The sequence below is a fragment of the Enhydra lutris genome, unplaced genomic scaffold (genome assembly GCF_002288905.1).
Source record: "Enhydra lutris kenyoni isolate GAN:26980312 unplaced genomic scaffold, ASM228890v2 scaffoldscaffold45, whole genome shotgun sequence".
Lineage (NCBI taxonomy): Eukaryota > Metazoa > Chordata > Mammalia > Carnivora > Mustelidae > Enhydra > Enhydra lutris.
In genome coordinates this window covers 4,824,345-4,896,433 of record NW_019154129.1, presented here as the reverse complement: position 1 = coordinate 4,896,433, position 72,089 = coordinate 4,824,345, and positions in this window count along the sequence as shown.

The window sequence follows — 72,089 nt, the reverse complement described above, 5'->3', positions numbered from 1 at the left end:
CTGAACAGTAATCCTGGTTTCTGAGGGTCTGGAGAGGGCCCCGGAGAAGTCAAAGAGTCAGAACTGGTTTTAGGAACTTGGGGAATTTTATTTGATTCATTCTCCTCTAGTGAAATCATTGTGATAGTGCAGGCTTATTGTCAACCGAGCATGCCAAAGTCTGCATTCGCTGTGGAAAGCCTTTTCCCCTGTGTCTGTTCGGTTGGGGGGAGGCATTTAGGCCATCATGCCCAGAGACATTTGTTGTTTCTGTCCAGCGACACTCATGACAAGTAACATCTCCAGACCCTGGCCCACTAGTCAGCTGTTGAATCGTCCAAGTCACCTGGATGTGGATCTAAGTCCCTCTCAGAGTCACAAAGGCTTTTGGCAAGAAAAATATGGTAGATTCGTCAGGACTTCCAAAGCCTCTGCTAACACTCAGATAAAATGAGGGGCAAATAAGGAGATATTAGGTCATTAAAGCCATTGTGCCTTAAGTAACTATCAATCCCCTTGGAGAGAGAAAAAATAGAGATTCATGAAGTTCTTTTTTTAATTTATTTACTCACTTAATACCTTCCTACTAACATACTAGACATACCACATTCTAGGCACCGTTCAAGTGTTTGGTGGAAATTCTTGAATAACAACAACAAAACCCCAAAGATCCCTAACCGGGGTGGTTTATATTCCAAGGTTTGTACGGGGAGGAGAAGTGCAAAAAAACAAGAAATATCCTGGAAAGGACAATTATACAGTGAGACTGGTGGTGACAAGTACAGTGCAGAAAAAAAAGGAGAGCAAGTGTAGAGAGACAGGGAGTGTGATGAGGAGGAACAAGCTGAAATTTTCAATAGGATGGTCTCATGGAAAAGGTAACTTTGAGCAAAAGAATCCACGGTATCAGCCATGTGGATGGCCAGGCAGAGGGAATAGCCAATAGGAAAATCTTACAGTGGGAGTGTGCTTGGCTTGATTAAACAAAAACGAAGGGCACATTGGAGTCAGCTTGTGAGGGTGAAGAGTGGATCATCTTAGGCCTTGCTGGCCATTTTAAAGATCTGGTAGAGAAATCATTACACACTTAAACATCAGGCAAGGATTACTCTCTGCTGTTCTGTAAGGTAGGCCCAGCCATAAGAATAATATTTATTCTCATGATGATGATGAGGATGATGTTTCCCACATCCAAGATGAAAACAACGAGGCTCAGAGAGCAGAAGTGACTTTCCCAAGGTCAAGGTCACAAAAGTGGAAAGGAACAGAGCTAGGATCCTAGTAGGATATTGCTAACTTAATGTGATTACAGGGATTTTTCTGCCCCCAGATGTCTTCCCTGTAGAACCTCCAACTGAGTAAAACCTGTCTCTCTTTATTCTTCTCCTTTTAGTAGCAATAGGTTCCTCCGGGGCAATGGTTCTCTAACAATAGTGTACCTAAGAATCACCTGAAGCTCTAGTAGAAGATGCAGAACGCCCAGTGTCTTCCTGGTTCAGGAACTCTGAAAGACCCAGGTGATTCCCATACCAGGGATGCCAGGACCAAAACCAGGTGTTTTGAGAAACCCCACGTTAGAGCCCAAAAGCGGACTGTGGGTGAGTTTCCCAGATGTTTCCCTCTGGGCCAGGGAATCATACATAGTAAGAGGAGAAAGCCAGAGGAAGACTGCCAGCCTTGTGCCAGGCTGAACATATTCATGTGTCTGAAAGACCCTAAACAGGGGCCAGAGCAGCCAACAAGATTGTGCTCAAGTCTGAGTGTTTGACGGCCCAAAACAAGGCGTGCTTCCTGGTTCAGGTACTCCGGCTCAAGAAAAAGTCCTTTCCAAAGTTGCTGGTTTGTTAGGTGCCCAGAATATTTTAATGGCGTTTATTCTAATCTGATTGCAAACATAATTAATTAATGCAGATTTACGGTAGAAATTACCACCATGCATAATTTAAAAAAGACAATTGCTTTTAGTTCCCACTCCTCCAGGGTGAATTTTTTTATCCTTCCATCTTATGCTTTTTAATTCTATCTTCCCCCCACCCCTCTCTGTTTCTTTCTTTCTCTCCTAACCTCTCTGAACCTTTTTTTCCTTCTCTGTAATACGGTGATAAAAATACCTACCTTACAGGGTTATGTAATGGATGCTTAATAAATTACACTACACCTACCATTATTCAACTTTGATTGTGTTTATTTTCTTCCACTTGACACTCTATAATGAACAATTTCCATGTGTTATTAATTACTTTTCAAAAACATGACTTTTAATGGCTGCATAATACAACATCATTTAATGAAGCACATAATTTATTGAACTATTCTATTACTGAACTTTGAAATGTTTTCTAATATTTTTCTATTAGAAGCAACACTGAGTGTTTAAATCTTCTCCTACTTCTCTGCTTTCCTTAGGATAAATTTCCAGAAAAGAAATGAAAAGGACAAAGAGTATAAATATTTTAAGGCTTTCGAGGCATGTTGCCAAATTATTTTTCTGTACTGTATACTTCCAATACCATCGCCAGCATTCAGAATTACCTAGAATTTAAGACTTATGTCAGAAATGAATGTGTGTCAGCATAATAATTGCTAAGAGGAGTGAAGAGGAAAGATAAAATCCATGATAGATTGTAAAACTCATCAAGTCTTTTGGGTGTATACAGTACATTAAATTCTATAAGGGAAGAGACTGAGAAACACTAATCATTTTCTAACCACTGCTCACTTTCTAAGAGACCTTCCTCGGAAGAAAAACTTAATTTCTCATTGGCAGGTTTCTAATATTAGTCCATATCTTGAAAAACCCTTCCACACTTCCTGGTCCCTATTGCTAAATTCCAATCATCCTGAAGGGGATTGATAATTGTGGCAAGTGCACAAAATGATTGCTACCTGCAGAGGCAATCACTTCCATTGCCTGCAGAACTGATGAGCAATTCATTATCAAGAATTTAATTGCTGTAAACCTGGGAGGAAAAGAGATTTCTTGTACGATTTTCAGGATTTCATGCATTCAACCTTCCATGGCTCCAAATTGGCTTTCATGAACAGGGATTTAAAATCAGGCTGGGGCAGGAGGGTAATCACACAATGGAAAGTGCAGTAGAAATATTTGCATAGCCTGTCTTGAACTCACAATGTTAACTTTTTAAATGGGATACTGCATCCATGAGTGGGGTAGGATCTTCTTGGACGACAACAACAGTCCTGGCAGGAAGTCCATAGCTGGTTTCCATAGAAATGCAAAAAATGCTGGTTCAAGACAGTGGGTAAGAGCTATGATGAGACAGTATGGTTTAACGGTTAGAAATGGATCTCTGGACTTGGACACTCTGGACTCAAAAGACTGCCTCTGCCTCTGCTTCCCAGTCCTTATAGTAGGTGAACCTGAAAATTCGAGTCAGCATATCCTCTATAATTTGCAATGGAAATGGTAATGATAATAGTGCCTGCCTCATGCCATTGCTGCAAAGATGATCTGAGAATATCCATGTAAAGCTTCAAGTGTGGCCCTTATAATAATAAAGTAATTTATTTAAAATATAATGATATTATTATAATATATAATATAATAATAAATTATTATTATTCCTAAGATATTCTAAAAGTTGCTTTCATTTTCTGTACATGAATTTGCCCTTGGACCTCAAGTATTCTCACCAACAAGAACTATTTTTTCTTTTTAATTATTTGATCTCGTCTTATGGACTCCTTGTTTTAAGAAATTACATTAAGGAAAGGGGGTGTGCCATTTAGTGAAGACCTACTATGTATCAGGGACACATGTCATGATGGTTAATCTAACTACTTTTTAAGGTATGTGTAATTCTGCCTCATTTTTGCACGTTACCACTGTGAGTCCGAGTTCAAATCCTCGTTCTCCATTTATTATCCACGTGATTTAGGGTGAAGACCTCTCTTGGCCTCTTTTCTCACCTGTAAATGGGCATAGTGATGATCCCTACCTCACCTTCCTAGGATGGCTGGCACATAGTAGGTGCTTAAATAAAGCTGCCCTTTTTTTTTTTAATCAGAGAGAGAACACAAGCAGGGGGAGTGGCAGGTAGAGGGAGAAGCAGGCTCCCCACTGAGCAAGGAGCCCAATGCGGGAGTCGATTTCAGGACCTTAGGATCATGACCTGAACTGAAGGCAGCTACTCAACCAGCTGAGCCACCCAGGTGTCCCACTGGCTCTTATTTTTATTTACTAACTACTTGCTAACAGTACAGAAGCTGAGGTTCATTCTGATAAGCTGTGTCCCCAGGATCACAAAACTAACTGGTGAACTGAGATTTGAATCCAAATCTGTTCGATTCCAAAGACCATATTCATTTTACTATATCATGACGACAAAGCAAGCTAGTGTGCTAATCGCTCATTCATTCTCATAATCTTATCAGGCAGACAAAATTGTAACCGCCAAATAGACTTTCTTACCAGTTCACAACCAGCAGACAAACACAATGTGACAAGGTTGTGTTGAAAACATCCCTCTGTTTTCTCACTTGTGCTTTTCTTGCACAGTTGTTTTTGAGGCTTAGAAATGATGACTTAAATACAATGTTTGTTTATTAAGCAGTAGTCATTTCTTTTATATTTTATCATTTCAGCCCAAAGAAAGAACCATAAATGACACTTTACTCTGTGTAGATTCATTTTTGAGAAATGTAAATTTTCCATTGAGTTTTTATAATATATATTTAAAAAGAGGTCAAGGGTTACCATCCCTGCATTTAAGGACCTTTCTCATCCAGGTACTTTAGCCTGGAAATTATTGTAGTAGAACTTAACACATATTAGGACTATGCCCACAATTTGTGCAGTAGCCACTAGGTGACACCTATCTCTGCCTGCATAGTTTGGTTGGATTTTCTCTAGGCTTGGATACCTAGAGAAAACAAAATCTAGCACGTGGTTCAATTTTTGGGTACGTCATGACATTAACCATGTATCCTGGATAAAGATAAAACTTGGGCTGACGTTAGGAAAGCAACTACTAATAAGTCAATTAACGACAGCCCAGACTGTAATTATACTCTCCCCTCAAAAAAGTCACTTATAAGCTGAAATCAGATCTGTACATCACTATAAATCTTTTGGGTAAATCTATCATTGATATGAGACCCTACTGGTAAACACCGGGAATTCACACATAATTGTGATATTCAAAACATTATTTCATGCAAAGAAGCAAACATGTCTAGAATAAATGAAGGAGACCCCAGTTTAAGATCACAAATTATAGCACAAGAAGAAATAAATGTGTCTCGTTTATTGTCTGCCTACATCCAGCATTTTTCCCATATGCTTTTACATTTAAGCTTCCTGATCGATTTTTTTGCTTACAACCAAGGTTAAGTAACAGATTTATCTTCTTACCTCAAAAAACTAAAAATCTAGGTGCAATAAATGAAACATCTTTTTTCAGATATTAGTTATCAGGCAGTACAAGACAGTGATCCCTAAAAGAAAGGGACCCAATCAGATTCAACCCACAAATTATTCCAACTTATTACTGGCAAGTTTTCAAGCCACACTGCAAGGAGGGAAATTCAGGCAAAGTCCAGTGTTCTCTCTGAGTCGTGGTGGTGTCGGGAATTCAGAGACCAAGGTGACAAGAGTTTATAGGGAAGAGAACTGGACAGCAGAGGATAAGAGACAAGCAGACAGACAGAGAAATCTGAAGAAGGTCCCTCCCAAATCTTAGGCTGAATACTGATCAGCTCATAAGTGTAAGACATATACCAAGTCTAGGGAAAGAACCATCTGAAAATAGATAGCAGAAGGAATAATTCCCAGAGCACACGTTCCTGATGCTGCCAGTCAGAGTGGAAAACCTCATCATTTGCAGAGCACTGGGTAAAATACTCAAAAAGATATTGCCTTGTTGTGGGGAAAATTAGCCCTAGACTGAGGGCTATTGTGATTCCCCTTAAAAAACCTGAGAGAGAAGCCTCAAAAGGATCAAAATGTTCTCAAGTAACTTAACTGCATCCCAGAACAAAGCTCGGAAATACCTACTTAGCTAAAATTAAAATGTCTGGTATCCAAATGAAAATTACCAGGCCAAAAAAAAAAAAAAAAAAGAAAACAATATACTTCTTGGGGGGCCGGGGGGGTCCAGTGGGTTAAGCCGCTGCCTTCGGCTCAGGTCATGATCTCAGGGTCCTGGGATCGAGTCCCACATCGGGCTCTCTGCTCAGCAAGAAGCCTGCTTCCTCCTCTCTCTCTCTCTCTGCCTGCCTCTCCGTCTACTTGTGATCTCTCTCTGTCAAATAAATAAATAAAATCTTTAAAAAAAAAAAAAAAAGAAAATTACCAGGCATTCAAAGAGGCAGGAAAATATGGTCCTTAACAAGGAGAATAACAAATTAGTCAAAACAGACCCAGAGATGATACATATGACAGAAGCAAATGGATAATGATATTAAGTTATAACTATATACCCTATGTGCAAGAACGTAGACGAAGGGGCGCCTGGGTGGCTCAGTGGGTTAAGCCTCTGCTTTTGGCTCAGGTCATGATCCCAGGGTCCTGGGATCAAGCCCCACATTGGGCTCTCTGCTCAGTGGGGAGCCTGCTTCCCCACACAACCTCGCCTGCCTCTCCGCCTGTGATCTCTGTCTAATAAATAAATAAAATCTTAAAAAAAAAAAAGAATGTAGAAGAAGTATTGAGTTTGTAGAGACATGGAGGACACACAGAAGACCTAAATTTAACCACCAAAGATGAAAATTAGGCCATGGGAAATCAACAGAAGATTAGACATTGTAAAAGAAGATTTGTAGATTTGAAGACATGTCAACAGAAACCTTCCAAAGTGAAATGCAGAGAAAAAGAGAAGAAAAATAAAATAAATAGAGCATTAATAGCTGTAATCAACATCAAATGGATTAATATATGTGTAATTAGAGACCCCAGAGAATAGGAGACAGAAAAAACATTTGAAGAAATAATGACTAAACATTTTATAAATGTCATGAAAACTACAATCCCAGTGATCTAAAAACTCACCCAACCTAAACGCAAGAAACACGAAGAAAATTACACTAAGACACACGAATCAAACTGCTTAAAACAAGTGATAAGAAAAAATCATAAAAGCACTAGAGAAAAAAAGACACATTACATACAAAGAAATAAAGAAAACTGACAATATTCTCATAATAAACATGTAAATAAGAAGACAATGAGCAGAATCTTTAAAACAGTGTGTGTGGGGGGTGGGGAAACCCTGTTGACCTAGAATGCTATACTGAGTGAGAATATCTTTAAAAAAGGAAGGTGAAATAAAAAATCTTCCAGCCACACAAAATCTAAATAGTTAATCCAAAAGCAGAATCAGATTGGCATTAGGAGAAATGTTAAAAGGATTCCTTCAGGCAGAAAAAAATGATTTCAGATAAAAATCTGGGGCTACATGAAAAAATGAAGAGCCCCAGAAATGGTAACAACAACAACACACACACACACACACACACACACACACACACAATTTTTTCTTATATTTTAAATTTCCTTAAAATATAATTGGCTGTTTAAATCAAAAATAATAATACTCAAAAAGCCTGTTCTGTGGAAATCATTATCCCCATTCTAGAGATGAGAAAACTAAGTCTTATGTAACTGAAGAACTTACCCAAGGTCCCAGGAATGCCTGACAACAAAGCCTTACCTCTTCCATGGAGGGTATATATTGCTCTACCTGTGAAATGGGTTCATTTTTCTCCCATTTACCAACAACACATTCAGAAATTTGGAGAGGCTTAAAAAGGTGTTTAGTTGATTGGAATGGATCTGAATAAAATGAGCATTTTCTTACACGGCAGAAGTTTGAAGCCAACGGATTTCAAATCTATCTTGGCCCAATTTCCTCTCCTCCTTTATTTCTGTATGAATAGCACATTTCTAGTGGTTCATTTTACGCCTCCTGACATTGTTCGCTCCTTTCGTTCCTAGAGCAGAACTTCTCTAGCTGCACTCCGTGAGAGATTAATGCATCTATTAAGAGTGTTCTGTGGTAGAATGTAGTGGGAACAGTAAATTAAGCAGGTTTATTTCCTATAGGACACCAGAGAATCTGAACTATGTTAGCATGTATTATCAATCTGTAGGAGGAGAGTAAATATATAGTATTTCCCATACTAAGTTTACCTCTGGAAAGTTATTTGTGTAACTCTTTTTAATAGAGCATAACTTAAATACTCTCTATTGGCAATCAAGATTTCAGACATGAGGTCTACAACTGTTGAATCGTTAGACTGTACACCAGAAACTAATATAACACTGCATGTTAACTTTACTGGAATTAAAATAAAACAACTTAATAAAAAGTAAAAACAAAAATAAGTGCACATGGATTGTACCTGAATAAAAAAAAATTTTTTTTTAAGATTTTATTTACTTATTTGACAGACAGAGATCACAAGCAGGCAGAGAGGCAGACAGAGAGAGAGGGGGAAGCAGGTTCCCTGGTGAGCAGAGAGCCCGATGTGGGGCTCGATCCCAGGACCCCAAGATCATGACCAGAGCAGAAGGCAGAGGCTTCAACCCACTGAGCCACCCAGGTGCCCCTGTACCTGAAAAAAAATTTTTTTAAAAAGATTTCAGGTAGTCAGAGAAGGATACAATTGTTAGGATTTATGTACTCTTAGCATTTCTGCTGGACTTTGGAAAATGCATGTATGCGACTGAATGAGGTCACTAGGAACAAGAATGCTCAAATCTACTGGTGCCTTTTTCAGCATTAGTAAGTAAATGTTGTATGTTAAAACGTGAGGAGTGCCCAAAAGAAGATATTGGTACCACAGGAGACTCCCGGAAGCAAAACATTTCTAAATTGGGTGTAAAGGTTGTATTTGCCAACTTGCCTCGTTTGTCCTTTCTGCTAACACCCTTATTGATTATTATGGGATGCAAGTTGTTATGGTGATGAGAGGAGTGCTGGGTTGATGGAGATGGGGAAGATGGTGCAGAGAGGCTAGCCTGTTTCTCAAAGGTTTACGTGCATACTTCTCAAACATTAATGTGCCTGTGAATCCCCGGGAATCTTGCCAATATTCAGATTCAGATTTACTAGGTCTGGGGGGAGGGTCTAAGATCGTGCATTTCTAAAAGGCCCCCAGGTGATGTTGACACTCTGGTCAATGGGCCACATTCTGACTGTGACTACCCTGTGTGCATTTGGGACAATATATATATAGTCTTTTGAACTAGGCTTGATGCTACTAGTAGACTATGTGCAGTCGCGTCTCATGGGATGCTGCAGGAAGATTGTTTTTTCATCTGTACAACCCAACCCCAAGAAGCAAGAAGATCCCAACAACCAACAGGCTGTTCTCCCAACTAGTAAAACAGCAAAAAAGTCCAAACTCTTTACCTTTGCTTTCCAGGCCATCTATAAATTGCCTCTGCCTACCTTATGTTCCTTTCTGCCATCATAGTCACTCACAGAATGCACTCTTGACACAGCAAGGACTTGCTTTTGTGGGGGGGTGGGGAGATTGTATTCTCCATCCTCTTTGTCCTCACCAAAGCTGTTCCTTCTCCCTGCAAGCTCTTTGACTGGCACTGAGATGTCCATCCCAGATTTCCCATTCAACAAAACCCAGTTAGTACAGGCTCTACATTCCCTAGGAAGCCTGACAAGTACCCCATCCACAATGAACGGTGCTTTCCTCCTTTGCACATCAGGCATGCATATATGAATTTGCCCATCCCGGAGTGTACTCGGTGTTAGAACCATGCCCATTACATGATTTTCCCCTGTTACGTGTTGAGCTCTTGGAGATAAGAAGCTTTGTCTTATCTATTTTTAAGCCCTTGTCCCTATAGTATTTAATATAGAAATGTACCATAATAAACACTTGTTTAATTGTTAATTAGGAGCGAAATGTGTAAGGCAGTCTCTAGAGAAGAATTTGCCATCTTATTTTGAAAACAAGATATAAGAAACCTTTTGGGAAAAGAAACAAGACTGCAAATAGAAATAGCTATCATATACTGAGAGATCCGTAAATACCAGGCACTGTACTAAGCATGTTTCACAAACTGTCATTAATTCCTCACACAAACTCAATGGTAATAGAAGTTACCTCCGTTTAAAGAAAAGCAAAATGACTTAGGAAGACAATGACTTGTCCAAAGTCACTGGTTCTGAAATGAGGATACACATTAATACTTTCTGGGGAGTTGTAAGAAATACTGATGCCTGGGTCGCACCCCCCAAAAGTTGTGGTCTGGGGTGAGGCTAGGGTATCAGAAATTTTAAGTGACCCAAGATTCTAACATGCAGCCTGTATTAGGAGCCCTGGCTGAAGACATCCAACAAAGTGTACAGCTGGGTCTGTGTGACTCATGGTCTGGGCTTTACCCTTGAGTTTTATTGCCTTTAGCAAAGGTAGGAGTATTTTATTTTATTTTATATTTTAAATTTTTATTTATTTTATTTTCTAAAAAGATTTTATTTATTTATTTGACAGACAAAGATCACAAGTAGGCAGAGAGGCAGGCAGAGAGAGAGAGGGGGAAGCAGGCTCCCCGCCAAGCAGAGAGCCCAATGTGGGACTCGATCCCAGGACTCTGGGATCATGACCTGAGCCAAAGGCAGAGGCTTTAAGCCACTGAGCCACCCAGGCGCCCCTATTTTAATTTTTTAAAGGTAGGAGCATTTTAGAGAAAGATGGGCTAGAGTAGGCTGGCAGAGTTGGAGATGGTAGAGGGATCTAATTTTGACCACAATTTAGATCTCGAGTTGGCCTATAATTATTACAAGGAAAAGGCAGGTTCTCAGGGCTTTGAGAGCAGTTTTGCCTTCTGAACTGAATTTAGTCTGCAGGTCCTCACTATTTGATTAAGGCTGTCTAGGTAATCTCTTTTGTTGCAAGCATACAGCAAAATAGCCCATGAGACATAACCACTGTCATACAAGAAATGAAGCACAAAGTCTCTAACTGACTGAATAACCTATTTTTTTTTCATTTTCCATCAGTTGCCTATGACCTATTTTATCTCCTAATTACATGGCATGCTCATCAAAAGCGTTCCAAAATTCTGCATGGAGACATTCCCTCCTGCAGAAGAGATGTCTGGCCCGGGCTAATCCTCAACTCAGATAAACAGCGGAGCTAATGGAGGGTCAGGAAGGGTGCACAGAGCTTTAGCTTCTCCCAGCCGTGCAAGGCAAGGAATAAATGTCCTCAGTGTCTGCATGGAGGCAGGAATCCTCTCTTTCTCCACAAAGGCTAGGGGAAGCAGAATAAAGGCTTAGTAACCACCCTCTATTTCGAAGCAGAGGGGAACGAATTGGGGGGAACTTGCTCATAAGATTAAAGCCATGTTGTTGGAGAAATCCTCTGCAAAGGAGGGGAAGAAGGGAAGAATGCCAGGTAACAGGGACAGAGGAGTAACCTGCCCCAAGATGGACTAGAGGCATTGCTGGGATGGGTGGAAAGGAGCCAAAGTCGTAACTGATGGAGTGCATCCATTCCCTCATTAAGTCAATAAATATAAGCTGGGAACACACTCTGGGTGAGGTGCCAGATGTGATAAATAAAACCTCATAGAGAGAGGGAGTGAGGAGAAATAACTAAGTACTGCTGGTTAGTGTGCTGAACGGTATCTCCAAATAATCATGTCTCCCCAGAGCCTTGGAATGTTTGGAAAGAGGGTCTTTGCAGATAGAATGATTTAAGCTGAGGTCATACTGAATTAGGGTGGGCCCTAAACCCAATAACTGGTATCTTTATAGGAAAAGAAGAGACAAAGAGACACAGAAAAGAACACCGAGTACAACGCAGAATGCCACGCCTACATGCTAAGGAACACCCAGGGTTTCAAATAACCATCAGAAGCTCCCTCAGAGGTTCCAGAAGGAAGAAACCCTGCTGACACCTTGGTTTCAGACTTCTAACCTCCTGAACTGTGACACTATAAACATTTGTTATTTTAAGCCACCCAGTTGTGGTGATTTGCTGCTGTGGCGGTCCTGGAAACTAATGGAGTGGGGTCAAGGGTCTGCACACTATACTCAGATTTCAAAGCAAACGCATCCTTTATATTTCCTGAATTAACCTGAGAATCCTCACAAATATTCATTCTGAGAAGTAATGGGGGAAAACCCAAATTTCATTTAATTAAGGTAACTTCAGTCTGATGCAAGGCTTCCAATAACCTCTTAAGGTAAGCCAGCTTCTTCCCAGTGTTTCCAATTTGCTGTCCCTTCTCCTTATACTTGCTTTTCATTGGGTACTGGACCGGGATCAGGGGTCAGGTTGGGGATCAGGTGGCAGGGAAGGGAGAGGCCTCCGATCTACCCACTCAGGCCCGTCCACTGAATCCAAGCTCCTCTGGTCTCCATGGCGATGTCCCTTGCTGCTTGGTTTTTGGGCACCCTGCTTGGTAGTGGACAGTGAAGAAGCCAGTAGCTACTTAACCTGAAGTCTGTGTTCTCCCAACCCAGATGGGCCCTGTGATAAGTCTATCCCTGCTTCTTCTCAAGATGCTCATTCCCCTGAGGGAGACCACTCTCTATCAGCTCCAAGGTCCAGTGGCCTATCATGCAGCACCCCACCAGAGATTACTTTGCCTCTGGAGCAGCAACCCCTGAGGTAAGCTTCCTAGTCATTCTCAGACTTAACATCTGGATCCCTCTGTAATCCAGAAGGAATTCTGGCTTTTCCCAGTCCCTACAAGAGCCAAGGGAGGTTTAAGACGCTGTCTCAGACTCCTGCCCTAACCACAGCATGCCCGTGATTTGGTCCTGAAGTAGCCACCCATATTAACATGGGGATATCATACAAATCCTACCCCTCTCAGACCCCAAATAGGGAGCAGGAAAAGAAAAACCCTCTTTAGTTTTCCGCTGTCTTGCTGGTTTCCTCTCCCTGCACTTTAGCCCAGAGAGGTTGATAAAGATATGTTTAACCACCTGCCCTCACTGGGTTGCTACCTTGTTCCTTCCTGCACCATCCGAAACAGCAGGAATGGCCCTTCAGCTTTCTTCCTCTCTTAAAATGATGCTTCCCGTTCTACACACTTCTCTTTCCCAAGGTTGCATCTTTCTTCCCTTATGCCCTAAAGCTCTGGTAGCAAGAACACGATTGAACACACAAAAAGGGAAAAAAATATCTTTAAGTTTTTCAAAATATTACCCTTATTAGGGCACCTGGGGGGTGCAGTTGGTTAAGCATATGACACTTGGTTTCGGCTCAGGTCATGATCTCAAGGTCATGAGATCGACCTCTGCATCAGGCTCTCTGCTGGGCATGGAGTCTGCTTAGGATTCTCTCTCCCCTTTTCCCTCTATTCCCCCACATCATCCCTAAAAAATATATATTACTCCTATTAGATGCATAAGCCAAGATGTAAGTAGAACATTTGATGGGTATTAAGAACAAAATAAATGGAGTATAAGTGGAAGAAAATAATCAAAGATTTCTTAAAATAATCCATTTATGACCTAGTAAACCCTTTAAAGTGTTTAAAAAATTATTGTAGTTGGAGCATTAATTGTAGCATTGTTATGGGTAATTCCACTATTAACTGGTAACAGCAGAGATATCAGATGATAGAGAAGCATGTCCACAACCCAGCTGGTGATGGGCATAGGGCCTGACTGGCGTTGACTTCAAGCAGTATTTCCAAATACAGATGTCACTGCCAAAATCCACACCATGTCTTCAAAATTTGCACCAAGTACCAAGTCTTCCTAAGTCTTCCCATGGTTACCTTGAAAGGTAACCATAGTTGTCTTTGTTTCTATGAGCTACAACACCCAACCACACACTCACTGCCCCCCCCCCACCCACAATGTTGCAGCCTGAGGAATAGTAATGGTGTGTCTCAGTCACTGACATGCCATCCAGGAAGATCCCAAATTTCAGGGCCTTGTGAGCCAGGGCAATGTTCGTATCTATAAGCACTGGAAGCACCTAGGAGGCCAGGGTGATCCTGGTGGCAGACATTAACACAGGGTCAACTTTGACAAATACCACCCAGGTTACTTTGACAAGATTAGTATGAGGCATTACCACTTAAAGAGGAACCAGAACCTCTGCCCAGCTGTCAACCTCAATAAATTATGGACCTTGATAAGTGAGCAGACATCAATAAATGCTACCAAGAATGTGACTGGAGATGCCCCCATCCTTGATGCGGTACAATACAACCACTCAAATGTTCTGGGGAAGAGAAACCTACTAAAGGCACCTGCTATGATGAAAGCCAAATTCTTCAGCAGAAGAGCCAAGGAAAATATTAAGGGTAAGGAGATAGATAGGCTATGTGTCCCGGTTTGAAGTCATGTGGAGTTCTTTAAATGCTAAAAACAGCATTAAGAAATATGAACAGTGCACAAAATTAGATCTCATTCAATGTCCTCTGTCACCTCCATCTGGGAAGGGCAACTCTGGATATGCACTGTCCTGGAGTTCTCAGCGCTGGCTCTTATGAGCTCCACTGAAATGAAGCTGGGATTTTGCTAACTACTGATGTCTCATCAGTCAAGAGCATCTTTCAGGATGGGTATGATCATTCTGCACAAACTGTTTCTTATCTCATAGTTAGGGGCTGGAAACCTCTGGCATCTTTCTTGGCTTTTCTCTACCGGCATAGCACATGTGATTTCTTCCTCCAGCTTCTCCCCGACCTGTCAAACTGATAAAATCCTCTATCTTCTTCAAAATCATTGACATATTCTCTTCCACAAAGTTTTCCCTGATCCTTCCTAGGAAAATTAGTTGTTCTGTTCTCTTCAAATCCCCCATACCTTGTATGTGTTACCCTTAGTGCACGCGATATCCTGTATTACATGAATTTATTTGCATGATTGCCTTCATTTGCGTTTTCAAGGGAGCAAATTATTTCCTAGTCAACTCTCTTGGTTTAGGTTAGTGGTTTTCCACCCTCACTTCACATTGAAGTCACCTGGGGAGCTTTAAAAAAATACAGATGCCTAGAAGAATCCCCAGAGTTTCTGGTTTAATTAGTCTGGGTTTTGGCATTGGATTGTATTATTTTTTTATTAGGTTGTTTCTGAATGCCAAGGATAATTCTAATACACAACCAAGGTTGAGAACTACCATCTTTGTGCCCGGCGTAGGGCTTGTTATATGATTTTGTATGCCATTTAACTGTTTCATGTTCCTTATGTTTAATGCTCTTAACCTTTAGTAAATTTCCCCCTACAATGTTGTTAGGATGAGTCACCAAAATATCACTTCTTGAAGTGGAAGGCTCTATCCATCAGGGCTCTCCTCCTAGGGCAGCTCATAAAAAAAAATCCTTCAAGAAATAACTCCCTATGAAGGAGGGAGGTTGGCTGTTGACTTTATTATTTTTGTATGAATCCCACACATACCCTGGGAGATACTCTATGGCCTTGAAAGAGACATCTGAAACAACGAACCCAACAAACCCAACTCCCCTAATGTTTGAAGCCCCCAGACTCTCTCCTCATCCAGCCTTGGAATCAAAAAACTGCTCAAAATCCTTTTTAATAATTCCATATAAGATGAGGGTACTGTAACTATAGATGGCTGCATGGGCACCGTGTGACACTTCTCCTTTCTTTTTTTCTTTCTTTCCTGTTTTGACAAGATGGAGATTTCCCATTGTGATGCCCAGATGCAAAGCCAGAAAGAGATTTTGGCATCAGGTAGATGATGGTAGGAGCTGGGAGGCTCTTGGGAGACCTTTGGCGTATTTCTGAGGTTATACAGAATGCAAAGAACCTTGAACAGCTTTTATCCTAATGACATGTTCAGAGCTTTCCCCATTGGCCCCTCCCTCAGCCATTTGATCATCTGAAGACAAATTGGAGATGCTCTGTTATTAATGATGTTGACCCCATTTGCTTCCTGGACCATTAATGAGGAGACTTACTCCCCTCCCTTGTACCTAGCTTGACCTGGAGGTTAGCCATCTTTCTATATGGTGCTGATTTATACGTATTCTAATATGCAGGCAAGGGTTGGACTTAATGAAAGAAGACACATTTTTATTCTTCCTCTTATTATTTTGAAAGCCATATTAACTTGGGCTAGACTGACCTTAGGAGAGCTGCAGAGAGTCCTGCCTCTGTGGGGCAAAGCCAGCCCTTGCCTGAAAATGTCTTCTCTGATGCTGATAACCCATCATTCAAAATGGATTCTTCGAGATTTGGGGCAGTGAGTGAAGTGCCAGGCAACTGTCCCATTCCCATTGGTGATAATACCAAGCTACAAGAGTCAGGGTAGAGTCTAAGAAGCAGGGTGTGTTTGACGCAATTCATCATCTGGCGCATCAGAGGTGAGACAGAAGAGATCAGAGCTGGCATGAGCTCAAAGAGGTGGGCATCGAGCGTTCTTACTGAGAATGGAAGGGACTTGCCATTTTAAGGAGGAAAGACTTAAAGAGGCAATAGGGGGGTATTAACAATAATTACAGCTAGTGTAGGGCAAGCATTTTCTTTGGGCCTGGCACTGTTCTAAGAGTTTGATATGCATTGTTCAATTTGATCCTCATAAAATGCTAAGAGGAAAGTTCTACTATTATTGTCACTCTTATCTGACAGATGGGGAAACTAAGGTTCAGGAAAGTGAGGAATTTGCCTACAGTCACAGTGTCAAGAAATGGTGATGCTAACATGTGTTCCCCCAAAAGGCACTGTTGACCATTAAGCTATACTGCCTCATTAACAGGGAACTAGACAGGCAGGAGGGTTGGAATCTCAGCAGCCAGGGGGCAGTTTGAAGTCCTGAGTGCTAAGAGGGACGAGGCAGGGTGTACCAAACAAAAGCCCCACATGTTTGCCTCAGGATGCCCTGGTATCTTGGGCTAGACTCCACCACCAACATTGACAATTTCATATCCATTTCAGGTTCCATTAAAAGGGCCATAGGCAACCCGGAGAAGATCCCTACACATTAGCTACTCATCTCTGGACATTGGCAAATGGAACTCACGCTACTCAGTCTACCAGAGCCCAAAGTAAGCCAGTTTTAAGACTACTTTTGCTTCCTCAAGTAGACCTCCATTGGCCACCCACAATGCTAATCAGGCCAACATCAATTAGTTGGGTGTAGGGTTTCTCAATCTGAGCACTACTGACAATTTGGAATAGATAATGCCTCATTGTGGGGGGCTGTCCTCTGCATTACGGGATGGATAGCAGCTTCCTGGCCTCTACTCACTAGATGCCCATCCTCTGCCCCAGTTGGGATGACCAAAGCTATCTCCAGACACTGCTAAATGTCTCCTGGAGGACAGAGTTACCCCCGGACGTGTACCAGAATCATCCTATGAGCTTCACATTTCTGGGCACCATTTCCAGAGTTTCTGGCTCAGGGGTTCTAGAAGGGGTCTAGGAATTTGCATTTCTAACAAGTTCCAGGTGCTGCCCCAAGAACCACCCTTACAGAACCACTGAATCAGTCCATTCTATTACATATGCAGAGCCATTTCTGTCACTAATCTTGAAAAGGTTCAATGGAAATACTGTGGATGACCCTGAAAAGCCCTTCCTCACCTGCTAAGGAAACAAAGACTCTGGCTTAAATATTGACTCTGTAGAAGAGTTGGGTAGTGGAAAGAAGCCTGTTTAGAAAAAAAAAAAAAAAAAAACGGGTTGAATTATGTAAACTCTCAAAGTCCCCAAATTTCTTGCCTATAAAATGAAACTCAGAACAAATGGCAACCTACTTACTCTAGACTGTTTTTGGTGACCCCATGAAGTAAGTGTTCCCCAAACTCTGCTCATCCCCAAAAAACAACACAATTTCTTACCTATCTAACCCACCACCTGCAATTAATAATTCTCTTTAAATCAAATCCCTAAAACGGGAAGACAAAAACTCTTAATTGCCTACTTTATCATATGAAGGAGTATTGTGAAATCACATTTACCTAATATACATTAAGAGAACTATTAAAAATCTCCCTGTATGACTTTAAACACATCTTATATACCGCCTCTGGTTTATGTTATCACACTCTGGGAGCCCTGAGATATTCGTGACGGAGGTTTATAGGTTGCAAAGTGTACAGATTCAAGGTGATGTTATCCACTTGGTCTAGGCGGGGAGGTTGTGGCAACTCTCCCGAAAGTGAGCAGATTAAGAGACCACGGTGGCCTCCCCTGGTGTCAGCTAAAGCAGCAAGTGTTATGTTCTCCTTCCGTTCTTGAAGTTTGGCTGTACATCAGGAATGGCCTCTTGAAACTGTTATCCCATCACCTTAGGTCTTGAGAGCTCTTCCTAATAGGCTATAACACCATTTCAACAGGAGATGGTGAATTACGAGGGCAGAGTAAATTGGAGCCAGTAGGAGTGTACTTGACACTAACAAGATCCACCTGAGTTTCAGTTCTTTCTCTTGTAATTATCAGAAACAGGTCTTACTCCGAAAGAGGCCGATCAGTGGAATCAGCACCGCAACTCCTGGAGAGGACATGACTTCAGACAGAACCTTGCCAGTGTCTGCCTGTGGCAAACTACGCCTTCCCTTCCTGACTGTGATCACGAGGCTTGCTGGTCTTGGTGTCTTCTTGCCATCGGCTCAGGTCCCCAGGCAATTGCTTCTTAGGTTAAATCAGTGGCTCTCCCTTCTGTGTATGTTACCTTGGAATTACGTTGGAAGGTTTTTGAAAAATGGATGCACGGCCCCACCCCAGACCAGCTGAGTTAGAGTCCTTGAAAGTGGGATCTATGCATCGGGATTTCAAGAGCAAAAGTAGTGGAGATAAATTCTGTGTTTAAAAAAAAAAAAATCTGTATGCACATCCCTGGTTAAGAACACGGTATTAAATGAGGGAGAAAAAAATCCGCAAATACTTTGAGTCTCCCTGTAACCAAAGGAGCTCTGCCTTAGAGATAAGCGTGAACCAATTTCAGTTCCAAGAACTCCATGCCCTTTTACTCATGTCCTCCTGGGTGCAGACGCCGACGTTTTCTCCTTTCCAAATGGCAACTCAATCTGGATTTCACCTCGAGACTCCAAGAAGGGAATAAATTACCACTGGTTGGTGACCAACCATATAACCTGCTACATTTGGAAAGCATATACTTCAGTAGGCACTGTTCTATATGCTTTACATGTAATTCACTTGATCTTCTTAATGACTATTACAATATTTCTTGTAAAAGACAATTATCAGGTTGTCTATCCAGCACAACTACAACTTCTTGCCCGTGAAGTTCCAAGAGGGGCCACCATTTTGGTACAACTTTACTCCCAGCCTTCGGGCACAGACAAACAGTCCAAGGTTGAATATGAAACATAGCCTTACCAAGTAATCCCTTCCCCGAAAGCATACAGTCTGGAGGAGGATGAGATGGGGAGAGAGAGAGAAGGGGAAAAAAATGGTCTTCTGCATGAATAATTCAGTCACATGTAACCGAGAGGTTCCAGCAGTCTCTGTGTGTGTGTGTGTGTGTGTGTGTGTGTGTGTGTGTGTGTGTGTTAAAATGAAGGAAACTGTTATCCAGTGAATAAGACGAATGTAGCAGACACTTCTATAAGCTCATATAATGGAGGGAGAGTCTACACGGCACTCAAGACCTGATTATTTCCATTTTCTCCTGAGATTCAGGCTTGCTCTTAGGCTCTGTGATACATCAGTATCCTTAAAATTACTTCCTTTTGCTTCTGCTAGTCTGAGTGGGTTTCTGTTACCTGCAACCAAAATAAATTAATATGACTATGCACAGGATATAGAAGAAAGGTGTGACGAAGTACAGGGCTTTGGCAGATGCCCCCAAAGGAATTTACAATCCAGGAAGGACAATAGAAAAATGCAAGATCTAGAGTCAGACAAAGGTCAGCTCAGACCCTCACTCCCTTGTGTTATCTCGGGTAGTTCGTTTGCCTCTGCAAACTACTTTTTTCACCTCTACAAAGGATACCCCTATTTCATGTGGATGTGGTTAAAATTAAATACTGGTATACTGCCTGGCATTTTATTGGTACCTCAACTAACTAGAATACCTTTCCCTGTCTTAAAACTAAAAGGGATCTTAAGAGAATAAAGAGGGAGAAATTTCTGAGGGCCTGCCACCCAAGATGCGAATGTGACCTGGGCTTCAAGGGATCACCATCTCCTCACCTCTCTCCTTGCGTACAGCTAAGGGAGAAGAGGAGGCAAGCCATCACAAAACCCAAGGAAGCCATTCCCACACTCCTGGCCCCATGCATCATGGAGGACATCAGAGTAGCCAATTAAGATGTTTTATCCTAAAAGTTTGCAGTGAAGTGGGTGGAAAGAAGAGGTCACAGAGCTCAGAGTGCAAAAATGGAAAGAAACTCACTGGGGCATATACTTGGAAAGTGACTTATTCTAAAATAAAAATTAGAAAAAACTGGGTCGTTGGACTGAAATTCATCAGGATCCTCATTAAAAGTTTGGTTTGTCTTCATATAAATCCCAAATAACAGAGGAATGTGAGAATGGTATTTGGTTATTTTGGGGTCATAGGAAAATTTGGACTTTGGAGCCAAACAGACATGGATTCATTTTTTTGGCTTTTTCACTCAGATTATAGCAAGCTGCATTTCTTGCTTTGACCTCAGTTTTCTACGCCCCCATTAAATGGAACTAAAAATGCCCAGTTCACTGTGTTGGCTAGAGGAATTCAAGAAGATTCTTTTAAAGCATCTCTATATACAGACCCAATAAAAATTGTCACACCTCCTCTCCACACCCCATAAAACTTTAGTGTGGCCCTAAAGCACGTGTATTTTAGGGTCACACAAAATTGGGTTCAAGTTCCACCTTTTCTGAAGATTTCTTTATTTGACAGACAGAGAGAGAGAGAGAGTGAGGGGGGGGAGTGCAGAGGGAGAGACACTTCAAGCAGACTCCCTGCTGAGCGCAAAGCCTGATGTGGGGCTCGAGCCAACGAAGCATGAGATCATGACCTAAGTTAAAACCAAGAGTTGGATGTCTAACCAACTCAGCCACCCACATACCCCCAAGTTCCACTTTTGATTTGATGACCATGTGACATTACTTAATCTTTCAGACCCTCAGCTCCTTTTTCTATTCAAAAGGAATAATAATACCTACCTATAGGAGACCCTAATTTTGCCCCCTGGATCCATTTCCCTTTCTTTCTTCCTCACAGAACATGGTTTTCTTCAGAGAGCATGATATCTCCATGCTTCTCAAAGGCTGTGGCACCCATGGCATGAAGGATGACCTGATTGTGCTGTACAAAATCCTCTTCTCCTGATTGATTCCAAATAGGCATGTGACAAAACCTGGTTCAGGGAGACGAGAGCAGATCACTGGAGACTTCTGGAAAAAAGTGACCTCCTTCCAGAAAAGTCTCCTCCTTCAAAGAAGAGTCTCTTCTTCTTCCATTCCTGGCTGTTGTCTGGTCTAGACGTGATGACTATAACTACTTCAACCATCTTGTGAACAGCCAATGGGTGAAGTTAACACCAAGGGAAGCACAGAAGAAAGATAGAAAAGAGCCCAATCCTTGTATCATTGTTGATTCTCTGAATCAACCCATGTCGAAGCCCGCCATTCCTCTGAGTTTCCCGTTAGAGGCAGTAGTAAATGACCTAGCCTTAAAGCCTGCTACAAGTGCAATTTGTTACTTGTATCTAAAAGCATCCTAAAGTATGAGAGTTAACTAAGGTATGCCATGTTAAATCACTTATCACAGTCAACCCTGGTATCCCAGTAAGGGCAGAACAAGAGAATACCTCTTATTGATGCCCCAATCGGCATTATCATCATCACTAGCTAATAATAATAATAAATAATAGTTTACACTTCCTATGTGCCAGACACTTTTTTAACTGCTTAAAACATACTTAAATCATTTAATCCTCATGACCACACTCTGAGATAGTTGTCATAATTATCCCAATGTTGTGGGTGGCAAAAATGAGTTTCAGAGAGATTAAGTGAGATCCCTAAGGTCACACAGATGGTAGATGAGAGAAGCAATATTTTCACCTAGGCTGCCAAGCACTGGAGTCCACGATAGAGCAGAGGGGATGACCACATGGAAATCTGCTGTGACCTCCTGATTGGGGATCCCTTCTTTCCAGCTTCTAATAGAAGTCAAGGCAGGTGAACAGGGTCCCTGGAGAGAGACCATCATGAAGTGGAGAAGGGGCAGATTCTGGAGTCAGAGATGTATGTGTGACCTCAAGTAGTACCCCACTGTGACTCAGTTGTTGCCCTGTCAAAAGGGCAGGCAGGAAACCCCACTCTGTAGGACTGCAGAGAGGACTAAAGAAAATGCCTCATGTTCAGTGTACAACTCAGAACCTAAACAAGAGCTATTAGAGATGAACTATCACAGTGTTTGAGCATCTGCCTACCTTCCTCCTATTTACCGGTTGTCTGCTTTGTCTCGTTTAATGATGACATGGAGAGGAAGAAAGACTTAAGGAGACTGTCTGAATGCCAACCAAGTCGGCAGTTTCCACTTTAATTTAAATCCCTTTCTCTGCTCGCCCCACTAAGGAGTCTGATGATAATTCCCTTCCAGGGTTACATTTCATAACCTAGGCCAATTTGACTCATTTTCTCCGTCAGCACCAAGAGAATGAAAACCAGCTGTCATTACCAACTTGTCCATGCTCTAAATAGAATGTGGGAGGGAGGAGAAGTCAGGGGTGAGTTCCCTGGACAGGTCATTAACCCTGAGGACAACGTTCAAGGATTCTCAGCCAAACTCAACCCCACACAAGGCTGCAAATGCCAGGAACCTTCTGACTAACCTCAGGGGGTGACCTCAGAGGAAGCAAGTCACATGGCCAGGGCAGAAGAGGTAACAAAACAGAACAGAGCACGATGTTCAGATTCACAAATGATGCCAAGCGAGAGCACAGGTTCCAGAATCAGGCAGAAGTGGGCTCGAATTCAAGCTGCCCTATGGCCTTGGGCAAGTTGCCGAATCTCACTGAGCCTCAGTTTTCTTCAATGTAATAGACCGATGCTATATACATGTGCTAACCAAAATCCGACTATCCTCTGAGATTGATGACTTTTTTCTTACATGCCAAAGGGTGCTTCGATGGCTGCTTCCTGGACATTTGTTCTTCTTCCTGCTTCTGAAATTTCAGCTCCTTTGACGTCAACACCAAGCAGCACAGCCCCTTCTTTTCCATCTTCTGCTGACCTCATAGTTACTCTCATTCAAGGAAGATTCTAGCACCTGCATCACTGTCCTCCTGTCCACCATTATTCCTGCCATCCTCCCTTGTGACTCCAGCACCCACTCAAAACACCCATCCGATTATCCATCTCAGGACCTAGTTTCTCAGGTCCTAGACCACCCTACCTCCATAAATCTGCTCTTCCTTACCTCAGCCCCCTACCTGCATGGACGCACCCTAGAACTTGGAGTGCACCAGATCTAAGATCTCAAACTTCAGGAATATGTTCTCTGAATGCACCTTCTTATCGTGCCAGCTCACCCCTCATGGACCCCTCTAATTCAATAATGCTCCACCATCAAGGCCTCTAAGCCATGGTCCCACATCACCACTTCATTACTGATGATCTCTTTTCCATTCTCACTTTGTTGTTCACACAGTGTATGTGCATGACCAAGTGCTAAATCATGTCACTGAGGACACCCTTAACTCTTTTACCTCCTCTGCCCTATCTTTTGTTTCCTTAGCCAAGCCAAGCCCAGGTTAAACCCAATACCTCACCTCTTCTGTGACTGTAGCCCAACAGCTCAACATGGCTGGAGAAACACACACCCAGCTAGCTGACCTCGCTGTACTCTTAAGGCCAAGGTCCTATGACAAAATCTTGCTGTGTTGCCCTGAAAGGTTTGCCTTTCTATTTTTTCCAGGGTGATTATTTAACATCTTCTCACCCAACCTTCAATGCATCTTCTCCAATCCTTAGAAAATGGATGACCTTTCTCTTCTGCTGCTGACAAACCAGAAGCATTCTGAAGAACTTCATTGTACCACCCCGACCACCAAATTTACAAGCATCTGTACAGACTAATTCTGACTTCCCTGTTAGGCCAAACGGACAAGCCTTTCCCCTGCAAAGACTTGACTACTTCAGTTGCATCAATTCTCTCGATTCTCGGTTGATGGATCACTGCTATACAAGACTACAGACAAGCTATGGCAACTGTCGTTCCTAAGAACACTTCCCTCAACACCACAACTTCCAGCTCCCATGCCATTTCTCTTTCCTGTTTATAGTAAACTATGCCACATTCTAGGCTTATTCTAACTATACCCATATGACTCTTCTCTACACCATTCCATTTACCAGTGTTGCCAATAACCTCCATGTTGCCAAAATTAAGTCCACATCTCTATCTATCTCTTACAAGAATCTCCAGCAATCGTTGACACATTTGGGCATTCTTCCTTCTTAAAATACTGTCTTTGCCTGAATCTGGAGATACTATCCTCCTGGTCCCTGAAAGCTCCTCTTTAGTCTCTTCTGCTGGATCTTCCTCATATACCAGCCTCTAAATGCTGATACGCTCCAAGGCTCAGTGTTTAAGCTCATCTTTCCTCTCCTCTCCTCTCTTTGCCACCTAACTCTTTCCCCTGGATGGCCACATTCATCCTTATTCTTTTATGTATCACTTGTACGTCAGTAATGCCAGAATTAATATTGCCAGTCAGTCTTTCCATAGCACTCTACACTTCACGCAACTCTCCAACTGCTGATTCAGAATCTTCATGTAGACATCTAATGAGCATATCAAATTCCTTAGGTCAAAAGCACAACTTTTGATGTCTCTAAGAAAACCTACCCCATATCCAAAATGTAAGCATAATCCAATCATTTATCATGATTATCATCTTAAGTCTTAGTATTAGGCAGGGGTCAACCAACCATGACCCTTGGGCCAAATCCAGCTTACCATTTGTTTTTGTAAATAAAGTTTTATTGGAAAACAGCTACCCTCATTATGTATATATTATCTACGGCTGTTTTCATGCTGTAATAGCAGAACTGAGTGGTTGTGACAGAAACTATTAAGTCCATAAAATCTAAAATTTTTACCATTTGGCCTGTTACAAAAAGTTTGCTGACTGCTGGCCTGAGCCACCTTTGTTTCAGGCCTATATGACTGCCGTGGCCTACTACTTGGTACTTTCTCTTCCCTTACTTTTCTCTTCTTCACCCAGAAGTCAGAATGATGTTTCGTTTTTTGTTTTTTGCTTTTTTTGAGAGACAGAAAGACTGCACAAAAGTAGGTGGGGGCAGAATTAGAGAGAGAGACTCTCAAGCAGGGTCCATGCCCAGTAAAGAGCCTGATGTGGGGCTCGATCTCATGACCCTGAGATTATGACGTGAGCTGAAATCAAGAGTCAGACACTTAACCAACTGAGCTACTCAGGCACCCCCAGAGTTCTGTTTTTAAAACACAAGTCATACTCTGTCACTTCTGTAATTAAAGAGCTCTCCATGTTCCATCATATTTATGATAAAAACCATACTCTTTGTCACGACTTACAATGCCTTCAATGATCTAGACCTTTCTCTCCAACCTTACTTCTTATGAGTTTCCTTTTCCTCACCACATGCCAGCCACAAAGCTAAAAAAAAGAAAAGAAAAAAAGCTAAGCACATTCACTTTGCAGGGTCTTTGCATTCATTTTGCTGTCTGCCTAAAGCATTTTTCGTCCACATACCCCTAGGGCTGCTTCTTTTCATTGTTCATTGTTCAATATCACCTCCTCCCATGTAAGACTGCCATTTCCCATTTGGCAGGGATTTTGTCTTTCTCGTTTACTTCTTCCATGTCTGTAGTGCCCAGCACAATGCAGACTCTCAATATTTAATTGTTATAGTAGATGAATGGGTGAGTCCTAACAGAGATATGCAGAAGCAAATATAGGAGCAGAAAACAAGGGCCCCTAGCCCATCAGAACAGCGAGGGGTAGTTTCAAACACCAGAAAAAAGGGGGCACACTAGAGGGAAAATGGAAACGGAAGCGAACATATACAAAGACAGGAACCATGAGAGAAGGGGGCACATTCAGGAGACCCACAGAAGTAGGCACATATACAGCATCCCGTAGACATAGATATAAACATAAATCAGGATCTGGTGGTGGAAACAGGCATAGGGCAGATGATAAAAGACCTTGAATGTCAAGCTAAGACATTTATATTTTTTCCTGAGGTCATTAAGAAGTTAATGAAGAAAAAGAAAAGAAGTTAATGAAGACTAAATTTAAAAAATGGCATGATCAGAAATGCTAGTGGGGTGCCTGGCTGGCTCAGATGGAAAAGCCTGCAATTCTTGATCTCGGGGTTGTGAATTTAAGCCCCATGTTGGATGCAAAGATTCCTTAAAAATACAAGCCTAGGGGCGCCTGGGTGGCTCAGTGGGTTTAGCTCCTGCATTCGGCTCAGGTCATGATCTCAGGGTCCTGGGATCAAGCCCCAAATCAGGCTCTCTGCTCGGCAGGGAGCCTGCTTCCCCCTCTCTCTGACTGCCTCTCTGTCTGTTTGTGATCTCTTTCTCTGTCCAATAAATAAATAAAATCTTCAAAAAAAAAAAAAAAGCCAGTATCCAACATTAGTGTTAACCGACTCCAAAATCCACATTCTCTCCCTTCTACTATAAAGCTTTTATAAATTGTCCCTCTGGATTTTCAGTATCAAGGGTATTAATCTGGTATCTGGTTCTAGAGACAGGCTTCAAAGGATTCATAATCTCTCATGCATCAAAGCCATTTCTGGAATTCCATAGTAAGGTAATTACCTAAAACCCTGGAAGAATTATATGCACAAAAGTGTTCATCGCAGTGGTGCCTGGGTGGCTCAGTGTGTTAAAGCCTCTGCCTTCGGCTCAGGTCATGATCCCAGGGTCCTGGGATCGAGCCCCGCATCAGGCTCTCTGCTTAGCAGGGAGCCTGCTTCCTCCTCTCTCTCTGCCTGCCTCTCTGCCTACTTGTGATCTCTCTCTCTGTGTTAAATAAATAAATAAAATCTTAAAAAAAAAAAAACAAAGTGTTCATCACAGCATTACTTACAACAGGAAAAAAAAAAACAGAATAAGCTAAATGTTTTATAGAATAAAATTGTTAAGAAAAATACAGGAGGATATCTACGCATGGTAATATGACGCCATCATTAAGATAATGTTTTTCTCAAGGGGCAGAAACATAGATCAGTGGTTATGAGGGACTAGGGGTGGGGACAGAGGCTGACTTAAAAGGTTTATGAGGGAATTTCTGGTGGCAGTGTGGCTGTTCTGGATCTTGATTATGGCAGTGGCACACATTTGTCAAAATTCAGAACGGGGCACTAAAGTGGGTGAATTTTACTGTAAGTTATACCTTAAAATCATGAAGAACAATTTAAACTTATATTTTTCATTATTTTGAATGCTGTGAAGAAATTATATATGAAGGATGAAATAATATCCAGTGACAGAGGAACTAGGTAGAGGAAACAATACTAGAAGGAACTACGTCAAAACACTAACTATAGGGGCGCCTGGGTGGCTCAGTGGGTTAAGCCTCTGCCTTTGGCCCAGGTCATGATTCCAGGGTCCTGGGATCGAGCCCCACGTCGGGCTCTCTGCTCAGTGGGGAGCCTGCTTCCTCCTCTCTCTCTCTGACTTCCTCTCTGCCTACTTGTCATCTCTGTCAAATAAATAAATAAAATCTTTAAAAAAACACACTACATAACCTATTGGTGGTAGAAGAGCAAATGTTTTCTACATTTTTTTCCCCTCTTTTCTTGGCATCATTCTCCTGATGAAACACATACAATTTGCTTTAAAATGTTAGATTATGGAAGTTTCTCTAAAGTTTCTTTCAATTGTCTTTGAGTTTAGGGTCCTTCAAAACACTATGCATGGCTTGGTATCAGTGATCACTGGAGAGAAAAACAGTTCCAAGCACCACGAACAGCTCCTAGGTATTCGCTGGTGCGGCTTTCTTCAGGGTTCAGAACGGGATGCAAAGATCTGCCCCCTCCAATTGCCCCACGACAGTTCCCCGGGTCAGGGGACACAGCTTTTCTCTCAGGAAGCTCAGCTGTCCTCTGTTAGCAAACACACAAACCCCACTCCCCGCCTCCCTCTTTAGGCTTTTGTGAACGAACACAAGATGCTCAAACTACTTGGTGACCACAAGAGAAAAATGGTGTTATTATCTAGACAGTTGAAGTAGACGATCTCTTCAAAACCATTTCATAAATCACATCTTAAGGCCTGTCAGAAAAAAACATATTGCAAACAATAACCATTGTGTCCTTTGGAAAATGGATTTTAACATTCCATCTAGTCCATCAGAACCTTTCCCCCGAATGCAATGTGTGTTTTTGCTTCCTCATCTAAATGGTTATGATGGCCTGAAGTGGTGGTGGGGGGACAACATCCTAATGAGGACAAGCAGAGAATCCAAGAAACAAGATGGAAAAGCTACAATAAATTATAGATTTTGATAAATTACCCCACACTGTTGAGTTTCAATTACAGAAACACACAGTTTACACAAGTAATTACCGAAGAAATTACCGCAGAAGCACATGCATTCATTGAATTATAAGGCCTCCATTCTCTCCTCTGATTGCCTCTTCAGTTCCAAGGATGGCAATCACAGCTTCACACAAAACTTTAATAACACAATCTTTTTTGGATTAAAAGATGCCATTGGATGTAAAAATGTGTACAGGGATGATAAGAAAAGGCTGTTGATTCATACTGTGAAAGAAATGGCATCAATGAGTTCATTGTAAAGCCGGAATTTTGACAGTTGGACGATGAGCACTCAAGGAGCGTGCTCTGAATGTGAGTTCTAATGCTCTCCGAGGAGGAGACCTCTCTTTGATGTCAGCTTGTGGGTCAGCAGAGAGGGTCCATCTCAGCAACCAGCACATGCTTGTCGATGTTGGGGTGTCAGGTAACATTTGAGCTGGGTGGACCCTTAAGGGTTTCAGCCCAACTTTCAACCCAATGCATATGACTTTTCCTTAATATCCAGCTATAAACACACAGACCTACATGGACACACAGATTAAACCCATTACAGAGACACTCTTAATGCCCCCTCTTTTTCCCTCAATCTTTCTTTTTGTTATTTTTAAAATCATCCTTATTGATGATGTAATTTATAGATAGTAATATACACCCATTGAAATGAAGTTTGAGGAGTTTGGATATACACACCTGAGTAATCATCATTTAATACAGAAATCATTCCAGAAGGTTTCTACATGACCCTCTCCCACCCAACCCCAGAAGTAATCACTTTCTGCTTTCTGTCAGTATCCTGTAGCTTTGCTTTCCCTAAATTTGCACGTGAATGAAATTATACGGGATGTCCTCTTTTGTGTCTGTCTTCTGTCCATATAACCCCTCTGAAAGTCATTGATGGTGATGCACGTTAACAGTCGTTTGGTCCTTTGTACCGCTGGGAGGATTCCATTATATGGAAGTATCACAGTTTACTTATGCATTCTCTGCGGATGGACACTTGGGTACCTCCCAGTTTGGGTCTTCAGGGACAGCATCTCCTTTCCATGGTTGTTAAGATCTGAACCACCATCTAATTTGACCAACATTGATTGAAAGGGGTACTGCTCAAGATTGAGTGGGGATGACTCCTGGGAACTCCTATCTGTGAGCGGATCAGTCATGGAGGAAGGGGGATGTACTCACAAAATAAAGATGAAGGGAAGAGTGGAGTTTTCAGGTGATGGGGTATAGTGGATTGAAAAAGGCCCCCCGCCGGAAACGGTCTTTTCAGATATAATCAAGATAAAGATTGAGATGAGATCTTAGTGGATTAGGATGGACCCGAAATCCAAAGAGTGGCCTTATAAGAAATATTAACCAAAAAAAAAAAAAAAAAAGGATTCAGACCTAAAGAAAAGGCCATATGGCCATGTGCTATCAAAGGCTGCCACATGCCAAGAAATGCCTGGGGCCACCAGAAGCTGGAAGAGTCGAAGAAGGAGCCTTCCCTAGAGCCATCAGAGGGAGCATGGCCTCACCAACATCTTGAACTTGGACTTCTAGCCTCCAGAACTATGAGGAATAGATTTCTTTTATTTTGAGCCACCAAATTTGTGGTCACTTGTTACAGCAGCAACAGGAAACTACTACTTGGGGTGACTGTCCAGGAACAGGGGATGAACCTTCACATTCTACTATGTACTCACCACAAAGCACCTGCAAGACAGACAGCATGATCCCCACGGCATATGTGGGAGTCTCAGAGAGGGTAGATGACTCACCTAAGATCACAGACCTCTGAATTGGCAAAGCAGGAATTTGAGCTCAGGCAGTCTTTCTACCACCTCTGAGCCTAAATTGAGATACTTATTCACAAGGAATAAGGATGCTTGTCCCTATTCCACGCAGAATGATCTGTCCTTCCCACCCCACCAAAGACAGCAAAATGTACAGGAGTGTCGCTCAGGCATGCAGGGAGTATAAGTTAACTTATTTAAGTCAAAATAAGCAAGGGAACCAAAACGGGGATTTCGCTGGCTGACATAATGAAAATTCAAGGAGCAGTCCAGCTGTAGGTCTGGTGGATCTGAAGTTCAAGTGACATCATCAGGACTGTCTTCTGTCTCCTCGTCCCATGCTTCCCCTGCATTGGCTTTGGTGTCAGGCAGATTCTGCTAAGCAATGACCCCTAGCAGTAGGGGGTTTGTGCCTTATGAGCTTAGTAGTCCCAACGGCGATTTGAACCTCGGTTTATCTGATTCCACAGTGTCTCTATCATGTCACTGTAGCATCCTGACTTCAACATTTTTGCCCATTCATTTATTCTTTAAATATGTATTGAGTGTCTACTCTGTGCCAGGTGCTTTGCAAGTTGCTGGGAATACCACAGGTCAGACCTCTGCCCTCCATGAAGGCATTATTTCCTAGGGGTCTGGGAGGTGGGGAATCAGACAAAAGAAGACAATTGCATTGAATAAAATATGCTGTAATGTTAATATAGTAAGTGCTAGAAAGAAAAATAACCCACTTTGTGATATAAGCAGTAACAGAATAGGGGAGTGTGTATTTCCAATATGGTAGACGCTTAACCAATGGGATGACATGAATGTATGCTCTTATAATCTCCCATGGACCAGAGCTCATGAATAGGGAAGGCAGATGAACCCAAGGAGTGTGACCTAAGGAACCTGGGAGGACAAGCCGAGCAGAGTCTGGAAGCCGAGGGGCAGAATCCCAGAAACTAGAACTGCAGGGGGAAAATGGAACCAGAGGCATGAGTCAGCTGGGCAGTGATTTGATACAGGAAAGAAGAACTTGGGGAGAAGGTCTGTGTGAGGCGCTACACAACAGGCTTGTTGAAATTTCCTTCAAGGGACAGAGTGTGCGGCCAGCTCAGCACTCTGAGCTATAGTACTGAGTCAGTGATAAACAAATATGCCTATAGCTTTCGGAGGTCATTTCCAACCTCTAAGTGCAACAGCATTATGATGTGCAGTAAGTTACAGGAGCAATGTTGAGAAAGACACCTTTGCCAGGATGTTTCATGGAGTTAGACTTGGGTTGGCTTCAGTAAGAAAGGCTGTGGTTCAAGGAGGATAGGTAAGAATTGAGAACTGGATTGACGTCACCCCCAGTATGGAAACCAGCTGAACACTGTGCTCAGTCATCTGGGGTAGAGAAATAAATCCAACTGGCCCTTACCTTCAAGGCTTTCATATGCTCAGAAGATGATGAACAATTCCAGAACAATCAGGGCTGAGAAATCCAGGCTCTCAGAGCAGAGCACTGATGAGGTTTCATTTTTCTCTTGTAGATAAAGATTGTGCTGGTACTAAATTATAGCGTCTCGAAGTATAAAGCGGGCTTTAAGAATAAAATTTTTGAGCACTTTCCTTTTTTCTTTTTTTAACAGATTTTATTTATTTATTTGAGAGAGAGAGCATGAGTGAGGGGAAGAATGGAGAGGAGGGAGAGATGGAGAGAATATCTCAAGCAGACTTCCCACTGACTGTGGAGCCCACCGTGGGGCTCAATTCCACGATCCATGAGATCATGACCTAAGCTGAAAGCAAGAGTTGGTCGTTCAACTGACTGAGCCACCCAGGTGCCCCCGCTGAGCACTTTCTTTATGCTAGACACCACTAAACATTTTGCAAGGATTAATTCACCTAATCCTCCCAACTGCCTTGTTTTGAGTACTTTTATTGTGCCCATTTTACAGATGTGGATGTTGAGGCTCGGGGGAGCCCAGATTTGAAACATACGCTGCCTCACAGTGTGGGATAAAGTATCCCTACTCCCAGAGTGACCCATTTCAGGGCAGCCTATGAGCCCTCCCCCACTGAACAGGGGAGAAAATGGGCATGGTGAAGTGGCCCACAGGCCACTCTGGGATTCCTCCTGGTCAAGTCCTAACATCATCCTGGACGTGCCATCTGATAGTTAAGATTACATACAAAGCTTGGTTAGAAATTGTTCCCAAATATGTTTCTTTCAAAATGACAGATTTGATAGAACAATAAACCTTTCCATGTATGGGACCTACAGTGGTTTGTGAAGCACGTGTGTCCATGCCCATGTGAAGTGCCCTCATGCACGCATGTGCACCACACGGCCCCACCCTATTGTCTGTCCCCATGACCATGCTGGAAGAGATACGGTTGGAAGATCTTATGTGTATTTTCTGCTTTGTTAATAATGCCTACCTCAGGTGATATGACGATTAAACTTTTAGTAATACCGTAAAGCAGTAACACATATTTGACGATCACTGGTTATGAGTGGTTGCTGTGCACTAGGCACTGTTCTGAGCTCTTGGTGTATATTAAATAATTAAGCAATTATAACATTTTTACTATGCTGTATTGTAATAAACTGTAGGTATCATTACTAGATAGCAATAAAACAGGGGTGTCAACTATGGCAGGAATGTAGCCGTTCAAGCATAAGAAACTCCCATATTTTGGATCTTCACCAAAGTTTTATGGATTTCTCTTGAAGAAGGGAAGATTCAGAGAAATTGAGTTGCCTAAGTCTGTAAAGCATTCGAATCTAGTATCGTCTGACTCTAAATTCTAAGCCTGTGTGTATGCATGTGTGTGTGTGAAATGTATGTGGGGTGTGTTTGTTATGTGTATGACGTGTGTGTGGTGTGTGGCCATTTGTGTGTATTGTGGGTATGGTGTGTGTTGTGTAGTATGTATGTGAGGTGAATGTGGTGTGTCTGGATATATACGTGTGTGTGCATGTGGCATGTGGTGTGTGTATATATGTGTGTGATGTCTGAGGTGTGTGTTGCGTATACGTGTACGTGACATGTATGTGACATGTGTCTTATGTGTGAGCATGTGTATTTGATGTGTGTGTGCCGTGTGGCATCTGTGTGACTTGTGGGTATGCGTGTGGGCATGGTATGTGTGTATCACATGGCATGCGTATGTGTGAGGTATATGTGGTATGTGGCATGCGTGTGGCATACGGTAAGTGTGTGTTGTGGCCACGCATGTTGGTGTGGTGTACGGGAATGGCATATGGCATGTGGAGGTATGTGAGATGTGCATGCTGTGTGTGTATATGTGTGCGGCGTGTAGCATGTGCATAAATGCATGATATGTGTGTGTTCTGTGTGCACGGTATATGGCTTGTGTCCTGCCTTTCCCCGAGCACGTGAGAACCCCTGCTCTCCCCCCGTAGCCTCTGGAGCCTGGAGGACAAGGTCATGGGCCATGGTGGTGGGTGTGCAGAGCCCGCCTTGCTGTCCAGCACGGTCTGTTCAGAGCCCCCCTCAGTCTTCCGCGCTGGGGAAAGCCCAAGCAGCCTATGTCACACACAGGACTGCTGTAAGCTGAGGGACCAAGGAAGACAGTTGAGTTCACGTCCATGTAAGTAAGGAAATGAGATGCCCGGAGAGGGGAGTTTGGACTCTGCAGTTCTGGCCAAGCCCCCACTTCTTTCAGGTGGACGACTGACATAAGACTCTCGTTCCCGTTTCTTCCTGCCTGCCTCCATTCCACTCTCCGCAGCCTACAGACAAGTCAGATCCTGAGACTTCCTGACTCCCCAAGGTTGAACACAAACCCCTTCCGACAGCCTAGGAAGCCCTACATCGGAGGTCTGCAAACTGCACCCTGGAGGCCAAGCCCTGCCTAAAGGTTTTTTCTGTAAAGGCAGGTTTACTGGCCCACAGCCGTACTAGTCTTCTCACTGCCTGTGGCTGCTCTCCCTGGAAAGGCAGACTGGAGCCGACCTAACAGAAACCACAGAGTCTGCAAACCCTGAACGATTTACTGTGTGGCCCTTCACTGGAAAAGTGTGCCCAGCCCTGCCCAACATCCCCCTGCTCTTGTGTTCTCACAAGCCTCACCCCTGTGACTCTCTACTTCTCTGTCCTCCCAGAGCCCCAGGGACGCTGGCCTCCACAGAGCTCCTCCTCGAGTGGGAGCCAAATCCCTCCCTCCACCTTTCCAGGGTTGAGACTTCGTCACTGAGCTCTCAGCTCAAGTGTCTCAGAGAGACTATTTCCCTCTTTTATTTTTGTCGTAAAACTTAGGACTTTGGGAAATTCTGCAGTTATTCCTTTAATCATTCATTTGACAAATACTTTACGATGTGCCAGGCAATTGATATATGCCAGTGGACAAGACAGAAGTGATTCTTCTCTTTTCCGAGCTCACATTCTAGATGGGGAAAACAAAAAGTAAACATTACACACACAAATGGGATCATTGTGTTTAGTGGGACTGGCCGCAGAGACAAACAGGGTGCTCTGCTGGGAATGACCGTGGGGGTGTGGAGGACTTCAGATGGAGCTTGGTGAAGGTTTAATATGGGAGCTAAGAGCTGAATGACCAGGAGTGAGCCATGTCAAGTCTAGACTATTCCAGGAAGTGAGAACAGCAAGTGCAAAGTCCCTGAGGCAGAAGAGAGCTCAGAGAAACAGAAAGTAAGTGCGCCTAGAGCAGAGTTAGCAAGGCTGACGCACCCACCACTCCCTTCCCAGGTTTAAGCTCCACAGAGACCTCACCCATCTTCTTTCCAGCCCCTAGAATCTCTCCTGCTGTGGGCCTCAGTTTCCTCACCACACAGTTAGAACGTTAAACTAGAAGATGGGTAAGCACCTCACCAGCTCAAACCTTCTATATATAATTTGAACTTTCTGAGATCGGTTAAAATCCACGGGTTTCCCCTTCCAGCACCCAAATGTCCCCATCATCATTTTTAAAACCAGCCAAGCAGCAACCTTAAACATGGGTCAGCAGACATGCAGCTATGCCTGGGATTCCCAGCACATTCCCTCAGATGTGCAGCTCATCGGAACGCAAATGAAGCGGGATTCATGGGTGAGAGTCTGGCCCTTCTGGCTCCAGGCCTTTCTGAGAATGTCAGATACAAAATGAAGCTTTTTAAAATAGCCTCCATCTTTCATTTTTAATACACTCTCATTTTTTAAAGTATCAGTAAGGAGTCACTGTGAAAGGGGAAGGGGGAACTAACTGACTTTTTCCCCTCTGAGTTTATAAGGTCTTGTCTCTGTTCCTTTCTTGAGCAGATTAAGTGGGAAAAACATAATCCATCTGAGTAGTGGTGGACAAACAAAAAATGCACTGAGGACCTTTGCTTCCCTTGTCTTATCTCTCTCTCTCTCATATACACAAGCACGTGCATGCACACATACGCCCCTAAAAGCACACAGAAATATATCAGATGCACAACCACTGATAACAGCCACTAAAACACACAACACAGGCACAAATTCAGACTTGAGGTCACAGCCTTCAGCAGGCACACCAATATTCACGTGCATGTGTGCCTACATGTCCGAAAATTCGCACGAACCTTGACACGCTTCTATCAGTCACACCGCAAACACTTTCATCTACTCGCGCACTTACAAATGCAGAACTGTGTGCGCTTGCACTTGTGAGCTCACACACTCACACATGCACACACAGCAGGCACACGTACAGACTTCCACACTGATTCTGAGACACTCGCCCACACATATAAAGACACAGGCCCCCACACACGGATACACAGGCGCACCACGGACATGCACTCGCATATGTAAGTACTTAGACGCGCTCACACGGCGTGCCCATCACCCCGCCCCAACCCCAGAGTGCAGATCCACAATCGCCCTGCACAGAAACACACACCGAGGGACTTCATACTGTTTTCCTGAAGGACCCGGTCAAAGGACATACGACTGGTAAAAGACTGAGGACACCTTTTTGCTTTTGCTTTGTGTTTTTCTCGGCTACGAAATGGCAAATCGATTGCAGCAGAATAAGTGAAGCAGTCAGAAAATAAGAAGCGGGCTCCTGGGGAACGCGGGGGTCTGGAATTCATCTCCACAAAATCCAGGATGAGGAAGTTAGGCTCTGCGGGGAGCAGGATTTGTGCTCTTGAAATTCATGAAGTCCTCACCAGAGGGAGTCTTCCGGGGATGTTCCGCCACCATCCCGTAAATTAACAGGAACAAAAGCCTTACCTTTAGGATTCCTTCTGACTTTTGGAGGAAAACAGCTTTCACATCTGTGCTCTCTTCTGATTCTTCAGCATCGACAAAAGCGGGGAAGGGCAGGTGCCATGATGCTATTTAAGTCAACCGCCACAGGGCTGCCAACAGCCAGGACACGCGTGCAGCGAGGGGTCTGGCATTGTGCTTTTTGCTACCTGAACTCACAGAATCCCTGCCGTGACCCCAGAGGGGAAATGAATCATTACTGCCATCAGGCAGTTGAGAAAAGTCCTCGCCACAGAGGACTTTTAGAGGTTATCTTGCTCAAGGTCACAACTTCATGGGACTAGTATGTGAATGCAGATCAGACATGGAAAGACACACAGGAAGTGGTACAGTGCAGGGTTGTCTTAGAATAATGATTTTTTTTTTTTAAGCTTTAGGGGCACCTGGGTGGCTCAGTCATTAAGTGTCTGCCTTTGGCTCAGGTCAAGATCCCGGGGGTCCTGGGATCGAGCCCCACATTGGGCTCTCTGCTCAGTGGGGAGCCTGCTTCTCCCTTTCCCACTTCCCCTGCTTGTGTTCCCTCTCTCACTGTCTCTCTCTCTGTCAAATAATAAATAAAATCTTTTAAAAAAATAAAATAAATTAATTTTTAAAAAGCTTTATTTTTAAAGTGTTTTTAAATGCTCACAAGCAACATCTACTTCACAAGGGCCAATCCAGTTTCTTGTCCTCTGACAGTTGGCCTCTGTCCTACAGGAAGAATTTTCCACAGGAAGCAGAGGTCACAAAAGGCACAAAAGAAGCCAAAGAGGACCACCTCCAGTCTTTGGCCTATAGCAGACTTTCCCGGCCTCGCCCACTACTAATGTTTCGAGCCAGGTAAGTCTCTGTCATCGGGGGCTGTCCCGGGCATTGTGGGATACTTAGTGGCATCCCTGGTCTCCACACCCCAGATGCCAGGAGCAAGAGGCCAAACATCTCCAGGTGTGGCCACATGGCTCCTTGGGAACAAACTCATTCATGATTGAGAACCACTGGACTCTGTCTTCCCTGAACACCTACTATGCGCTCGGCACTGAAGGATGTACCTTTTAATTCACTTACTCTTCCTAACAACTGTATAAGACAGGTGCTGTCCATAGCCCCCTTCCAGCGATGGGACAATGGAAGCACCATGAGGGCAGACTGTAACTGACGAGGGTTACAGGTACTCCCCTAACGGTCAGTCTCCTACCACTACCTTGAATTACAGGAATCTCCAGGAGCACCTGCTTTGCACCAAACAATGAGCTTGGCATTATCTATCTGAGGTTGCACTGCAAATTCTGCAGGACATGCCACTAGCTACCTCCATTTTACAGGTGAGAAAACAGATCTACCCAGTAAGAGGTGCCTTGTGACCATTTGCCTCGGGGCACGCCTGGTCTAGGATACCGGTGCCTCAGCAGAGAGGAAAGATTCCACAGAGATGCTCAAACCAGAAGGCACCTGCTCTCGTTCAAACCCTTCCTGGCTTGTGAACTGGCACAGGGATTCCTGACAATCTGAACCACCATTTAAAACGGATAATCATGCAACTAAATTCTGAAGCAAATGTCTTGTGGCATCATTGTTAAGCCTTAACCATCATTTCCCTCTGAATCATCACCAAATTGTAGCACGGTGCTCTACTTAGTACCAATTCACTCCCTTATAATTGAGCATGTTTTCCACTCTCGTGGGGGCTGCATGAGATTTTTCCAGCTGGGAAGACCCGGAGACCACGGTCTGACCCAGATGACGATCCTCATCTCTTTGTGACACATAATAAATGAGTCGGGACTGTGCAAGATTAAAAATAGCATCCTATTGAGAGCTAGCTCTGTGAGGTCCTCCAAAATGGTGCAAGGTCGAGACTTAGAGTGTTCTAGGGGAACTGGAACTGTTTTAGGGAAAAGGAAAAAGAGAAAAAGCAACTGGCATCTAGTACCCTCTCTGTAACGAAACCACAGTCTGGGACTTGGTATCCCAACAGCTCCTCCACGCCCTCGCCTCCAGGGATGGGCTCTGATTGGCGTCCAGGGATGGGCTCTGATTGGCGTAAAACAGTCCTCATTCCCCAAGAAGCTGCTCTGATGGGCTTAATGCACCTGACACACTCTGAGCCAAAGAGCTAAGAAATCTATTTGCATGAGGGGAAAAAAATCTTCCCCCCCTATCTATATAGGAGGAAAGACATTCTTGGTTCCTGCTGCCCTGGGACTAGGAAGCAAAGGACTCCTGCAGGCTCCCAGCAGCCATTCTGAATCACGAGGGGAGTCACTTCCAGAAGCAGAAAGGAGGAATTTGGAGAGGTGAAATGAAAAGTACCCATGTAAGCCGGATCAAATCGTGCTTGAAGCCAGAGATTCCTTCGGGAGGCTCACTTACCCGGGTCAAGATGTCCCTTCGCTATTCAAAGCAACTTGAGATGGATTTTCTATTAACTTCAGCATCAGAGTTCTGATACCCAATTAGTATTGGCTAAGAATAGGATTTGTCCTTTTGTATCAATGGCGTGTGGGAGAAATGTGGGAAGAAAATGAGACCTGACCTTGAAAAGCATCCTATGCCAGAAACTTCGCGTGTGCCCTTGCATTAGTCCCTCAGACAATCCTGGATGATTAAATATGTTCATTGCTATCTTTTTTCTTTTTAAAGATTTTATTTATTTATTTGGCAGACAGCAGAGAGGGAAGCGGGGGGTGGGGGCAGAAGCAGGCTCCCCGCTGAGCAGAGAGCCCCAATCCTAGAACCCTGGGATCATGGCCTGAGCCGAAGGCAGAGGCTTTAACCCATTGAGCCACCCAGGAACCCCTGTTCATTGCTATCTTATAGATAATAAAACTGAGCCTTGAGAAAGCCAAGACCCCTGCCTAGAGACTCGTGGCTGCTAAGTAAGTAGTAGAATCGGGATTTGAACCCCAGTGTGATCACCTCTGAAAGAGCTTTTTGATTTTATTAAACCACATGGCCCAACGCAGATTCCATGCACACTGATGTGCTCATTGATCAGAATCCGAAAAACTAAGGAGTGGAGGTGGGAGCCAAAGGCTCCCTAACTTCAAAGCATTGTATCCTCCTGCTTCTGGAAACCTGCTTTTGGGGACTTCTTTTGCTCATGGTACAACGATTCCAAGCAAACTCTTTAAGTGGGATTGCTAACTTGTGAACACAGCTGTTAAAGGAGCTTGTGACCCTGACCTTAACATGGCCCCACGACTATGATCTCTGTGGACACTGCTATGTATGAGTGCTTATAGACACTGGCTCCAAATTCCAGAAGCACCTCCTCCCAGCTCTCCCACCTCTGAATCACCAGCACCTACATACAGATGCATTGGTCTGGAGCAGGAAGCATGTATTAGGTAAGTATGTATTCTCCGGTTGCTTCAAGAAAAATTAACAGTCGCCTTCATTCCATTCCATAGCTGAGCCAATGGGCAAATTAATCAGCTACGTGAGCATGCAAATGACCCACAGCTTGCTTGTTCCTTCAAGTACCCTATGTATCATAAATTCATGAAAAAATAAATAGCAATAAAATCTCTTTGACACTGGAGCTCTCCGATCTATTTCCTTAATGCCCCAGGTTGAACTTCAGAGGAGACCTAGAGAGTATCTAGGTTAAGCAGACATGGGCAGGGAAGAAGAGTCACTGAAGGTTTTTCTGGTTCCCCCCAAATGTTTCCAATTCTCCAAACCCAAGGTTACTGTTCCCATGATGCTTCCAAAACTCCAGTTCCAAGAAATGAGGTTTTTCTATACTCAATATTAACTTTGATGTTCAATAAAAGGAAATTTAATTTTTTAAGCTGGTTTAAAAAGTCATTCAGACTGTACCAATCCTATGCATGGAGTGATTCATCCATCCATCCATCCATCCATCCGTGTTTACTGCAAACTTACTATATGCCAAGTATGCCACTAGGCACAGAGTAAACTCTTAGCCTTGCAGCGACATAGTAATTTATAGTATACACGGTATTTTATATGATATCATGGGAACCACCATGACCCAGGGAAGCTGTGGTCTCTGACTAAGAAAGTGGGTTCTGAGATCAGATGACATGAGTACAAAATATGGCTTCACCACTTATTACATGTCATTAGACAAGTAACTTGAGTTTCTCTGAGCCTTTCTTCTACACCTACTGAACAGGGCTAATAACAATCATAGGGTTGTAATGAGGACTCAATGAACCAATAATCCATATACAGTGTTAGTTCATAATGAGCACTTAATAAATGGTAGCTATTACCATCTCTGGAATATTCTACCTGTACAAAACTTGTATCACAGACCCTAGCCCTAGTCCGGCCTTAGAAACTATTAGTCTTGGGTGCCTGGGTGGCTCAGTGGGTTGAGCCGCTGCCTTCGGCTCGGGTCATGATCTCGGGGTCCTGGGATCGAGTCCCACATCGGGCTCTCTGCTTGGCGGGGAGCCTGTTTCCTCCTCTCTCTCTGCCTGCCTCTCTGTCTACTTGTGATCTCTCTCTGTCAAATAAATAAATAAAATCTTTAAAAAAAAAAAAAAAAAGAAACTATTAGTCTTGCCCACCCCCACAGTAGAGGCCTCTTCTATGGTACCTAAGATGGTATGCTCACTTTCAAAACCTTCCTAAAAAATTGCTGGGAGGAAGACTTCACCTAAACCCCAAGAAGGTTAGGTAGGTCCTTTAAGTGCTGGGAAAACAAAGGGCACCTGTGGTCTGTATGCAAATAAGCCATTTTTGCATAAACAGGAAGTCACACGGACTTGAAAAGGAGCAAGAGAGAGAACCGGTTAACTTATACAACAGGTATTTCAGGGAAACCAGAGGTCTGAGAATGAGATGGACTGCCTGGGAGGTAGTGAGCTCCCTACCCGCAGAGATCAGCAAGAAAACACATGGCAGCTACTTGTTGTAATGTAGCATAAAGGGATTATTAGACCAGACAAGCTTTAATGCTGCCCGCTACGCTCATATTCCATTGTTCTCTTAAGATCCTTGTCCCCAGTGTGACTCGGGTAGGAGAAAGAGGAGGAGTACTTTGTATTCAGAGGTAGAATGACTTTCTACCTCTCCGCCCAGATGTTTTTACTATTTCTTACTTTACACTTGGTGAAACTGAGGCACAGGGAGGTTAAGTGACTTGCCCAAGATCACGCAGCTGGGGTTGGGGGTTGAGCACTATCTGACTCCAAAGTCTATGCTCTTAACCAGCATACACTCTGCTTCTCATTTAATTGATTAATGCATGTGCTGACTCTGTGCACTATCCTCAGCACCTAGAACAATGCCTAGCACAAGGTAGGCATTCAGTAAACACTCAATGAATGAATGGACAGGGTACCTGCTCAACAGACATGAGTTCTTTCTTTCTCTCTCCTGTGGTCCCCAGGGAGCTGGTGAAAGTTGACTTCAGATCTCTTGCCTTCCCCTTGACTCTTAGATTTTGTACAAAATTTGTCCAGAACTAGACATCATCCTGGATCAGCCAGGAAGACGAATTCAGTTCATGAGACCAAAATTACAATCTCTGCATAGTGACACAATGGATTTGTCTGGAAAAGGTATTTTTTAAAAAAGATTTTATTTATTTATTTGACAGAGAGAGAGAGATCACAAATAGGCAGAGAGGCAGGCAGAGAGAGAGGAAGGGAAACAGGATCCCCGCTGAGCAGAGAGCCTGACGTGGGGCTTGATCCCAGGACCCTGAGATCATGACCTGAGCCAAAGGCAGAGGCTTTAACCCACTGAGCCACCCAGGCACCTCTGGAAAAGATACTTGGCTGGAAACTCAACTGAACCCAACGGTCCCGAGGCCACTGAGAAACACAGCCTGGTGAATAACAGCATGGAATTAAATGACGATTAGAAGACACCCATGGCAGGGGTGCCTCATAACAAGATTAATTTGAGGGCGAGGAGAGGGTGGTTATTAATGTGTCCAGAAGGCAACTCCAGGTCCTATTCTCCTGATGAGAGCAAAATCGCAGGTTATTTATAGCTGTTTCTCAGGAGGAACATGGCACAGGGCGTCCGAGGAAAGAGCCACGACAAGGTGCACTAATGAAACTTTGAGGATAATTTACTGCTCAAGTTCAAGGACTTTTGCAGTAGGAGAGAGCCTCTCAAACTCCCAGCAAGCCATGCTCCGTTGGGAGGCTAACGGTGACGGTGCAGTTCTGCTGCTCGAGATCCACCATCGGCTCTCGCCAAGTGACTGCACACAGCCTCCTGGCTGATCCCTTCTTGTGGTCCTATTTCAGTCTGTTCTCAACACTGCAGCCAAAGGGACCCCATTAACACTAGCTCAGATCGTATCTCTCCTCAGGCATCAGAGCCAAGCCAAAGTCCACACAGCAGCCCACGAAGCCCTACATGATTTGGACTTCAGGATTTCCTCAACCTCATCGCCTCCCACTGTCACCAGCTCGCTCTCCTCTGACCGCACCAGCTTCCTCCGGCTGCTCCTCTAACACGCAAAACCTCCCGCTGCAGAGTTCTCTCTCGTTCCTGCCATTTCCTCTACAATATAGACTCTCTTCTGCTTCCTTGCTCTATTTTTCTCAGTTATTCCCACCAGTCTGACATAGGAAACAGTTGCTTCTTGTTATTTCTAGTAGTTATGTCCTGTGAAGTTGCCGTACACTGAATTAGCAAATACTGAGTGGTTTGCTCCTAGGGGAATTACAGGACTAGGTTCCTGCAAGCCTCTGGTCACAACTTCTCTGTCAACCCATCAATACATAACCTCATTTCCCGTGTTTCTCTTTAAAGGCCTGCCTGAATGAAACTTATCAGACAACAGTATTTTGCCTGTGAGGCACATCACAACCTTCTTGCTCTTAGGGGCAGGAGACAGCACTTAGAACTCTAGGTGGGGACTGTTTTAAACGGCAAGAGCACTAACAAATAGTATGAAAATGTGAAAACCTTGGCTGTGCACGGACTGCTAAAAGAACATTTGTTTACAGTGTGAGAGCTGAACAGGAAGGCAGAGCCCCTCCCTGCTGGACCTCAGCTGGGAACCGTGTGCGTCAAGTGGCAAATTTTTCACGACTCTGCACGTGTTATAGCCAATGACCATTGCAAGTGCCAAAGGTATCGATTTGGGGGTTACAAATGAATTTTAGCAAGTAGGCAAATTCACAAACACACAATCCATGAAAAATGAGGATCAACTATGTATCTTACTTAGGTACTTGTTTATTGACTGCCTTCCCCACCCGAACGTAAAGTCCAAGAGAGCAAGTATTTTCATCTGCTTTGTTCACTGCTGTGTCTCAGCACCTAGAACACAGTGGACTCTTCACAAATACCGGTGAGGTAAGAAAGCCTGAAGCTCTTTCTATTTTGACCAGACACAATACCAAGTATATTTACGTTATTTGTACACTGAAGGTGGCATGTTGTTACTGGAAAGGATTTTAGATAATTGTCAACCAATGCCCTCACATCACAGATAAGAAGCGAAAGCCCAAGGTGGGGCAGTGGTCAGCCTAAGGTCACAAAACAAATTGGGGGGCAGAGAGAGCATGTATTTTTTAAGCTGTGGTTCAGGACTCCGTCTGTTTCACAATACTGCCAGTACCCCGTAGATGAGATGTCTGCTCTTAGAGGGATGTCACAGAGCATCTGGCCCGGTGCTTGGAACAGAGCAGGTGTTCAGTAAATGCTGACCAGGTGGATTACAAGAAAGGTGGGGAGTATTCCCAGAAGATCAAAATGCAGCATGCACCTTCAGCTAAAGTCAGTTGCCCCAACTGCAATGACTGACTTGATTTTGAGCATAGCTCTTGCTACCAAAAGTTCGTAGGGAAGAAAGGGGAGCTCTGAGTATAAGTCAAGACTCTTTGTTGCAAGTAACAGAAAATGAACCCCAAACTGGCTTTAAAATGAGCATCACAAAATTTATGGACTTGTAGAACAGAAGAGACCAGGATTAGGGAATTAAGGTGGGTTTTCAATATGGGTTGCTGCAAAGATTAGAAACTATCTTTAGTTTTGCAGTTACCATTAGTTTCCTAGCTTCACTTCTCTGCCGTTCTCTTAGTTGTGTCCTCAGGACAGCTTCCCTCACACTAACAAAAAGTCTGTAAGAGTCTCAGATTTCCTTAGGATCTTCCCAACACAGCGTCCAGAAGAAAAGCGCTTCTGTGGTCCAGCATCTCCAGCCGAAGACCAGCTCTTTACTCTGACTGGATCACCATAGTTCACATGCCCATCCCTGAACCAATCACCATAGCCAGGATGACGGACACTGCTGATTGGCTGGGCTGGGTCACTTGCTCTAGACTTAGCACCAAAGTTTGGTGTCCATTTTGCCAATACCTAAAGAATCTACCCAAATTCTAGGCTGGTGGAAAGATGGAAGGGAGGATATTTACAAGGAAAAGCTACAGCTTCCCACTAGACTGTGACTCATGTATGAGGCCACACTTCCCCAGGGGACTCCCAATAATAATTGGACACGCCAATAATTACAATAATTACAACGCAGCGTGATAAGTTCAGTGATGAAGGTAAAGGCAGGATATTGAAGAATCAGAGGAGCGGCCTCATGTGAAGGCTAAAGAGAGCTCAAAGGAGAAGGTAATGACTGAGCCAGACATCCAGAAAGGACCAGGAGTCACCCAGGTCGATTTCACTGTAAGAAAGGGGGTGGAAAGCTCTTCCAGTATGGGGGAACAGTGTGTGCGGATACAGGGTGAAGAGATCATGTGCAAAGAATCACTAATAATTCACAAAAGCTGGATCATATGCTGGAAGGAAGAAGGGGAGAGGGACCTAGAGAGATGACAGGGTCATCTCAGTCCTTGAACAAAAGCATTGTTTCCATTATTTATGTCTCTTAACATCTTTTTGGATATCATAGATACAGGAGGGTCAGAAATTTGCAATGTCAAGTGAACTTTTTGGCAGTTAGTGGTCCCAAAATATCAGAAGAGCTTGGCTCATCCAAATGAATGTCTTTGAGAGAATCAGTGGCCTCCCCTCCAACCAGTCACTACGTTCCTTACCTAACTCACAAGGGCTCCAAGGAGGAGGACTTTGCTCCGCATCCTTACAACACACCAGAGGTCCCCATGACTTCGCTCTCAACACTGATGCTGAACAGCTCCTCCACGGTGAAGCATTCCAAGTAACAAAGCAAACCATGGACAGGAACCACTCCTTGTTCCATTGAGAGCTATCAGGAGGGAGAAGGTCTGCAGCAGAATCCCATCTGATAGTTTTGTGTGAGTTCTGTGCTAAAGAAGACGGATCCTTCAGGACGCCATTCAAACACTAGCAACCCAGCAGTGGTCAAAGGTGGGAAGCAGGGGGGTGGCATGAAGGTTCCTAGAAGAAGTGCTGCCTCCCTGAGTCTGACTGTGCCACGAAGGTCAAGGCAGGGACCCGAGTAGGCTTAAATGCCAAGTGATAAGCAAAGGAAATCACTTAGCACAAGCTCTGAAATACAGTAGATGATAAGTATGTCATGTTATACATGGGACCATGATGGCGGAAAAGAAGGTCTGCTCCTCTATTGATTACAATTCGTATTAGCTTAAGGAAAGAAAAAGGAAAAGAAATAAAGGGAAGGTGTATTGGCCATGTGACTAGCAAGTTGGAGGTGGACCTCGTTTCAGAAAGGAGTAAATATCAAGGGACATCACTGAGGTTGTGAGAGCTCTAGCTCTCCATCTTTTGTCTTGCTTCTCCTTAGATGGTGGTCTCATCTTCACCTCCTCAGTCACTGACTACCATTCTTTCAGCTTTGCGACAAGAAGGGTGGAGTCCTTTTCCTCCAGCAGGGGAAGGTCCTTCATTAACCTGGCTTAGGGAGGACACCAACCCCTGGGACAGATGTTATAAATAGAGGGAGGGAGTTCCACGCCTGGCCAGGCTTAGGGTACACATGCACCCTAATGGTACAGTTACCAGCTTTAGCAAACAAAAAAGGTAGTGTAAGTATGGGCTAAAAAATTATTCATCATTTATCTGAAATTCAAATTCAACCAGATGTCTTCTCTTTTAGCAGGCAACCCTATTATAGAAGCAGAACGAGCACCCTGCGATTAGAAACTCCCCAGCATCACCTGCTTGAGAGGAGGACCGATAAATCTGCAGAATGTTGGATGGACAAAAAATGAAATTGCCTTGTGGCTCAGTTTTTCATTAATGGAGGAAGATACTCATCAAGATACATGAGAATGCAAAAGATGACGACAGAGAAACCAAAGAAAAAACCTGTAAACTAGGGTTTCTTAAAATGCGCTCCATGGGGGCGCCTGGGTGGCTCAGTGGGTTTAGCCTCTACCTTCAGCTCAGGTCGTGATCTCAGGGTCCTGGGATCGAGCCCCACATCAGGCTCTCTGCACAGCAGGGAGCCTGCTTCCCCCCCCCCCTGCCTGCTTCTCTGCCTACTTTTTCTGTTGAATAAATAAATAAAAAAAATCTTTAAAAAAAAATGCGCTCCATGGAACACTAGCTCAGTGGGATGTTAATAGTTCTTACCTATAAAAGGACTTCTGTGGCCAAATAGGTTTAGGAAGAACCAGCTAAACCCAGTTAATTGGGTTTCTCTGCGGTAGGACTCTCATTGCGGTACTATGTCAGTTTCCGTTGCGAATTTCCCAGGAGGGAAAGGGTGAATGTGGTTTTCCTCAAACACAGGGCCATGGAAGCCTTTTAGAGCAGATCAGCTCCCGGGGCTTGCATTTGTGGAAATCACAAAGTCCAGGGGGGCATTCTGCCAGCAATATTGTCCACTGGATGGACACCATAAACTACATCATCTGGATTAACACAGGGAATACCCAAAGAATGAAATCAGAGGAAATACTGATCCCACTTCAGTATTTCCAGCTAAAACCAGGAGGCAGGAACAACACATGCCCCCAAGATAAATGTGTCCCTCCCTCAAACATGTCAACATAGTGTTCTGAGCCAGCCAGGCCAAGGTCCGACACCTCCCCACCGCTTTCCTGTCGACTCCTTGCTTTATGCACCAGCTTATGAATTATAACTCCCAGCACACAATGCAACAGGAAGTATGGGGACAGGAACACACAGTTCCAATTTCCACAAGACTGAGATATCTTGTTATTCCCAGTCCACCTTTATCATCCCAAGGTCACAGAAACTGGGAATTAAAGAGAACTTTAAAGGAGAAATAGAAGAATGGAATCACATCCCCAGGCACACGCCAGCCACGATGCTACTATCCCTTTATCCATTCTCAGTTACCTCCCCATAGCACCCCTCTGGCTTACCTATAAAAGGAGTTCTGTGGCCAAACGCATTTAGGTTTCCTCTTGGCCACTTAACAGATGCAGAAACTGAGCTCAGAGACCGTAGTGTGATTGAGCTATACTCCTTGAAAAGGCTTTTAGAAGAAGAGACTCCATCCCCCCTACACTGTTGCTATTTTATACTTCATAGGCATGCAGGGCTCCACGTCCCCAGATACTCTTTGCTTCTTATTTGAATGCTTGCAACCTCTGCCCCTCCACCAAATTCTTACAAGGGGCAGCACCCAGGAAGCGCTGTTCCCTTTGTGTGCCCCCACGATCCTCTGTGTTATGTTTGATCTCAACACCTCGTTGAAAATTGGATATTGGTAGTTGCCTGCTATGATAATGAAACATTTATGTCTCAATTTGAAAAGGCATTTAAGACACCTGTTTTCATTAGTAATTATAGATAATTGTTATTGTGGAGGGCTTTTTTTTTTAAATATATATAGCACATAAAAGTCTTTGAGAAATGGAACAATTAATTTCCTGATACCTTACCACGAGCAAAGTATGATGTTAGCCCTCACTTTGGGAAGCATTTGTGGGAAATTGGGCTTGGTAGCTTATAAGGGGAAAAAGTACATTATACTCTAGAGTCTTTTCCTGACATATCCAAGCCATGACTTTTTTTTTTTTTTTTTTTAATGTGTTTAATGTTTCAGAGTCTACTCATTCATTTGTTCTAGGAACACTTGCTGAATGACGTCTATGGACCAGGTCCTTGTTAATGCTGGAGATGCAGTGACTCATCTAGAGGTAAGGTACTGAATATTTAAAACTGAATTACAATTCAAAGCCCTAATCAGACAGTATGAATCCATCCTCCTAAAGGAATGTTCCTGCTCTTTGGGCCCATAATTCTACATGTAAGAAGTTTTCTTAAAGGGACTGTATAAAAGTAAGGAGCCAGCTAAATGTTTATCAAGGGTAGGGGCGCCTGGGTGGCTCAGTCAGTTAAGTGTCTGATTCTTGATTTCGGCTCAGGTCATGATCTCAGTGTTACGAGATCAAGCCCTGTGATGGGTTCCACACTCAGCATGGAGCCTGCTTAAGATGCTCTCTCTCCAAAAAAAAAAAAAAAAAAAAAAAAAGGTAGGGGAAGAAAAATGGGTAAATGAATCATGACAAATGGCAGTCATTAAGAAATATAAAACAAGAGGGGCACTTGACTAGTTCGGTCAGTGGAGCCTACAACTCTTGATCTCAGGGTTGGGAGTCTGAGCCCCATGTGGGGCATAGAGATTACTTAAGAATAAAATCTTTAATGGGGCACCTGGGTGGCTCAGTGGGTTAAGCCTCTGCCTTCGGCTCAGGTCATGATCTCAGGGTCCTGGGATCGAGCCCCATATCAGGCTCTCTCCTCAGTGGGGAGCCTGCTTCCCCCTCTCTCTCTGCCTGCCTCTCTGCCTACTTGTGATTTCTCTCTGTCAAATAAATAAATAAAAATCTTAAAAAAAAAAGAATAAAATCTTAAAAAAAAAAAGAAAAGAAATATAGACAAAGATATGCTATAGAGAAATGATGTATTAATAGAGGGAAAATGTGGCTATGAAACGATTCTAAACTTGCAAAATAAAAAAGACCAGAAGAATGTGAGCCAAAAATTAGAACTACCATACCATCCAGAAATCCCACTACTGGGTATTTACCCCAAACAATTGAAATCAGGATCTCTACGATGGATTAGCATTTCCATGTTCATTGTAGCACTATTCACAGCACCCAAGACTCAGAAACAAGACAAGTGTCCAACAACAGATGAACGCATATAGAAAATGTGGTGTGTACATAAAACGGATACACATCACCTTAAAAAAGAAGGAAAATTTGCAATCACTACTTCACAGATGAACCTTGAGAACATTATGCTGAGTGGAATAAGTCAGACACAAAAAGACAAATACTGTAGGATTCCCCTTATTTGAGGTATCTAAACTAGTCAAATTCATAGAATCAGAGGGTGCTGGGGGTGAGGGTGAGGTGAGGAGGAAGGTGGGGTGTTACTAATCAATGAGTATAAAGTTTCAGTTAAGCATGATGAGTAAACTCTTGAGATATGCTGGACAAAATGTCGCCATAGTCAGCAATACTGCATGGTACACCTAAAAATCTGAGAGTGTAGATCTCATGTTAAGTGTTCTTACCCCAATAAAATTAAAAAAAAAAAAAGAAGAAGCAGCCAAAATGGAAGTCGTAGTTCTATTCAAGGAGTCCTATGGTAATCATAGCTGTGTTTGAAGGTGCTTTTGGGGTACATTTCATCTGGCACGCTTTTCTGTGTCTCCAAATTTTTAACAATTAACACATATTACTTCTGTAGTCATGAAATTAAGAAGGAGAGGCATGAGAGGTGGGGAAGCAGATGGAGGGTAGAAGTGAAGGTTCTTCCCATAATGTCCCTCATGATTAACAATAGCGAAAGCAACTCATAGAATCTCAGCCAGGACAGACCACAGAGGTCGACTCCTCTTACATCTCTGATTACTAACCTTGGCTATAGATATTCAGCTCTGAAGCTTTTATTTATTTATTTATTTATTTTTCAGGGAGGGAGGGAGCAGGGAGGAGAGAGAGAATCCCAAGCAGGCTCTACACCCAGCGCAGAGCCCGACTCCAGGCTTCATCTCATGACCCTGAGATCGTGACCTAAGCTGAAACCAAGAGTCAGCCACTTAACCAACCGGGCCACCCAGGTGCCCCAGCTCTGAAGCTTTTAAAACATAGAACTGCTCAGGTCTGTCCCCACAATACATGATTCCCAAGGGATTCACCCTGAGGCTGGGCACCAGTACTCTGCAGACTTCCCAGGTGATTATAACATGCAGCAGGTAGGGTTGCGGCCTGCTACACAGCTGATTTTCAAACTTCTCTGTACCTAGGAATTATGGAAGCTTTACTCATTTACTGATTCTTGGGGGCCACCCCGAGATTCCCATCTAACTGCTCTGCGATATGGTCTGGGCATCCTGATTTTTTTTTTTTTTTAAGATTTATCCATTTATTTAAGAGAGAGAGAAGAAGCATAAGCTAGGGAGAGAAATCTCAAGCAGACTCCCTGCCAGACACAGAGCCTGACACAGGGCTCTATCCCACCACCCCAAGACCACAACCTCAGCTGAGAAACCAAGAGTCAGGCGCTTAACCGACTGAGCCACCCAGGTGCCCCCTGGGCATCCTGATTTTTTAAAAACTCTCCAAGCTATTCCAAAAGGCAACCAAGTTTGGGAGCCATCACTCTATAACCTTGTAGTTAAAGCCTGGCCCATAGACTAGTAGCATTGGCACCACCTGGGAGCTTGTGGGAAAGGCAGAATCTGAGTCTGCACCCCAGATCTACTCAAACAGAATCCGTGGGGTGCCTGGGTGGCTCAGTCGGTTGTACATCAGACCCTTGATACCAGCTTGGGTATCGAGCTCTGGGTCCTGAATTCAGGCCCTGTGTTGGGCTCTGTGCTGGGCATCAAGCCTACTTAAAAACAAACAAACAAAAACCCAAAACAGAATCTGCGACATTATCAAGATACTCAGATGGTTTGTGTGTCTGTTAGAGAGAAGCACTACCTAGACCATCCCAGGCAGGAAACACTTGAGTCCCATCTCTACTCTACTCCCTATCTCATCCCCTTGAAAAAAAAAAAAAAAAAAAAAAGAAAATCTAATTCAGGGGAGTTCTGCAGCAGGTAAACTAAGACCCTATCCTTCCCGATCTATATCTAGACTTTCAGCCCTCCCTACACAACCCAGCTGGAGGGCAAGCATCTGTTCCTCCTCAAAGCAGAAAGACCAGATTTTTTATTATTCCGAAGGACCACACAAAGCGGGAACAGAACAACCCCTGAAGAGGACATTTCACCACTGATCAGCTTCAAGAGGCCTCCCCGGAGTCCCCAAATTCCCCCACAACAAAGTGAGCCGATTTTAATCAACAGCTGCTATCTCATCTGCATTAGAGATCCCATGAATATGCAAGCCGGGTAGACGGGGTCTCAAGGAGCAGGAATAATTGGCCCCTTGCACTTGATATTCTAGGCTGCTGTTCTCCAGTGCAGTTTTCCTCTCCAGCAGTCTTGTGAGGGATTTAGGTCACAGCAAGTACCATGGGCATTATCCATTAGAACAAGATCAAAGGGAAGAAGGAGTGCATTTTAAAGAGTCCAAATGTGGTGTGATTTCTTGATGATACTATTAAATTTCTTCTGTGTTTTGCAATCCCTCTGCAGAGGGGTTTGCGAACAACCCATGCCTCATTAGCCCGGGGCCAAAGCAGCCCTGAGCTTACTGCATGGTGAGAGGTATGCAGCTGGTACTTACCACTCTGTGGCCATCTCTGTCTCTAGGAATAGAGAGATGCAGGGGCTTTCTAAAGGTAAGGTTAGGTGGGCTGGTTTACAGACACAAATCATCCAGCACTGGCCTCTGGAGCAGATTCTGCTTTTGTCACCAGCATTTATTCTCTCTCCTTCCTCAAGGGAAACACCTTCTCCCCAGTTCTTCATCTGCATGGAGAAGATGTCTTGGAGACATTTCCATGTCTTGGAGAAGAACGACTGGACCAAGAACGGGTGTGTGACTCATGTCCAGCCCATCAGAGAGCATATCAGCCTCCCAGCCAGCCATTAGGAAACTGGTCAGAAATGCATATGTGACTCAAAGTCAATGGGAATGTAGCTGGGACTCTTGCAGAGAAAAGCAAGAGTGTCTAAACCACGGAAGATCTAAAAGTAGGCTGCCTGCACTCATCCTAACACCACACAGCGAGATCCCATCTGAGACTCATGCCAGTACAGAGGAAAGTAGAGACAAAGATAGAAAGGGACAAGTCTGTGCCCCTGGGTCTGGCCATACCTGAAGGCTGGAACCTTAGGAAGACATGAGCCAATGGATTTTTTTAATTTTGTTTAAACCACTGGAGTTAGATTTCTTTTTTTTTTTTTTAAGATTTTATTTATTTGACAGAGAGAGAGAGAGATCACAAGTAGGCAGAGAGGCAGGCAGAGAGAGAGGGGGAAGCAAGCTCCCTGCTGAGCAGAGAGCCCGATGTGGGGCTCGATCCCAGGACTCCGAGATCATGACCCGAGTTGAAGGCAGAGGCTTTAACCCACTGAGCCATCCAGGCGCCCCTGGAGTTAGATTTCTTATCACCTGCAAGCAAATAACTTGATCCCAAGACCCTGGGATCATGGATTCAGCCAAAGGCAAAACACTTAACCGACTGAGCATCCAGGAGCCCCCCCCCCATTCATCTACTTTTTAAAATGAAAAGTGTATAGGCTTAAGGAGTACAACATGATGTTTTGATATACATGTGAAGTGATCACTACAGTCAAGCTAATTGACATGTCTTCTCCTCACATAGTTACGTGTGTGTGTGTGGTGAGAGCTCCTGAAATCTACTCTCTTAGCAAATTTCTGGCATTCAATATGGTGTTATTAACTATAGTCACCATACAATACATTGGATCTCTAAATTCATGCACCTTGATATTTGCATATGGCATTTGCATGTGACATTTGCATATGATGTTTGCATATGGAAGCCAAGCAGTCAGAATCCGCTCTGGGGAAACATACGTCCTGCTGGCCTCTTTAATTTCTGGAGAGGAAACGTAAGCATGCCTGCGCCCTTGTAGGTGCTATAGACAGTTTGGTGTTTAAGGCCAATAACATAGAGGAAAACCAATACACTGGTGGAAACAGACATGCCTCCTACTTGTCCGAAGAACAATAAAATGACAGATCAAAGGGCTTGAGTTTTCTTTTTTTTCCTAATGGAGAGACAGAAAAAGTGGTGGTGGGGGGGAGAACATCCAGTTTGTTACTCAGCATCTGCTGGGTGCCTGGCACTGTGCCAAGTGTTTAGAACCAGAAGTGAGTGAGACACAGTTGTGTGCTCAGAGGGCTCACACTCTAGAGGAGGGTCGGGTGGGGAGAGGTGACTGCACCAGATGCTATGAACAGAATACCACAGGGAGGACAGTGGTCACTTCTGGGCAGTGTCAGTCCCTGAGTAAAGGAGGGGAGGGGCAAGGCAGCCAAGCACATTCGACGGCAGGTAGGTATGGTGGGGCTGCAAAGGGCCCAGGGGTCCAGGGGTCCACAGTAGATAGATAGACCAGAGAGGTTGGCAGGAGCCCGATTAGGATGAGTTCTTCATACCAAATCATCACTAAAGGCATCACTCTCGGGGGCTGCCTGGGTGGCTTAGTGGGTTAAGCCTCTGCCTTCGGCTCAGGTCATGATCTCAGGGTCCTGGGATCGAGCCTGCATCGGGCTCTCTGCTCAGCGGGGAGCCTGCTTCTCCCTCTCTCTGTCTGCTTCTCTGCCTACGTGTGATCTCTGTCAAATAAATAAATAAAATCTTAAAAAAAAAAAAAAAAAAGGTATCACTCTGGCACCACACCAGACCAGACCTGGACGCAAACTCCTACTCCTTGTCCAATTTGCTGGGTGACCTTGAGCAGGCGATGTCGCTTTTCAGAGCCTCAGTTTTCTCATCTGAGGAATGGGAAGCTAGCAGTGTTTCCCTCATGAGGTTGTTGCAACAAATACACAAAATCAGCTATTCCAAAGCTTACCGCGGTGCCTGGCCCTGAGGATGTGTTTAATTACTGATTAGTTTAATTAGGTACTATGGAGAGCTCCTGAAAGGTGGGATGGAGAGTCCTAATTCCCCAAAATACAGCTGAGGATGAGAAAAACATGCTGGAGGGAATCTGATCCTTCGGCTCCCTTGGGAGACCCCTTCTGCCTCTCCCTGCCTTCACCGATGAGACGAGTCAGCGCGGAGGGAATCCACAGAGCTTTGAGATCCAGACATGGAAATGAAATTTCTGGTTTACTTTTCAATTTGCACTTTTATAAATGGGTCGGGGCTATGGGTCACTCGGAATTATTCAGGCGCTTTCTGAACAATGCCCATGACGGAACGGGCACTTTGGAGCTGTGCTTTGGGGGATGAGATCATTTGGACGTTATCAGCAACACCTCCTCACAGATCCCAGGAGAAGCTGCATTGTTTAGACAAGTGCTAATAATTTAAGCCTCTTGTGAATGAGAAGGAAAAAAAAGTGATAAATTAAGAAAGAAACAGTGTATCCTGGGGTCTCTCAGGCTAGCATGGTGCCTGAAACTCCACGATGATATCCTTGAATTTGAGGCTTGAAGACTTTAGGGTCTTTCAGGATTCCTATAGAAAATGCCAATATCCCTATGAAAAGGCAAAGGCTTCCAGATAAAGTTTTTTTTTTTAAAGATTTTATTTATTTATTTGACAGACAGAGATCACAAGTAGACAGAGAGGCAGGCAGAGAGAGAGGGAGAAGCAGGATTCCCGCTGAGCAGAGAGCCCAATGCGGGGCTCGATCCCAGGACCCTGCGATCATGGCCTGAGCAGAAGGCAGAGGCTTTACCCACTGGGCCACCCAGGCGCCCTGTTTTTTTTGTTTTTTTTTTTTTAATTCCAGCCAAATGCTGTTTCTTCCTAAAACAAACAGGTTAAAGATACACTGGGCAAGTGGCAAACGCAAAACCAGTTGTAATGATGAGTGATGGTAGTGTCACCAGAAAGAATATCACTCACGACCAAAAGCATGAACTTGCCCAAATGAGATTATAAAATGATAAAAGCTATAATGCCATGGAGAAAAGAGTATAGCAATGACACTTTCTGCAGCAAACAATAGCGCATAAGGGAAAGAAATCAGGAACCACCTAAGTGAACATGAACGGAGAAGCAAAGCAAGAGTTCCTGACACACCTGTTAAAATTGATGAGCTACATCTCCATGCTTTGGACTAGACCGGGGGCTCTTGATCCTGGCTGTACGTTAGAATTATCTAGAAAGCTTTTAAAAATGCCAATGACCAAAGTGATTCAAGGGGTCTTGGATAGTCCAACGAAAGTCAAAGACATGAAGAGCCTTCTACCTACTAAAGGAATGAATTTATAGTTTAAAAAGCTCACCAACAAAGAAAACTAACTTGCCCAGATGAATTCACTGGTGAATTCTATCGAACGTTTGAAGAACTACGGTCATAGCTCAGAGATAGGACAGGTTCAGTTCCAGATTCACCGTCATAAAGCAACTACCCAATTAAGTGAGTCAAATGAACTTTCTGGTTTTCCACTGGATATCAAAGTTATGTTTATACTGTATTGTAGTCTACCAAGTATGCAATGGTGCTATGTCTTAAAAACTATGTACCTGTCTTTTTGTTTTTTTAATAAAGATTTTATTTATTTTTTGACACACAGAGAGAGAGAGAGAGATCACAAGTAGGCAGAGAGGCAGGCAGAGAGAGAGAGAGGAAGGGAAGCAGGCTCCCCAGTGAGCAGAGAGCCCGATGCGGGGCTTGATCCCAGGACCTTGGGATCATGACCTGAGCTGGAGGCAGAGGCTTTAACCCACTAAGTCACCCAGGCGCCCCCAATGTACCTATCTTAACTTCAAACTATTTTATTGTTAAAACATGCTAACCATCATTTGAGCTTTCAATGAGACGTAATCTTTTTGGTGGGTCTTGCCTCACTTTGATGGTTGCTGACTGATCGGGGTGGTGGGTACTGAAGGCAGAAGTGGCTGTAGCAATTTCTTAAATAAAACAACAATAAAGTTTGCCACTTTGATTGGCTCTTCCTTACCTGAACAATTTCTCTGTGGTACGTGATGCTGTTTGATAGCATCTGACCCACAGTGGAACTTCTTTCAAAACTGGTGTCAATCCCCTCCATCTGGGCACTCTTTGATCAATGAAGTTTACATAATATTCTAAAGCCTTTGCTGGCATTTCAACAATCTTCACAGCCTCTCCACAAGGAGTAGTTTCCTTCTCAGGAAATGACCTTCCTTGTTCATCCATAAGAAGCAACTCCTTGTGTTAAAGTTTTATCAAGAGATAGCAGCAATGCAGTCCTATCCCACTTCTAGTTCTCTTGCTATTTCCACCACAGCTGCCATATTGAAGTCTTGAACCCCTCTAAGTCATTCATGAAGGTTGAAATCAACTTTTTCCAACTCCCCCATTGAGTGTTGATATTTTGACCTCTGCCCATGAATCATAAATGTTCTTCATGGCATCCAGAAAGGTGAATCCTTTCCAGAAGGTTTTCAGTCGACACTTCCCAGATCCATCAGAGGAATCACTAACGAGAGTGGCTGTAGCCTTAGAAAGTGTTATTTCTTCAACGGTAAAACTTGAAAGTTGGAATGACTCCTTGATCCGTGGGCTGCAGAACGGACGTTGTGTTAGCAGGCATGAAAACAACATTAATCTCATTGCATGTCCCCATCAGAGCTCTCGGGTGACCAGGTACATTGTCAATGAACAGTTGTGTTTTGAAAGGCATCTTTCTTTTTGAGCAGCAGGTCTCCACAGTGGGCTTAAAATATTCAGAGACTAAGTTGTAAGCAGATGTGCTGTCAACCAGGGTTGGTTGTTCCATTCATACAGCAGAGGCAGAGTAGACTGAGCATAATTCTTGAGGGCCCTAGGATTTTCAAAATGGCAAATGAGCACTGGCTTCCACTGAAAGTCACCAGCCACACTAGCTCCTCACAAGGAAGTCAGCCTGTCTTTGGAAGCTTTGAAACCAAGCAGTGACTTCTCTTCTCTAGCTATGAAAGTTCTAGATGGCTTCTTCTTCCAACAGAAGGCCATTTCATCTACCTTGAAAATCTATCATTCAGCACAGCCGCCTTCAATGAGTTCTCTCACCTACACCTTCTAGAAAATTTGCTGCACCTTCTACCTTCGCCTTGCACTCTCAAGTTACGGAGATGACTTCGTTCCTTAAACCTCATGATCCAACCTCTGCTAGCTTCAAATGTTTCTTCTGCAGCTTCCTCACTTCTCTTAGCCTTCATAGAATGGAGAAGAGTTAGGGCCTTGTTCTGGGTGAGGGTTTGGCTTAGGGGAAATTTGTGGCTGGTCTGATCTGCTATCCAGACTCCTAAAACTCTCTTTGTATCAGCAAGGAGTCTATTTTGCTTTCGAATCATTCATGTGTTCACTGGAGTAACACTTTCAATTTCTTTCAGGAACTTTCCCCTTTGCATTCACAATATGGCTGTTTGGAGGAAGAGGCTTAGCTTTCAGCCTATCTTGGCTTTTGACATGCCTTCCTCACTACGCTTAATCATTTCTAGCTTTTGATTGAAAGCAAGAGATGTGCGACTCTTCCTTTCGCTTGAACGCTTAGAGGTCGTTGTAGGATTATTTATTGGCCTAATCTCCATATTGTTGTGTCTCAGGGAACAGGGAGACTCCCAAGGGAGAGAGAGAGATTGAGGGAATGGCCCGTAAGTGGAGCAGTCATAACACACACAACATTTATCAATTGAGTTCACTGTCTTGTATGGGAATGACTTGTGGCATCCCAAAACAATTACAGCAGTAACATCAAAGATCACCAATCACAGATCACCATAACTGATATAATAATAAGAAGAAAGTTTGAAAAACTGTGAGAGTTACCAAAACGTGACACAGAGACATGAAGTGGATCAATGCTGCTGGGAAAAGTGCCTAAGAGAATTTTGGCACACGATTGCCGCACATCTTCAAATTAGTAAAAACTGCTGTATCTGGGAAGCACAATAAAATGAGGTTTGCCTAGCTGGTGCAACCATTCTGGAAAACAACATGGAGGTTCCTCAAAAAGTTGAAAATAGAGCTACCCTATGACCCAACAATTGCACTACTGGGTATTTACCCTAAAGATACAAATGCAGTGATCCGAAGGGGCACGTGCACCTGAGTGTTTACAGCAGCAATGCCCACAATAGCCGAACTACGGAGAGAACCTAGATGTCCATCAATAGATGAATGGATAAAGAAGAGGTGGTATATATATACAATGGAATACTATGCAGCCATCAAAAGAAATGAAATCTTGCCATTTGCGACGACGTGGATGGAACTAGAGGGTATTATGCTGAGTGAAATAAGTCTATCAGAGAAAGACAACTTTCATATGATCTCCCTGATATGAGCAAGTGGAGATGCAACGTAGGGGCTTTGGGGGTAGGAAAAGAATAAATGAAACAAGATGGGATCGGGAGGAAGACAAACCATAAGAGACTCTTAATCTCAGAAAACAAACTGAGGGTTGCCGGGGGAGGGAGGTAGGAAGAGGGTGGTGGGGTTATGGACATTGGAGAGGGTGTGTGCTGTGATGAGTGCTGTGAGGTGTGTGGACCTGGTGATTTGCAGACCTGTACCCCTGGGGCTATTGATACATTATATGTTAATAAAAAAAAAATGAGGTTTACCTGAAGACCAATTCTACAAAAACTCTTCTTCTAAAAAAAACTGGAGAGGAAGGAATACTGCCGGATTCATTCTCTGAGGTCACCATTACCCTGACCATTAAAAACAGAAAAAGACAGTCGAAGAAAAAAGAATTGTAGAACAATGTCTCTCATGCACACAGATGTAAATATTCTCAATAAAATTCAAGCAAATTAAACATCGCATTTTTGTAAAGAGATAATAAATATACCTGTGTGGGGTTTATCTCAGGAGCACAGCTTGGTTTAGTATTTGAAAACTGATCCTTGGCATTCACGCACAAGCAGCCTCTAAGAAAAAAAAACAAAGCATGATCAGTTCAATAATAGATGCAGAAAACCCTTTTATAAAAAAACAAATATCCATTGCTTATAAAAACCTCTGAAAACCAGCATAGAACAAAACTTCATCAACCTGATAAAGGCATCCAGGAAAAACCTATAGCTAGCCCCGTATTTAATGGTAAAAGACTCCATGCTTTCCTTCCAAGATCAAGGGTCAGCTAGGTCTGTCTGCTGTCTCTACTTCTGTTCAGTATCATTCCAGAGGGTCTAGGAGCATAATAAGGCAATCAAAAGAAATCAAAAGCCACCATATGAGAAATAAAAAGTAAAATTGTCTTTATTCACAGACCTGATCATTTATAAGGAGAACTTCCTAGACTCTACCAAAAAGCCACTAGAACTAACAGGTGAGTTTAACAGGTTTCTGGTCCATACATTTTGGAAATCAATTTTGTTTCTGTATACTGGCAACAAATACATGGAAATTAAGATTTATAATAATAACAACACCAAAATAATAACACCAAAAATATGAAAGGGATAAGTTTGACCAAAGTTGTGCAAGATCTATAAACCCTAAAAATCACCAAACATTGCTGAGAGAAAGGAAAGAACATCTAAAGAGAGAGAGAGAGAGGGATGGTGTTGAAAGACCTAATCCTGGTAAGGTGTTATACTCAAACTGATCTATAAAATCTAGACAAACTCATTTGCAATCCCCGCAGGCCACAGTTGTATACAGTGAGTAGCTACTTCTGAAATCAATATGGAAATACAAAGCCCCTGATTTTGGAAAAGAGGAACAAGTTAGAGAAATTGAACTGAAGGATTTCAATACTTGGGATAAAGCTACAGTCATCAAAATAATATGATATGGTGTTGGCAAAATAGTATGGTATGGTGTTGGCAAAAGAAAACAACACAAAGATCAATGGAATAGGAAAAAAGAAGCCAGGAATAGACTCACACACATACAGCCAAAGATGCCAACATACACCTGGGAGAATGAAAAGGAAGTCACAGACTGGGAGAAAATACTTGCAAAATGTGTATGTGATAGGAGACTTCTATCCAGAATACACAAGGAACACCCACCACTGAATAACAGAAGACAAACCATCCAATATAAATCTGAACAAACACTTCACCAAAAAAGACATACAGAGGCAGGGCCACCTGGGTGGCTAAGTCACTTAAGCCTCTGACTCTCTTAGTTTCTGCTTAGGTCGTGATCTCAGGGTCATGAGTTCAAGCCCTGCACTGGGCTCCATGGTCAGCGTGGAGTCTGCTTGAGAGTCTCTGTCCCTCCCACTCATGCTCTCTCTCTCTCTCTCATAAATAAATCTTTTTTTTTAAAGAAGTCAGAAGGTAGATAAGCACATGAAAAATTGCTCAATATTATTAGTCATTGAGAGAATGTAAAATAAACCACACTAAGATATCACTTTACTCATACTAGAATAAAATGTAAAAGATGGATATGACCAGGTTTTGATGAAGATGTGGAGGAACGAGAAAACTCATACATTACCCGGGAGAATATAAAAAGCGACAACCACTCTGGAACATGGTCTGGCAGTTCCTTAAAATTTTAAACATTTGGGGTGCCTGGGTGGGGCAGTCAGTTGGGTGTCTGACTCTTGGTTTCAGTTCTGGTCATGATCTTGGGGTCGTAGGATCAAGCTCTGTGCTCAGTGGGGAAGTCTGCTTGAGGTTCTCTTCCTTTCCCTCTGCTCCTCCTGCTCACACTCTCTTTCTCACTCTCTCTCTCTCTCAAATAAATAAGTAAATCTTAAAAAGAAAAAAAAAATTAAACATTCAACAAATGGACGACTCCACCAAAATATTCCTCATACGTACCAAGGAGAAAGGGAAGCATGTGTCCATACAAAGACTTGTAGAAATATGGTCAAATAAGCTTTACACTTAATAGCCAAAAAATAGAAACATCTGAAAATTCTATCATCAGGGGGGTAGGTAAGTGAGTGAAAGATATCAGAAGAGTATGTAGGCTATGTATCCACTTATATAAAATTCTAGGAAATTGCAAACTGACCTATAGAGACAGAAGATCCATGGTTATGTCAGGATGAAGGAGGAAGGTGTCCAGAGGAAGAAGGCATTACAAAAAGGCTTGAGGAAACTTTCAGAGGTGACGGATATGTTCATGATCTTGATTGTGGTGATGACTTCACAGATGGATTACAACGTCCAAACTCATCAAATCCTATCATTTTTTTTAAAGATTTATTCATTTGAGAGAGAGAAAGAGAGTGGGTGGGAGGAGTAGAGGGAGAGGGAGAGAAAATCTCAAGCAGACTCCACAATGAGCGTGGAACCTGTCACGGGGCTGGATCCCAGGATGCTGAGATCATGGCCTGAGCCAAAATCAAGAGTCAGATGCTTAACAGACTGAGCCACCCAGATGGCCCCAAATCATATACTTTAATATGTAAAGTTACTGTTAAGTCAATTACCCCTCAAAAAAGCTATAAAAAAAATGCAACTGCCAGTCCCATGCCCAGATATGCTGATTAAGTAGCAGTAGGTAAAGTACAAGAACCATCAGCTTTCTAAACAGGTCTCTTGCAGATGTAGGCAGTCCCTGAACTACACTTTGAGAAATGCTGCCCAAGGAAACTACATCTCTTGGCTAAATCAACCAGCCAGGGGTACCATATGCCAGGCACAGTTGGCTGGTTTGCCCCAATCGGCCAGGCAAGCAGGACCCCCATAACTAGAACCAGCAACCACATTTTCCTCCCCTTCTTTTGTCTCCACACTGTCTCATCCCCAAGTTCACTTTTCTTTCTCATCACTTCTTGTCTAGTGTTCTTACCCATCACTCTACTGATTCTGGCTGGCCCTCCTCAAAAGTCTTCCCCTTGTGGCTTTCGAAGTCTCATACCCTTAAACACCCCCAAACTGATGGGAGTGCTCCCCATCCTTAAGCTGGAAGAATCCTGCAACTAAGACCAAAGGCATTACAAAGTTTCCAAAACCGACTCACAGAAAAGATTGTTCTTTTGTCCAGAAAGGCTAGAAACCAAGCTCAGTCTAACGGAATCAAACACCTTTATTTTTTTTTTTCCCCACAAATTCTTGTGTCTCTTTTTCTGACTGCATTTAGTTTCGAGATCGTGTGATTTGAGCCCGGTGGGCAATACGAATGCATACTGTATGGGTACAGAAAAAGTTGAAATAAAAGAGAAAGAGGAAGAAATGGAAATAAAAATCCAATAAACTTTTTTAAAATGCTGATAACCGTGAGGAAGGTTAATGCATTTTGCCTTATCACTAATCCTTTCTGTGGATTAAAAGGGGTTTTCTGTGTTAGTGAACTGTTTCTGCTCGTTTTTTTAAAATTAATTAAACAGGAAGGTCATTAGGCTGAGGTGGCTTTAAAGACTTAGGAACCTACAGAAGCCAACCAAGCTTAAGCCTTTGATGCCTCAAGGTCAAGAAATGGAAACAGAAGGACAACCAATCACAATCAGCCAACCAGCCTTTCCCAAATAAGGCAACCACAGAAGCTGTAGTGAATCAAATAATTTCCCTGCTTTATTTCCACATCTCTGTAAGAGTCTTTCCTCTGGCTCCTGTCTGTAGTGGACCACTCCTAACCACTTCCGGTCTGGTGCTGCCTAATTCAAACCAAGGTTTGCTCAAATAAACTCTGAAAACTGTTAAGTGTGCCTCAGTTTATCTTTTAACAAGATCAAGACATTGCCCATTTGCTCACCAGCTCTGCCTTTATCTGCCTCTCCTTCTGACATGATCCCATCCCTTCCTCCCGCCCCCGTCTGGGCTGTCAGCTTTGGCTTGGCCACTTTGTTTGAAGGTCACTTTGCTAGCACCCGACCTGGGCAGTCGGGAAAGCTAGCAGGAAAACCTCTTTCTCAGAGGTAGGGGAAGCATTAGTGCCCTCTGAGCTGCCTAATTCGCCTTTTCTTTGCCCCAGACAATGAAAACCTAATTTGGAAAGCTGCCCTGGCTTTGGAAGCCTCTGTTCACTCAGTCAAAAGAGAACTTTATTTACATAACAACAATGATTCTATAAATTGATCGACTGCTTCTCATTTGCATCATGCTCCCAGGTCCCTTACAGTGATGATATCAGTCAGGACTCAAGTGTTCCAGGAACCAACAACTCCCAGCTCAGAGAAGTAACCAAAAGGGAGGGGAAAAAATGGGCTCGCTTAACTTGGATGTACAAGGGTAGAATAATCTTCAGGCATGTCTTGATCCAGGGACTTGGTTAGGTGCTCCCTGGTTTCCATCACCAGACTACCATTCACTAGGCTGTCTTCATTCTCCTTCCCCATGTTTGGACCCCGGCTGGCCCAACTTGTAAACCCGTAATTGCTCGCCCTATTTGCAGAAAGGAGCCGGAAGCTCTCTCCCAGTCTTCACACCTAGCAAAAGTTTCTTGGGGTCTCATTGGCTTAATGAGATCCCATGATGATCCCGGAAACAATCTCGATGGCTAGACACATCCAGTTCTCGGGTCACCATGAACTGGGATCAGAATGAGAGTAGGGGAGGGGACCCCCAGAAGAAAATCAAAGTGCTTAGAAAGGTACAGAAGTGCTCTTGGTGTCCCTCCCAAATCCTCAATGCAAGGCCTGTGCAGTCACCTCCCAGCTGCTGTGCTGCTGGCTGCAAAGGTCTCCTACCGCACGCTTCTCCGGAGGACTGCCCTGCGTCGGTAGATGCCTTCTCACCAGCATGTCTGGGGAATGAGGTCCTTCTCCCCGGAGTGGCCAGCAACCAATGACTGACTGATACAGGGGTATAAAGCCCAGCTCCCTGGATGGATAGGGCAAACTCCGTGCTACAGTTCCCACACTAGAGCTCCCTGTACGACCCAGCTAAATCTAGGCATCACCTGAAACCACTTCCTTGCATCCCACCTTTCCGACCCCCTCCTGTTTCTCTTACTGCACGTCGAGTTTGTCCTGACAGCACTCACTCAAATAACCATTTGCACAAGAACCCCAATTGCAAATTCTGCTTCTAAGCAACACAACCTAAGGCAGATAAAAATGGAAAACTCATGCTACACAGAAAAAGAATTGGCCCTGATGACGATGATGATGATGATGATGTCCACCATGCATTGAGAACGATGGTTTACAAACATCTCTTCCTATCCCCACCACGAAGTCTGGAAGTCTATGATCATTGTTATCCCTATTTTGCAGAGGACAAAGCTGGGCTTTAGAGAGTGAAATGAATTGCCCAGACTCATAGAGCTAGGAGCTGCAAAACTTGGATTTGAACCTACTATCTCTTGCTGCCAGAGGCAACAGCGCAGAGACCTGGTTAGTAACCTCCACCCCACCCAGCAAAATAGCAAACCTCCTTTATCTGCTCTATTCTTTCTTTAATATGTCACATGTGTCAGACACTTTGCTAAGCTTTTTATGCATCACCTCATTCGGCTCTAAGAAGTGGAATAGCATCCCATTTCATAAACTGGGACAGCACGGGAAGGTGAACGAGCCTGCCCAAAGTTGCACGCTATTAAGCGGTAGAGCCGGGTTTGGACCCAGCATCTGACTTCAGGGCCCTCCCTCTTAACTATTGTTGCTAAAATTCTTCCAAGATGCCCTAAGAAATCAGACTTCATCTACCTCTGGAGAACCTAAAACAAAGAAAAGTTTCCCTTTTCTTTTTCTGAGCCCTGACTTTCTAGATAGGCAGCAAAGCAAATAATAACTCTGGGTCATTAACCCACGACTCAATCAATTTAAGTCAATTCCAAAAATTGTCACAGGTGGGTACAAAATTGTCTGTCAGCTTCATACGCTTATGATGTGGGGGGGAAAAGCCCCTAAGAATCTTGTTTAAAATTGGGTTTCATTTCCTTGAACTACATAAAAAGAAGTTGGCTCATTTTCTTTATAGTAATTGTCACAATTTTCCTAGTAGCCCCTCTTTGTTGTCTGGCTCTCCCTGAAAGTAAGCTCTGAGAGCACAAGGACTAGGCTGGTCTTGTTTATCACTGTTATCCCAAGACGTGGCACTGCCGTGGCACATGATTTTTTTAAATATCTTTGAAAGAATACATTTTGAAAATGAAAAGAAATAGCAATCACATCCAGCTATTTGCTCCTGATAAAATTCTCTTTAAAAGAGAGAACTGAATGATAAGGTTAGAGGTCTACTAACTCCTCATGATTCTACCAGTGATTAAAAGCCAGTAGTTCCATTATTTTTTCTTTTTCCTGTTCTCTGGTTTCCAGAACTTAATTCTGCCTTGTAAATTGAGGTCAGAAAACTGGTAGAAAATTGAAATCCTCTAGGCTGTTTCTCCATTTGGGGACTATAGCCGCCATCAGCACTGTCTTAATGAATCTCCACTCTATTGTTATTTGGTCCTGAAACAGGTCATTTGTAGTTCCTCTTTCTCAGAACAGAAGGTAGGCTGCAGAAAAGAAGGGAAAACTCAGACAAGGCAGAATGATATTAAGATGTACTCTTCAATTGTGGATCCACATTTAATTAACTCTTTCTGAACAAAGAGCGATCAGGTAATAAGTTCACATTGTCAAGGGAGGTTGGAAGTGGTGGAAATTTCCTGCAGAGGACTGTCCAGAGGTGGATGTGGTGGGATATCCAGGGATGGTGTGTCTGTTTGGAGAACGGGGTCCCTTGCTGCTGGAAGCATGAAGAATGCAAACTTCTTGAGTCAACTCAATTCAGGTGGGAACTAACTCCTCTCTGACCCATCGCTCAGTTGCTGTGCTGTCTCATGCCCCCGTCATGCTTTACTCCCTCCTCTAGACTGGCCTCCCTGCCTTCAGTTGCAAGCCCTGCTCCCCTTTGCAATCTGAAAAGAATAATTATTTAATGAGCTTCAGTTACATCCAAATATTCTACGAGCATTACACGGATTAACTCGCTTAATCCTTACAACAAGCCAGGGGGGTAGAGGGGGTTATCATCCTCATTTTGGAGAGGAGGAAACAGGGATTTAAAGAAAAGGAACGGCTTGCCCAGGGTCCCACAGGCAAGTCAATGGCAGAACAAGCCCCCAGCCCAGGGCAGCCTGATTCCAAAGACAATGTTCACCTTGTTGTCCTGCTTCTAACCAACACCCAAGTCATCTCTCTAAAATCCAGATCTGACCATATCCCTTGTTAGTCTTCTGTGATTCTCCGCTGCTCCGTTGACAAAGTGCAACTCCATTTCCTAGTAAGTCTCAAGACTGGGCTTGAATCTGTCCCTGCCATCTCTGACTCCCTGACACGCTCCCCAATGTACTCCTCTCTCCGTCCCCTCTAGACTTTCTACTGTTTCTTTTCTTTCTCTTTTTTTTTTTTTTTTTTTTAGAAAAAGGACAAGAGGGGGGGGGGGGGTGGGGCAGAGAGAGAGCACAAGAGAGAATCTTAAGCAGGTTCCACGCCCAGCATGGAGCCTGATGCAAGGCTCCATCTCATGACCCTGAGATCATGACCTGAGCTGAAGTCAAGGGTCAGACCCTTAACTGACAGAGCCACCCAGGGGCCCCCTTACTGTTTCAAACACATTAACCTTTGTACGTCAGCACCTTTACATATGTTGTTCCTCTTCTTCAAATGTTCTTCCCTTCCGTCCCACTCGGAGAGTACTGAATTATCATCTGAAGCCCCAAAGACCCATCTTCTGTAAAGCCTTATTTGACTGTCCAGAAGCACATCCATCCTTCCTTCTTTGGCTTTCACAATACTTCTGCCAAACCCTTACCTGGGCACTTAAGGATTTTTGTACCATACTTACTTGCCAATGTTTCTGCCCATACGACTTGTTCGAGGACAGAAAGAGTGAGTTTCTTTGTCATGATATTCAGGGCGCCTATTCCCCATTTACTACCAGGCAGCAACTCTGCCTCCCCTCCAGGGTATCTGGCCATGTCCAGAGATGATTTTGTTCACATCTGGGGGAGTGGGAGTGCTACACGCATCCAGTGAGTAAAGAGGCGAGGCATGTCACTGCACACCACCTATACAGTCCCATAAAGAATTATCCGGCTCCAAATGTTACTATCCCTGAGGTTGTGAAACTGGCTTATCCTAGAGCTTGCTCATAGCAAACAAACTGACTGCTGTGTCTGTTAGCACAAAGACAGCTTGGAACTTCCGTTGTAGTAGGTGTTTGTTTTAAAGGACCCAGGCTCCATCCTTGGGAATCCAAACATAAAATCCAGAAACAAGCAAAGATCTTAAAGTCCCAGGAATCTCTCATGGCCAAAAATCTGAGACACGCATTTCTTCAGTCTTTTGCTAATCTGGGTTTTAAAAATCAACACTCTTTGACGCAGACAGGAAACCTGGTATGGCACAAAACACAAATGAGCTCCACTCAAAAGAGAGGTTAATTTTTTTTTTTTTTAAAGGAGCTATTGTGGGGAGGAAGGTGGGGCAAATGATCAGATCAGAGATATAGGAGTGACTGAGGAGTGCGATCTCATGGTTGTATTCCAGAATATATCAGAGAGTGCTATGGATGGGAAGTGGGGAATCACTCATGTGCCTAAAGAAGCAAAGGCTGTCTTGCTGAGATGTTTTGAGTAGAATATTGAGAAAATCCTGATCTAGGGAAAAGAAGATTGTGGTTAATCATGAATGATCAAAGTGCAACAGAAGGGGATTTAGGAATATTTCTTGAGTAAGAAAATGAGCTAATGATAATCACACAAAAATTTTTCCTGGGTGGTTATCTATCACTTATTATCCAGACTAGGATACTCGTGAAAATGAAGGAGGGATGGTGCATAATTAACAGGGATTAATTGACATGACAGGCATAAACTGAGACTGTCCCAGGAAAATTAAGACTTCTGACAATTTTATGTAAACATTCTAGTTATTCTACTTAGGCCGCAGAGAGCATAGATGCGGCATGCAAACCACCATCCCTTACTTCTATGCCAGTACCAGACATTACTAATCCATTACATATGCCAGTAGCAGGCATTACTAATCCATTACAGTAGTCTTCCCTCCTAAATCAGCATGTGGTCTTGAAATCATCCTTAACAGAGCATCCCCACTCGTCTCTACAAATTGGCAGGCACTGGCATAAGTGATCAGACTCCAACTGTGGGTGAGCACACCATTTTTACACTCCACTCGGTTCCCCATGTCTTCATTCTCCCACCATTTCTGCCCTTACTGGAATTCACACTCTCAGGAATCTAGAATTCTACCTTTAGTAATTAACATTATTGATCGCTAGATATATTTTTGTTTATTTAATTAATTAAATCATAAGGAAGTCGTGTTCATTTTATTATTAATTTATTATTAATTTAAAATGAATAAATTGAAATAAAGTTTCAATTTATTATTAATAAATCCTGAATTAAATTCAGATTCCCAGGGAGGCAAAACCTGAGACACAACAGTCCTTTTATTTTCTTATAAGGTGTTTATTTAAATTCTGGTTAGTTAACATACAGTGTTATATTAGTTTCAGGGGTACAATACAGTGACTCAACACTGCCATACATCACCCAGTGCTTATGCCCTCCTAAATCCCCAACACTTACTTCACCCATCCCTCCACCCAACTCCCCAATGGTAACCATCAGCTTATTCTATATAGTTAAGAGTCTTGTTTCTTGGTTTGCCTCTTTCTCCTATGATTGTTTTGTTTCTTAAATTCCACATGAGTGAAATCATGTGGCATTTGTCTTTCTCTGACGGACTTATTTTGCTTAGCCTAATCCTCTCTAGCTCTGTCCATGTCATTGTAGTCCTTTTAGACATAACCCTGCAGAGTTACTTGACTATCTTGTTGTGTGTGTTTTAACGCTATGTGATATTTTATCAATTGGATATCTAGGGTCAACGGGCATGAATATTAAATATGTTTTTCAGTTAATGGTTAATAAAATGAAACCCTCGGATGGATTTCTGCTTGCTGAGAGTTGTAGGGTTTGATTAACGTGGCCATTTTTCTGAGGAGCCAGGCCAGTTTCTATTTTGGCAAATACATCAGATAATTTCAACAGGCTTGACTAGTAGTTACTAAACTGGGTGGGATGAACCAAGAACCATGACTGATGGGCTGAAAGCTATAAGCAATTAAGAGACCCATCTCCCTCAATGAATATTAATGTCTAACCATGGAGGACATGGTGGGGCAAGGTCATGGGGTGTGGTTGGAGCTTTTCAACCATAATGGAGATTAGTTATTTGGAAATAAGACTGACTCAAGGTATCTGCCTCATTTAATATAATACGTGTGCAAGTTGTTGGAGACTGATCTTTAATTCCAAAATTAATCTTTCCTGTAAATTGCTATGTGGGAACCCTCGGTGATGTGTGCCCACTGCAATCTATCCTCAGATCTCTAAACTGGCCCTTAACTGAATTCTTACCACTGTTACAGGCTTTGTATTGTTCCACAATAAGCATATTTGATATGTGTTTGATGTATCCAAGGTTATTCATTGTAAATTAAATATTCATTGTAAACTAAAATACCATTTGAGATGTAAAACATTTAACTCTCTTTCTCAGATTGATGGCCTGTGAGTTGTATCTAGGCTACAGATGTGTTTATTTGGCCCCATAATATTTTAAATTATGTTCTAAAGCTTGCAACCGCTAAAAAAAAAATCTAAAAATCAGGAATTTTTGCATTTTTTAGAGCACATTTTGTAACTAAGAAAGCTAAAACAAAAACAAAACAAAAAAACCCCTCCCACTCTGAAAAGTAGACTATCTAGCAGCAGTGCATATCCATTCCTGTGAAGATACTGGGTATTTTCCGGTTGGACCTAACCATTCTCATTTATTATGTTTCCTTCCTGGCCCCGCGAGGTATTTTAGTGTGCAACTCCTGCTTTAACTTAATAAGTCAATCACAAAGGAATCAACCATGAAATTGAAGATGTAGTCACCCAAGAGTATATTTTAATTTAAATTTAACATTAGCCAATGCTTCAGGCTAATGATGAACATTATCCAGCTGTTCTAACACAAACACACAGACACACACGCACACAGAGCCTCAGAACAAGCTCCGTTCATTCAACCAAGCACATATTTACTAAGTACCTACTATGTGCCAGAAATGATATTAGGTGTTGTGACAACTACATTAACTTCATCCTTGCTCTCAAAAAGCCCAAAGATAAGGAGGACAAATAAACAAGCTAACAGAAAATTGCAACACAGTGAAATGCTAGATTGGGGAATGTATAGGGAAATTCTGACGGGAGGCACATTCCCCAGATTTTTTAAATGTGCCTTACACACAGTCAGTCTAGAAGGCAGAGGTTGGTTGGATGTGTTTGTAAGTCCACAACTGCCTTGTTCTTTTGGACTTGAATTGGTTTTTAGAGATCCTGTCCAAGTCATGGTATCACAGTCAGAGGAAAGTTATAAGCGACTCACTCAAGGTCAATGGGTTTTTATCAGGGGCGGGACTAGAAACTCAGCAGCTGGGCCATTTTATTTTTTCAGGAGAGATAAAGATACCCACCCACTGACTTGAAAAGTGGGTCATGCCATTGTGGATAGATATGAAAAATATTATCAGGGAAGATTTGCTTCAGGCCACTGCTACACAGTATCTATATAATATCTATATCTATAGGTATCTATATGCTACATAGTATCTCCTGACTTCAAACAATGAGCTGAAAGATATTTCTGTCTTGTGGGCAGTCATCGAGAACACCTGGACTAAATGATGATTATTTGTGTGGGTTGGGGTCAGTCTTAATGCAACACCACAAGATCATTATAGTGAAATGAAGGGTTTGGAGGAGGCTCTCATGGTCATGCTGATCCAATTTGTGTTTGACAAAATGCTGAATGGGACAGCTAATCCCCAGAATGTAAGAATCAAATTGAGAAAGATCTCAATAGACTGGAACACTGGGCACACGCCAGAAGATGAGCATTAACAGGGATAAATATTGCCTTAAAAAAAATCAATTGCTCAGGTACAAAATGAAGAGCATCAGGCTAGTCCGTGGTTCCCCTGAGAAAGACCCAGATGTCTTAGAGGCTCAAGCCAAAAGTAACGCTATGCCATAAAAAGATGCTAATGGAGGGGCGCCTGGGTGGCTCAGTGGGTTAAAGCCTCTGCCTTCGGCTTGGGTCATGATCCCAGGGTCCTGGGATCGAGCCCTGCATCGGGCTCTCTGCTCAGTGGGGAGCCTGCTTCCTCCTCTCTCTCCCTGCCTCTCTGCCTACTTGTAGATCTCTGTCTGTCAAATAAATAAATAAAATCTTTAAAACAAAAAAAAAGATGCTAATGGAGAAAACTCTTCTAGTTAATACATAACAAAACTACTATTAAAAACAGGCTCCCAGGGACGCCTGGGTGGCTCAGTTGGTTAAGCAGCTGCCTTCGGCTCAGGTCATGATCCTAGCGTCCTGGGATGGAGTCCCACATCGGGCTCCTTGTTCTGTGGGGAGCCTGCTTCTCCCTCTGCCTCTGCCTGCCACTCTGTCTGCCTGTGCTCACTCTCTCTCTCTGACAAATAAATAAATAAAATCTTAAAAAGAAAAAAAAAAAAACAGGCTCCCAATAAATAAATAAACAAGAAAACAACAAATAGCAAAGTTCCAACTCAAAACTTATTAAAGGAACATGAAGACTTTATTGGATCATGTACCTAAAAGTCCAAGAGTGAACTCCAAATGGTAGTAACTTTGTACTGTGTCGCAAACAACATCTAAATTTCAATGGCTTTCAAAAACAAAAGTTAACTTTTAATCTTTCTTTCTCATAGGTATATGGGACAGCCAGCCACATTTGGACTGACAGAGGTTGGGTTTGGGCGGGTCAGACTGAACTCAGGACTTCTGGTTAGTTCTGCAGCTCCATGGTTCTTCAGTCTGAGGTCCGGTCAAAGAGGTAGTGGCAACTTGGAACC